The following is a 71,546-nucleotide window of genomic DNA, read 5'->3' as shown; positions in this document are numbered from 1 at the left end:
AACCAAGGGGTACTGGCAAGTACCACTAGATGAACCCGCCAAGGAAAGTCAGCATTCGTCACCCAGGCAGGGGTGTATGAATTCAATGTACTCCCTTTCGGGCTGCGAAATGCACCCGCCACCTTCCAAAGACTTCTAGATGGTCTCCTAGTGGGATTGAGAGAATCTGCAGTTGCCTACCTCGATGATGTGGCCATTTTTTCTGATTCATGGGCAGAACACCTGGAGCACCTGGAAAAAAATCTTCGAGCGCATCAGGCAGGCAGGACTAACCGTTAAGGCTAAAAAGTGTCAAATAGGCCAAAACAGAGTAACTTACCTGGGGCACCAGGTGGGTCAAGGAACTATAAATCCCCTACAGGCCAAAGTGGATGCTATCCAAAAGTGGCCGGTTCCAAAGTCAAAGAAACAGGTCCAATCCTTCTTAGGCTTGGCCGGATATTATAGGCGATTTGTACCACACTACAGCCAAATCGCCACCCCGCTGACAGACCTAACCAGAAAGAAACAGCCAAATGCAGTTCAGTGGACTGATGAGTGTCAAAAGGCCTTTAACCAGCTTAAGGTGACACTCATGTCTGACCCTGTGCTAAGGGCCCCAGACTTTGACAAACCGTTCCTAGTAACCACAGACTGCGTGGGAGCAGTTTTAATGCAGGAAGGACCAGATCAAGAATTCCATCCTGTCGTGATTCTCAGCAAGAAACTGTCTGAGAGGGAAAGCCACTGGTCAATCAGCGAAAAGGAATGCTACGCCATTGTGTACACGCTGGAAACGCTGCGCCCCTATGTTTGGGGACAGCGTTTCCAACTACAAACGGAACATGCTGCGCTACAGTGGCTTCATACTGCCAAGGGGAATAACAAAAAACTTCTTCGGTGGAGTTTAGCTCTCCAAGATTTTGATTTTGAAATACAACACATTTCAGGAGCTTCTAACAAAGTGGCTGATGCCCTCTCTCGGGAAAGTTTCCCAGAATCAACTGGTCAAAAATTGTTCTTGGAATGTGGGACATATTGTTAGTTTTTAAATAATCAGTAGTATGTCTAAAGGTGCATGTGTCTTATTAACTCTGTTTTCTCCTAGAGCTCAAGGAAAAAATCACAGACAGTGTGGAACCAGCTGTCCAACACTATCTGTGATTTGGGGGGCGTGTCATAACTATAAAGGGAAGGGTAACAGCTCTCCTGTGTACAGTACTAAAAATCCCTCCTGGCCAGAGATTCCAAAATCCTTTTACCTGTAAAGGGTTAAGAAGCTCGGGTAACCTGGCTGACACCTGACCCAAAGGACCAATAAGGGGACAAGATACTTTCAAATCTTGGGCGGGGGGGAAGCCTTTTGTTTGTGCTCTTTGTTTTGGTAAGGGTTCGCTCTTGGGACTAAGAGGGACCAGACATCAATCCAGGCTCTCCAAAGCTTTCTGAACAAGTCTCTCATATTTCAAACTTGTAAGTAAACAGCCAGGCAAGGGCTGTTAGTTTCTCTTTGTTTTCTCAACTTGTAAATGTACCTTTTTGCTTGAGTGTTTATCTCTGTTTGCTGTAACTTTGAACGTAAGGCTAGAGGGGATTCCTCTGGGCTCTTTAAGTTTCATTACCCTGTAAAGTTATTTTCCATCTAGATTTTACAGAGATGATTTTTACCTTTTTCTTTAATTAAAAGCCTTCTTTTTAAGAATCTGATTGATTTTTCCTGTTTTTTAGATCCAAGGGGGTTGGATCTTGATCCACCAGGACTTGGTGGAAGAGAGGAGGGGGGATGGTTAACTTCTCCTTGTTTTAAGATCCAAGGGGTTTGGATCTGTATTCACCAGGGAATTGGTGAAGAGTCTCTCAAGGCTACCCAGGGAAGGGACTAGCATCGGGAGTGGTGGCAGTGGACCAGATCTAAGCTGGTAGTTAAGCGTAGAAGTTTTCATGCAGGCCCCCACATCCGTACCCTAAAGTTCAGAGTGGGGAAGCAGCCTTGACAGATGTATTCATAGATTCTAAGGCCAGAAGGGACCACTGTGATCACATAGTCTGACCTCCTGTATAACACAGGCCAGAGAACTGCCCCCAAATAATTCCTGTTTGAACATCCCTTTCAGAAAAAAACATCCATGCTCAATTTAAAAACTGCCAGTGATGAAGAATCCACCACAGCCCTTGGTAAGTTTTTCCCATGGTTAATTATCCTCACTGTTGAAAATTTATGACTTCCAAAACAAGACAAGATAAACCAGAAAAAGGCTCTTATACCAGACCCAGATGTGCACAGGGACTTACACAGGTAAAACTGGAGTGGTATAAATTCACCCCTTAGCAGATACCAGACAACTTCCCGGGAAGTACTATAGCAGCAGGGGCCATGTGGTTTATCGAGATAGGTGCCTCAGCAGGAAATGATCAATGTTCACCCTGCAGGGAAGGTTGGGGCAGCTGAGAACTGGACTGGCCCTCAGCGTCCGCACAGCGTGGTTGTGCCAGAGGAGCTTTATCACAAAATCCCCATCGCAGCTGGCACTGATCACCGTTGATTGCAGTCTCATCCAAGGGCCAAGGATAGAATGGGACGTGGGGACACAGCCCCTTGCACCCTACAGCTGGTCTCAAACACAGATTCAGCACATGCACAATTGGCACAAGCACTTCTGGCCAAACCTTCCAAAATGGCCAGTGATTTTGGAAGCCCAACTTGGGGCACCTTAAGGAGTGACAGACAGACTGCACTGAGCCCCCCCCCCCTTGCTGGAAATCAGCCCCTTTAAGGTGGCTTAAATGATGCACCCAAAATCTTTAATTGTTTTTGAAAGTCTTGGTCTCTATGCTTATCTGTCTAACAAGCTCCATATATATCCTCTATCGATCTGTCTATCCACATACATAACTGATAGATCCTTGGGGGCAACAGTTTTAGGAAAAAATCACTGGAGACACAGAGAGCTGTAAACCTTGAAAGCAGCCATTTATTGCCACACACTGAACTAACCAAAAACCAGCCAAAACTGGCTGGGCTATCCCCTAATAATCTAACTCAGTTGCCATAGCTATCTATCTATCTATGGATCTATCTATATCTCTCTCTCTATTGCGGGCTCTGTGCAGCTGACTCCTTTCAAGTCTTTTTTAAAGCACTAGCATAGAGAGGAGCCCTGGTCATTTCTTCCCTGTGTGGAGCCGTCTCTCTGCTCCTTTCAGGGTCTGTGCAGTGAGGCAGCTGCGGAGTCTGTGCAGCAGGAGGAACTTACTCTGTGGATGCTCTTGCTTTACATATCTCTTTTTGGAGCTCTGGCTCAGGTGGGGCGAGGTGAGTTCCTCTTCTTCACATCCTGCTATGCACAGTTCATGATCCCGTCATCAACCTCCCCTTCACCCTCCCGTGGTGGGGATTTTCCCTGTTCTTCTTCATTGTCTGAGCTGCAAGCAGTGCATGGCTGAAATCCAAGGGTGCCAGCAGGTCAGACTACAGCACCCGGGATCACTCGGGATTACAGCCATCAATATTTTGTGATCTAAAAATGACCATTTTTAGAAAGTGAGAGGTTTTATGAAACATTTTCATTTTTTCCAAAGTTTCCATTTATTCAAAGAAAAGTTTAAAATGTTTTTGTTTTGTTTTTTAAAAACAACAATTGGATTTTTTTTAATTGAACATTTTCATGTTTTCACATGATTTTTTTTTTAAAGATTTCACATTTTGGATTTCCTCTCCATCCCTTTTTTCCATTTTCCCATCAAGAAAAGGGGGGAAAATGGGAAAAAATTATTTTAAAACAATTTCAAAAAATATTTACCCTTTTCCACCTTGCTGTTTTCTGGGCACTGGTTATAACAGGTAGTCTCAGACTGATCCTCACCTGAGCATCTGAGCTCCTCCAAATATCCCCGTCTAGCTGGTCTGCAGAGCTGACTCCATCCCAGTGGTGAAATGTGCCCAGCCACCATCTCAGGACAATCCACTCCTGCATCAATTATACTCTGCAAAGTTGATCTCCAAAACTGTTCTGCCTTGTACTCCTGTCAGATTTCCCTTGCAGACCTCGGCTGCTTACAGACATATTCAATTTCCTGGTGCAAGTGTTGGAGGAACCGACTAGGGGCAGAGCTCTTCTAGACCTGCTGCTCACAAATGGGGAAGAATTAGTAGGGGAAGCAAAAGTGGATGGGAACCTGGGAGGCAGTGACCATGAGATGGTTGAGTTCAGGATCCTGACACAAGGAAGAAAGACGACCAGCAGAATATCTGCTTCAGATAAGCAGACTTTGACTCCCTCAGGGAACTGATGGGCAGGATCCCCTGGGAGAATAACATGAGGGGGAAAGGAGTCCAGGAGAGCTGGCTGTATTTTAAAGAATCCTTCTTGAGGTTGCAGGAAAAAACCATCCCGATATGTAGAAAGAATAGTAAATATGACAGGCAACCAGCTTGGCTTAACAGTGAAATCCTTGTTGATCTTAACCACAAAAAAGAGGCTTACAAGAAGTGGAAGATGGGACAAATGACCAGGGAGGAGTATACAAATATTGCTCCGGCATGCAGGAGTGAAATCAGGAAGGCCAAATCACACTTGGAGTTGCAGCTAGCAAGAGATGTTAAGAATAACAAGAAGGGTTTCTTCAGGTATGTTAGCAACAAGAAGAAAGTCAAGGAAAGTGTGGGCCCCTTACTGAATGAGGGAGGCAACCTAGTAACAGAGGATGTGTAAAAAGCTAATGTACTCAATGATTTTTTTGCCTCTGTCTTCACGAACAAGGTCAGCTCCCAGACTGCTGCACTGGGCAGCACAGTATGGGAAGAAGGTGACCAGCCCTCTGTGGAGAAAGAAGTGGTTCAGGACTATTTAGAAAAACTGGATGAGCACAAGTCCATGGGGCTGGATGCGCTGCATCCGAGGGTGCTAAAGGAGTTGGCGGATGTGATTGCAGAGCCATTGGCCATTATCTTTGAAAACTCATGGCGATCGGGGGAGGTCCCGGATGACTGGAAAAAGGCTAATGTAGTGCCCATCTTTAAAAAAGGGAAGAAGGAGGATCCAGGGAACTACAGGCCAGTCAGCCTCACCTTAGTCCGTGGAAAAATCATGGAGCAGGTCCTCAAGGAATCAATTCTGAAGCACTTAGAGGAGAGGAATGTGATCAAGAACAGTCAGCATGGATTCACTAAGGGCAAGTCATGCCTGACTAACCTAAATGCCTTCTATGAGGAGATAACTGGGTCTGTGGTTGAGGGGACAGCAGTGGATGTGTTATTCCTTGATTTCAGCAAAGCTTTTGATACGGTCTCCCACAGTATTCTTGCCAGCAAGTTAAAGAAGTATGGATTGGATGAATGGACTATAAGGTGGATAGAAAGCTGGCTAGATCGTCGGGCTCAACGGGTAGTGATCAACGGCTCCATGTCTAATTGGCAGCCGGTTTCAAGTGGAGTGCCCCAGGGGTAGGTCCTGGGGCCGGTTTTGTTCAATATCTTCATTAATGATCTGGAGGATGGCGTGGACTGAACTCTCACCAAGTTTGCAGATGACACTAAACTGGGAGGAGTGGTAGATATGCTGGAGGTAGGGATAGGATACAGAGGGACCTAGACAAATTAGAGGATTGGGCCAAAAGAAACCTGATGAGGTTCAACAAGTACAAGTGCAGAGTCCTGCACTTAGGACGGAAGAATCCCATGCACTGTTACAGACTAGGGACCGAATGGCTAGGAAGCAGTTCTGCAGAAAAGGACCTAGGGATTACAGTGGATGAGAAGCTGGATATGAGTCAACAGTATGCCCTTGTTGCCAAGAAGGCTAACGGCATTTTGGGCTGTATAAGTAGGGGCATTGCCAGCAGATCGAGGGATGTGATCGTTCCCCTCTATTCGACATTGGTGAGGCCTCATCTGGAGTACTGTGTCCAGTTCTGGGCCCCACACTACAAGAAGGATGTGGAAAAATTGGAAAGAGTCCAGCGGAGGGCAACAAAACTGATTAGGGGTCTGGAGCACATGACTTATGAGGAGAGGCTGAGGGAACTGGGATTGTTTAGTCTGCAGAAGAGAAGAATGAGGGGGGATTTGATAGCTGCTTTCAACTACCTGAAAGGGGGTTCCAAAGAGGATGGATCTAGACTGTTCTCAGTGGTACCTGATGACAGAATAAGGAGTAATGGTCTCAAGTTGCAGTTGGGGAGGTTTAGGTTGGATACTATGGTTCGGGCAGGGAAGGGGGACAGCGCCAGGCAGGAAATGGGGAGTGGTGATGAACATCAGACCTGAGGAGGGGACAGAGCAGGTCATAGAATCATAGAATCATAGAATATCAGGGTTGGAAGGGACCTCAGGAGGTCATCTAGTCCAACCCACTGCTCAAAGCAGGACCAATTCCCAACTAAATCATCCCAGCCAGGGCTTTGTCAAGCCTGACCTTAAAAACCTCTAAGGAATGAGATTCCACCACCTCCCTATGTAACCCATTGCAGTGCTTCACCACCCTCCTAGTGAAAAAGTTTTTCCTAATATCCAACCGAACCCCCCGAGCCCGGACCTGTTGCGGGGACCCAGCAGCGCTCATGCTGCGCCCAGCCTCTGGCCAGTCGCATCTGGGCTGGCTGCCCAGCTGGTGCAATCCCGCGGCGGCCCCAGAGTGGGGGCAGCAGGCCCCAGCCCCCCCGTCTTGCTCGGGTCCCGCAGAGGAACGAACGGGCCTGGGCTGCTGATGCCTCCGCCCCGGGGCTGCCGCAGGATTGCACCAGCTGGGCAGCAGCCCAGACGTGACTGGCCAGAGGCTGGGCGCAGAGTACGCGCTGCTGGGTCCCTGCAGCAGGCCCAGGCTCGGGGGTTTCGGTCCTGGGCCCTAGAGCCGCAGGCGCCGAGCTTGGCCATCGGCCGCTTCCCCCCCACCGCAGCAGTGGGAGCTGCAGCAGCGGCTGCTCCCGAGTCCCGCTGCCCAGGGGGGAAGAACAGCCACCGCCTGGCCCCGCGGGCCGCCCCCCTACTTTACCTACCACCCGACTGAGTCCTGCCTGCTCGGGGCCAGGCCAGACTCTCACTCACCCCAGCCCCGGGCTCCCCCTGTGTCTCCGGGGCCTCCCTCCAGCGCTTGTGGAGGGAGGAGGAATGGCGAGCCTGGGGAAGAGGCAGGGATTTGGGGAGGGAGCCAATGGGGGAATGAGGGGGTGGAGTCGGGGCGGGGTGGGGGCATGAGCACTTCCGGGCTCAGGAGCATTTGCTTGTTTGTCCAGTGTCCCGACCTAACATCGGTCGGGACGCGGGACAAACAAGCAAATATTGGGACAGTCCCGATAAAATCGGGACGTCTGGTCACCCTATCTGCACCGGAGCTACAATGCCGCGGTGCCAGTGTAGGCACCCTGGTCAATTACAGTGCTGTGATTGGCCTCCGGGAGGTGTCCCACAATGCCTGTTCTTGCTTCTCTGGTCATCGGTTTGAACTGTACTGCTCTGCCCTCAGGTGACCAGCCGTCATCCCCACCCTGTAAATTCCTTTGGAATTTTTAAAGTCCCCTTCCTGTTTGCTCAATGATGCGTGCAGTGGTTTCAGCGCATCTTTCCAGGTGACCATGCCTGCTCCACGCACCAGGCGATCCCCTGCTTGGAGCAATGCCAAGCTGCTGGATCTCATCAGCATTTGGGGAGAGGAGGCTGTCCAGTCCCAGCTCCGCTCCAGCCATAGGAATTATGATACCTACGGACAGATTTCACGATGCATGACAGTAAGGGGCCATGCCCGGGACCCACTGCAATGCAGGGTCAAAGTGAAGGAGGGAAGAGGCAAATATAATATAATATATCTTTGGGTGAGTACTCCAAGGGAGGTGGACATCTGAGTGCTGGAGCAAGTCCCTTAAGCTGAGTCTGCAGTTGGGTGTGGCCCTGCCTGTGTGTGTGTTAGAGGAGGTTTTAAGAGCCTGTCTCAGCAAGACAGGTTAAAGGGGGCCCATGTTGGCAAAACAGGTAGACACAGTGGTATCTCAGCACATCAGGTGACTTCCAAGGGGTCCAACCTGTCACACAGACATTCCCGCTTGGGTTGGAGCCTGGGCTCTGAAACCCAGGAAGGGGAGGGGAGCTTCAGAGCCCGGGGTCACTGCACACCGTCCCTGAGAGCATGGTGCCCCAAAGGAACAATGCTTCCTGCAGGGGTCTCACTGGGCTGGATTTGCTGCAGGGAGCCACGGAGAGAGGCAGGGATCACAGTTGCCCAAAGTCCAGTTTCAGAGCCATGGAGGCCCCAGGGATGGGGAGTGGATCGAGGGCAGGGGTGTAACAGCACTCAATGCAGACCTGTAATGGGCCTCCCATGGGATGGGTGGAAGAACAGGAACCCATCGGTGTATAAACTCCTCACTGCTCCCTCTGTCTCCGCAGGTAACCGAACACCTGTCCTGGGTTCTGGCCAGATCATACCTCTGCCAGGTTAATGTGTTGGTTGCAGTGTTTGAATGCTCAGAAACTCGTCTCTTTCATCAACAGACTTTGGTCCAATAAAAGATATTGCCTCACCCTGGTTAATGTTTGACAGGTGCCTTGGTGCTTTCACTTTCCCCCGCTCAGAGTTCACACACAGCTCCAGGATCCATTTCCCTATCTGCCCCAACACGTCAGTTCAGTTCCTTGGGCGTTTCGTGTGGGGCTGGGACCCCTGGCTCACTGCATGGCATCTCCTGGGACACACTGAATCCTTAAGGTAGGTCCCTCCCCGTTATTACCACCTTTCCTTCCCTCTTAGGGCTGCTTACACTCCTGTCCCAGGGATCACGTCCCCCCTGCCATGGCCTGTTCCCACCTCCCAGTGCTAGACAAACCCCGATGGTGGGTGTGAGTTACCGCTCAGCCCATTATCCCCTCACTGCTTCGTGTGATCATCTGGGGTTCCTTGTGTCCTTTCCCTGGAGGGTGTGATGGGGCACATGGGTGATTTGGTGCCTCTTCAAAAGGGCCTCACAGCCCTGCCCTGCTGATGCCCTTCAGAGGAGAGGCTGCCAGGCCAGATGTGGGGGGGAGGGGGGCGGTCATTTGGCTCAGAGATCTAAATGGAAGGTGCCTCCCTGGTTATTGTTATGTATATTTCAGTAGCACCTACAGGCCCCAGATGAGATCTCTGCCCCCATTGCAGCGGGTGCTGTGCAGATTACAAAATGAGGTCAGAGCCCCACTGCACCAGGTGATACACAGACCCTGACTGAGATGAGGGCCCCATTGTGCTGGGTGCTGCACATACAGACCGTGAGAGACCATCCCTGCTCCAAAGAGCTCTCAGTCTGGCAATCAGGTGTAGCTGAGCCTAGCTGGGCTCAGACCCTTTCAATCCTCATCTCCATGGGACATTGCGTTGTGTTGGAATATGAGTTAATCCAGCACAGGACGCTGAACACACAGGCCTGGTCTGTGCTGGAGGGATGTGTGGTGTTAGATAACGTATTAACTGTCAGACCTAGCAGTTCATCGAGCCATCAGCTCACGCTCTGCCAACAATAGCAGCCTTGAATGTTGGCCTGTCCTCTTGAGCACCTCCGCGCTTTCTCCCACGCTGCCGCCATGCACGGGAACAGCTCCCTGCCAAAGTTCACAAAGTCACTATCATCCCTTCCTCAAAATCCCCCCTAGGAGCCTACCTCTGCCATGGGGCCTATTGAGCGCTGCCCTCTGGCGCTGGCTAGGCTAGGGGCCAGCTGGGACTCTGCTTCCCTGCTACGCTCCCTCTTCTGTCTCTGGGGTGCAAGGCTGGGGAGCTGGAGGGAATTGGTTGGTACCTTTCTCTCTGTGGTTTGTGAGTGGCTCTGGGAGCATTCATGCAACCTAGCTGGGTGTGTGGGGCTCCCCATGCTGTTGGGCTGAGTGATAACAGCACCTGGAGCGCTGGTGCACTGTCTATACTGGCACATTACAGCGCTGAAACTTGCAGCGCTCTGGGGGTGTTTTTTCACACCCTTGAGTGAGAAAGTTGCAGCGCTGTAAAGTGCCAGTGTAGACAAGCCCTTAGAGAGGCTCCCTCATAAGCGACAGTATTATGAATACAGGAATTTTGAGCCATGCCCTGGAAGCAGGCGTGGAGAACACAGTGTAGCTGTGCACAGCAGTTCACCACTCATGCTCTCTAGTTCATTTTATTAAAAGTTTTACTCCTTTCTCGTTCACTCACTGAGTTGTTGTTCAATGAACCCCAAGATCATTCCATGGTGCCAGAAGTGCTGAGTGATAGAGAGTCTGCAGCAGACATTTTGAGGTTAACTCCTGTGTTTGAAACTGAAAGCAGAGGAAAAGGGAGCAGGTGGAGCAGCAGCCAGAGAGCAAACAAAAGCTTTTGTATGATGAGCATAGTATAGCTTAACTACCTGAAGAAGGGAAGAAAGCCAAATATGGATGTGTTGCAAGCTCCATCCAGTCTGTGATTGTCAGGCAATGTTGCACAGAACTGGAAGAAATTCTGACAGAGATTTGAATTGTATTTAGCAGCTATAAGGACAAAGGAGAAAAAATGATAAAGTGAAATCATCAATGTTTTTGCATGTTTTTGGGGAGGAAGAATAGGATCTTTATAATAACTTTAAGTTTGAAGAAGGTGAAATGTGAAGCTAAGTATTCTGACTAAATTTGAGGAACATTGCATGCCAAAAACAAAATAAGACCTTCGAGAAACACAATTTTTTTACATGCATGTAAACAACTTACGACACCATAGAACAATCGATTAAGAAGACTCAGTTAAACCTGTGACTTTGGTGCGCTGACAGTCTCTGGTCAGAAATAGAAATAATTTGCGGCATTAAAGACAATATGCTAAGAGAGAGAGACTGCTCTGTGAAGATTTTACTTCAGAAAAAGCTCTCCAGATCTGCAGGGCAGCATCAACTATGAAAGCACAAAAGAATTTAGCCAGAAAGGGTCAAATCAAAAAGTGGAACCACTCACTATGAAAACTTCTGCTAGTGGGGACACAGAATACAGACATTTATGTGGAAGGTGTGGCTCACGGCATGGTTCAAAAAGTGTTTTGACTTGGAAAACTGACAAAAATGTGGGAAAATAATCATTTTGCAAAATGCTGCAGATCCTAAATTGAGAAAAGTCAAGTGTACTCAGTTGAAGACAACCTGGTTGAGGAGTTTTACATAGACATTCTGGAATCAAGCAAACCTGATGAGAGTGATTGGAGACTGCCTCTGAAAGTGAATGAAATAATTATTCCAGTCAAACTGGACACAGGAGCTGAGGTTAATGTTCTGTCTGAACAAGATTATGAGACACAGAAAATAAGATCCAAATTGGAACCAACAAAAATCATAGAATCATAGAATCATAGAATATCAGGGTTGGAAGGGACCTCAGGAGGTCATCTAGTCCAACCCCCTGCTCAAAGCAGGACCAATTCCCAACTAAATCATCCCAGCCAGGGCTTTGTCAAGCCTCACCTTAAAAACCTCTAAGGAAGGAGATTCCACCACCTCCCTAGGTAACCCATTCTAGTGCTTCACCACCCTCCTAGTGAAAAAGTTTTTCCTAATATCCAACCTAAACCTCCCCAACTGCAACTTGAGACCATTACTCCTTGTACTATCATCTGGTACCACTGAGAACAGTCTAGATCCATCCTCTTTGGAACCCCCTTTCAGGTAGTTGAAAGCAGCTATCAAATCCCCCCTCATTCTTCTCTTCTGTAGACTAAACAATCCCAGTTCCCTCAGCCTCTCCTCATAACTCATGTGCTCCAGTCCCCTAATCATTTTTGTTGCTCTCCGCTGGACTCTTTCCAATTTCTCCACATCCTTCTTGTAGTGTGGGGCCCAAAACTAGACACAGTACTCCAGATGAGGCCTCACCAATGTCGAATAGAGGGGAACGATCACGTCCCTCGATCTGCTGGCAATGCCCCTACTTATACAGCCCAGAATGTAGTTAGCCTTCTTGGCAACAAGGGCACACTGTTGACTCATATCCAACTTCTCGTCCACTATAACCCCTAGGTCCTTTTCTGCAGAACTGCTTCCTAGCCATTCGGTCCCTAGTCTGTAACAGTGCAGGGGATCCTTCCGTCCTAAGTGCAGGACTCTGCACTTGTACTTGTTGAACCTCATCAGGTTTCTTTTGGCCCAATCCTCTAATTTGTCTAGGTCCCTCTGTATCCTGTCCCTACCCTCCAGCGTATCTACCACTCCTCCCAGTTTAGTGTCATCTGCAAACTTGCTGAGAGTGCAGTCCACGCCATCCTCCAGATCATTAATGAAGATATTGAACAAAACCGGCCCCAGGACCGACCCCTGGGGCACTCCACTTGAAACCGGCTGCCAACTAGACATGGAGCCGTTGATCACTACCGGTTGAGCCCGACGATCTAGCCAGCTTTCTATCCACCTTATAGTCCAATCATCCAATCCATACTTCTTTAACTTGCTGGCAAGAATACTGTGGGAGACTGTATCAAAAGCTTTGCTAAAGTCAAGGAATAACACATCCACTGCTTTCCCCCCATCCACAGACCCAGTTATCTCCTCATAGAAGACAATTAGGTTAGTCAGGCATGACTTGCCTTTGGTGAATCCATGCTGACTGTTCCTGATCACTTTCCTCTCCTCTAAGTGCTTCAGAATTGATTCCTTGAGGACCTGCTCCATGATTTTTCCAGGGACTGAGGTGAGGCTGACTGGCCTGTAGTTCCCAGGATCCTCCTTCTTCCCTTTTTTAAAGATGGGCACTACATTAGCCTTTTTCCAGTCATCTGGGACCTCCCCCAAGCGCCATGAGTTTTCAAAGATAATGGCCAATGGCTCTGCAATCACATCCGCAAACTCCTTTAGCACCCTCGGATGCAGCGCATCCAGCCCCATGGACTTGTGCTCATCCAGTTTTTCTAAATAGTCCCAAACCACTTCTTTCTCCTCAGAGGGCTGGTCACCTTCTCCCCATACTGTGCTGCCCTGTGCAGCAGTCTGGGAGCTGACCTTGTTCGTGAAGACAGAGGCAAAAAAAGCATTGAGTACATTAGCTTTTTTCACATCCTCTGTTACTAGTTTGCCTTCCTCATTCAGTAAGGGGCCCACACTTTCCTTGACTTTCTTCTTGTTGCTAACATACCTGAAGAAGCCCTTCTTGTTACTCTTAACATCTCTTGCTAGCTGCAACTCCAAGTGTGATTTGGCCTTCCTGATTTCACTCCTGCATGCCTGAGCAATATTTTTATACTCCTCCCTGGTCATTTGTCCCATCTTCCACTTCTTGTAAGCCTCTTTTTTGCGTTTAAGGTCAGCAAGGATTTCACTGTTAAGCCAAGCTGGTCGCCTGCCATATTTACTGTTCTTTCTACACATTGGGATGGTTTTTTCCTGCAACCTCAAGAAGGATTCTTTAAAATACAGCCAGCTCTCCTGGACTCCTTTCCCCCTCATGTTATTCTCCCAGGGGATCCTGCCCATCAGTTCCCTGAGGAAGTCAAAGTCTGCTTTTCTGAAGTCCAGAAATGAAAGTAACTGTTTTTTTTCTGGAAGAAATATACCAGTGAAGGAGAAGTGCATTGCTAGCATTAACTATAAAAACTCCTGTGCAGGCTCCCATTCATTGTGGTGCCAAAGGAGGTGACACCAATTTTAGGCCTGGCCGCTGTGAAAAACTCAATCTGATAAAACAGGTATTTTCACTCCAAGACCATACTGAACCTGGCTATGAGGCAATCGTTTGGGAATATCATGATCTGTTTCAAGGGTTGGGTTGCTTGCAAGGTGAACATACAATCCAGATAAACAAGCAGTTCCCTCCAGTTATCCATCCATATAGAAAGGTGCCATTTGCACTCCAAGATAAACTGAAGGCTGAACTCATAAGAATGGAAGCAATGCATGTAACACAAAAAATTGAAGAGCCAGTGGAATTGGTAAGCTCCCTAGTCGTTGTAGAGAAAAATAATGGCCAGTTACGCATATGCTTAGATCCAGTGTCCTCAACAAGGCTGTAAAAGGAAAACATTTCAAACTGCCAACCAGAGAAGACATTATGACTCAATTTGTGAATGCACAATATTTGAGTATATAGGATGCATCCTCAGGATTTTGGCAGCTAAAAATCATAGAATCATAGAATATCAGGGTTGGAAGGGACCTCAGGAGGTCATCTAGTCCAACCCCCTGCTCAAAGCAGGACCTAATCCCCAACTATTTATTTATTTATTTATAAATATTGAAGAAACCTCAAAATTGTCACATTTAATTCCCCATTTGGAAGATATAGATTTTTACGCTCGCCCTTAGGCATAGCTTCAGCACCAGAAGTGTACCACAAAACCATAATATGATCTATGAACATATTAACGGTTTTGACGCCTCAATGGATGACATCACCATCTGGGGCCCAACTAAAGAGGAGCATGATTGTAGACTTTGGGAAGACTTGGATGCAATTAGAGCTGCAAACGTGGAACTAAATAGGGGGAGACATGTTTTAGGGGTTACAGAACTGACTTTTGTTGGAGATACTATTTTGAAGGAAGGTGTAAAACTTGATGAGAGGAAGGTTTCAGCCATTGAAATGATGCAATGCCACCAGTAAAAGAAAGATGTCCAGAGGTTCCTGGGAACAGTTAATTATCTTGGAAATTCATACCAAATCTATCTACAAAAGCAGAGGCTTTGAGGCAACTGCTAGAGAATAAAAATGAATGGTACTTGGGTGCAGAACAGGAGGAATCATGGGACAGTTTGAAACAACAACTGATACAAGAGCCAGTGTTGAAATTCTATGCACCAGGCAGGCCTATTAAAATGTCAGCAGGTGTTTCACCGTCTGGGTTAGGTGCAGTGATTTTACAGAAACATGAGGATTGTTGGCAACCAGTGGAGTACGCATCCTAATCACTGCAGAAACCAGTTACGCACAGATTGAGAAGGCACTTTTAGGAATATTGTTTCCCTGTGAGAGATTCAATCAATATATTTATGGCCAGACAGTTATGTAATGAAAGGCTGATACTGAGTAGCTCAGAGAGGAAGATTAAACAACCCGAAAAACTCAGAGACTTGCTAACCTGCCTGGAGAAGGGGTAATTGAGGAACATGAGTGGTAAAGACTCACTCCAGAGTGATGTGCTGGTAACCTCTCCTCTCTAGGTAATTGACACGTTGGGTTTATGGAAATGTACTAGATGGGTGGAGAATTTAAAGTATGTGTCATTAGATAGCTGTTAGGTGTTTATATATGGGTATATAAGAGCTAATGTTTTTTTTAGGATGGAAGATGTAGAGAAATGTTTGTGGAAGATTATAATTTAGAGACAGTCCCTCATAAGTGTCAGTATTATGAATATAGGAATTTTGAGCTGTGTCTGGAAGCAGGGTGCACAACAGTGCACAGCAGGTCACCACAGAAGCTCTTTAGTTTGTTTTTAATAACGTTTTATTTCTTTCTCATTCACTGGTTTGTTGTTTAATGAACTCCAAGATCATTATAGCAGTGCTTAGTGGGGGGCTGGGTCCTCAGAGTTCTTCCTCCCTGTCAAACACACAGTCCCTGGTGGGTGGGGTTGGCAGGGCCTCCAGAGCAGTGGGGTTGGCAATAAACCTCCCTCTGCGGTGCATGGGGCAGTTCCCCTCTCGGAGCTCTGGCCCCCAGCTTTCTGCAGACTCAGGCAGGAGTTGCTGGGACCATTAAATCCAGGGCATGATTCTGAGCTTTTCTCCTCACACATAAAACCAGGAAACTTACATTTTCTTTTAAACACAAGACATGAGTCTGCTTGGCCCCTGGGCACAGGCCTATAGTGCCTAGGCCTTAACCATTCCCTCCAACAGTTCATGATATTCCCAAGTGACTTGGATGGGCTGAGAAGGGAGACACACACAGAGGAGTTAGATATAAACATAGATTCTCTGGCTGGAAGGCTGCAGACAACATGGCTTTAATGCTTAGAATCCAGAACAATAACACACAAGGACCCAAAACAAAGAGAGACAAAGCAGAGAGGCCCAGGTCACCCCGCTTTTCTCTAGGCTGTTGTTTACATCTGTCTGCTGCTAGACCTGGATCACACACTTCCCTACATAGCCCCCTGCCTGCCAACAGGACCAGGAAAACCCCCATTTACAGAGACAGCTTACAATTCCAATAGTTTTTCAAAGCTGATGCTAGCACACTGGGGGCCCTAAGAAGGAATAACCCCCCCCCCCATATTAAAACAGGCAGGTTCTTATAATAAAAAGCAAATAGGTTGCCCCCTTGAGCTACTCGGGTCCCTAAGCAATTGTTTAGTCTGCTTATGCCTAGCACTGGCTCTGAAGATTTCAATGCATGATGGATGGGCTTGGAGGGAGCTGGAAGTGAAACAGAAATAGATCGACAAACATTAAGGGCAGAAGAGCCCATTGTGTACATCCAGTCTGACCCTGTGTACAAAGGCTGGAGAATTGGAGGGAGAATGTCTGAGGCTCTGAGCAGAACTGAGACGGCCCGTGCTGATCCTCAGTGTATCTTCTTGTAATGTCTAGTGATGTGATGGTCTTCTGTTGATGTCAGAGGAGGGGGAGCAGGTATCTGACAGCGCCCCCTGGTGTCTGTCACAGCCACTGCCAGCCCTGTCCCTGTCACTTAGCAGCGTCACTTACAGAGGTTGGTGGCTTCTGGGCAAGCTGATCTATAGAAAGGTGCCCAGGTGTCACCCACTGACCAGGGTGTGAGACGGGCCTCTCTGGGCCTGATCCACACAGCACGTGAGTCTGTCACAGCCCCAGCTGCACAGCCTGGCCCTTTAGCTCACACTGTAGAGCCCCATGCAGTGAGCTGTGGAGAGCCCCGGGTCACGCATTGGCTGTGTTGTCCCAGCTGGAGGTAGGCACAGCCAGGCCCCTTCTGCAGTGGGACAACAGTCTGGCTACCATGGGGGTTAGCTCAGAAGTGGCCCTGCTCTGCTGCAGGCTTCCCCTGCACTGGAATCGGGGGCACTTGCACCAGTGGATAGTCAGAGAACCGACGAGGGGAGGAAATGGGGGTGGATACCTGGCACTGCCTGGGGGTGGAAATTCCTAGTGCCAGGCCTGGGCAGGCAGCAGAGCAGCCTGGGTGGGGTGAAATCCCCTCCTGTCCCTGGGGAGCTGCTCTGCCTGGGAGCAGAGTGGGTCAGGTCAGATGCAGTCTGAGTAGTGTTAACCATCCCCTGCTCTCTCCTTACAGGTCCCTGCCCGGGGTGTCCCCATGGCAATGTGGTGGAGGCTCTTTGTGTGCAGCCTGGGGATCCTCCTCCTGGCGCCGTGTTCTCTCTCTGGTAAAAGCGTTTGAATCCCAATTATTTCCCTCCCTGTCCCCCATGTACGCTGCCCCTTGCAGGGCTGGGTAGGGGCATCAGAGGCCCAGTGACTCCTCCCTTGGTTCTTATTTCCCTTGCTTTTTTGAGCCTTTGGTCACACTGGGTCACATTTCCAAGCTTTTCTCTGCAACCACTAGAGCTAGAAACTGACTTTGGTTTTATATGAAAGCTGAGATCCTCATAGAATCCCATGCCTCCAGGAGCTAGGGTTTATGAAACACACATGGTAGCCCAAGAGCTGGCAACACTTAGTATGAAAATCTCCTTGGGGGCTTTCAAAATCTCACCCTTATCTTTCCCCCTGTAGCCACACAGTGTCAGGTGATGCAGCTTGGTACCAATTGCTCTACAATTGACCCATGGTGGGACAGATGAGTGTGGAGACCCTTCAGACCGGTCATTCCCAAACTGTGGGGCATGGTCCCATAGGGGGGCAGGGAGGAACGTTCGGGGAGGGGCAGCGGGGCTCAGGTCGGCCCCCATGGGGGATGGGGAGGGAGTGCCACCCAGTCCTGCTCTGCCCCCCGAAAAGCTCCGACCTCAGCCACAGCTCCACTCGCCCTCTGCCCCAGCCCCAGCTACAGTTCCACTATGCTCCCTGCTCTGCTCCCAGCCCAGTTCCGATACCAGCTTTAGCTCCACTCCACCCCCAGCCTGGCTCCACCCCCAGCCCAGCTCTGCCCCCAGCTGCAGCTCTGGGCCCCAGCCCTAGGCCAGCTCCAGGCCCAGCTGCAGCTCCACTCCGCCCCCTGCTCTGCCTCCAGCCCGACTCTCCCATCATTCCCTCTCTACCCTGAGACCAGCTTCACCTCTAGCCCCAGCTCCATCCCCACCCCCAGTTCTGCCCCCAGCTCACCCTTCAGCCCAAGCTGAGAAAGTCTTGGCTGTGCAGTAATGGAGGGCAGTGTGAAGAGATTCCATTACTGGTAGGGGGGCACAACAGGAGAAGTTTGGGCACCACTGCTTCAGACAGAGCTATTGTGCAGACATCACATAAATCACCTTCACATGCTTAATTCCCCCCAGACACCGATCTCCAGAAGGGTGACTCCCCATCTAAGCCAGTTTCTGTTTGGGGTATTGAATCCATGGAAGGGACGTTCATCGGTCCAAAGGGCCATCAAAGACCCCATACCCTCAGGCCAGGTAGAAGCCCTCTGAGGTGGCCTCTCAGCAGCCATTGTGGGGCTACGTGGATCTGAAACCGGTCCATCAAAGAATTTGCTCACACTGGAAAGAGCTCGTAACTGGGTGCGGCACTATGAAGTGGCAGGTGGCTTCCAGCTGGGGCTATTCCTTGCCAACAGAGTATAGGTAGGTTGCAAGACAGGCACCTTGGAGGAGTTTCCAGGGGATTGTAGGACAGCATTGGAGGACTAGTTTGTGCCAGCTGTGGTATGGCTGCACTGCCCTGCGTCCACACTGAGAGTAACTCAGTTAAGCTACACATGGGAACCTTCTGCTACGAGCAATGCATGACTGATGGAATTCTGTTTATCTCAGTGACGCCATCTCCTCTCACTCACTGCGTGTCTGTAACTGGTGGGCTTTGGCTCAGTGATGCCCTCTCCTCATTCCTCTCACTCACTCTTATCCTGGGGTTTTCTGTTCCAGAGAAGTTCTCTCTGGCTGGCTCCCCACACCCCGTGGTGGGGGTAGTTGGCCGGGATGTGGTGTTATCCTGCCAGCTCTCACCCCCGGCCCGGCTGCCCAACATGGAAGTGCTGTGGAGGAAAACTGGATCAGGATTTATCCCAGTTCACAAGTACTCGGATGAGGGTACCCAGGACCTGCCAGGGGAGGGTTACCAGACCCGGACGGAGCTGTTCCCACAGGAGTTCAGCAGTGGGAACGTCTCCCTGAAGCTGAAACGGCTCCAAGTGTCAGATGACGGGAAATACCAGTGTCTTGTGAGGAACCCAGAATGGACCCAGGAAGCCACCATTGAGCTATGGGTTGCAGGTGAGATGCAGCACTAGGGGATGCTCAGCCTGGGCAGCCAGAGCCTCCTGTACCCCTGGGGGCACCCCAACACTGAGCCCAGCATGGCATTAGGGTCCTGTGCTGCAGGGAGTGGTGTGCAGGACTCATTAGGGGGCACTGTCCCCTCACACTCAGCACTGACCCCACTGTGGTACTAGCAGGGTCAGTGCTGCATTAAATGACCTCATTTGAAGAACGGCTAGCCAAAAACTCCAAAGATAATAACAAAATGTTTTTAAGTACATCAGAAGCAGGAAGCCTGCTAAACAACCAGTGGGGCCCCTTGATGATCAAAATACAAAAGGAGTGCTTAAAGACGATAAAGTCATTGCGGAGAAACTAAATGGATTCTTTGCTTCAGTCTTCACGGCTGAGGATGTTAGGGAGATTCCCAAACCTGAGCTGGCTTTTGTAGGTGACAAATCTGAGGAACTGTCACAGATTGAAGTGTCATTAGAGGAGGTATTGGAATTAATTGATAAACTCAACATTAACAAGTCACAGGGACCAGATGGCATTCACCCAAGGGTTCTGAAAGAACTCAAATGTGAAGTTGCGGAACTATTAACTAAGGTTTGTAACCTGTCCTTTAAATCGGCTTCGGTACCCAATGACTGGAAGTTAGCTAATGTAACGCCAATATTTAAAAAGGGCACTAGGGGTGATCCCGGCAATTACAGACCGGTAAGTCTAACGTCGGTACCGGGCAAATTAGTTGAAACAATAGTAAAGAATAAAATTGTCAGACACATAGAAAAACATAAACTCTTGAGCAATAGTCAACATGGTTTCTGTAATGGGAAATCGTGTCTTACTAATCTATTAGAGTTCTTTGAAGGGGTCAAGAAACATGTGGACAAAGGGGATCCAGTGGACATAGTATACTTAGATTTCCAGAAAGCCTTTGAAAAGGTCCCTCACCAAAGGCTCTTACGTAAATTAAGCTGTCATGGGATAAAAGGGAAGGTCCTTTCATGGATTGAGAACTGGTTAAAGGGCAGGGAACAAAGGGTAGGAATTAATGGTAGATTCTCAGAATGGAGAGGGGTGACTAGTGGGGTTCCCCAAGGGTCAGTCCTCGGACCAATCCTATTCAATTTATTCATAAATGATCTGGAGAAAGGGGTAAACAGTGAGGTGGCAAAGTTTGCAGATGATACTAAACTACTCAAGATAGTTAAGACCAAAGCAGATTGTGAAGAACTTCAAAAAGATCTCACAAAACTAAGTGATTGGGCAACAAAATGGCAAATGAAATTTAATGTGGATAAATGTAAAGTAATGCACATTGGAAAAAATAACCCCAACTATACATACAACATGATGGGGGCTAATTTAGTTACAACGAGTCAGGAAAAAGATCTTGGCGTCATCGTGGATAGTTCTCTGAAGATGTCCACGCAGTGTGCAGAGGCGGTCAAAAAAGCAAACAGGATGTTAGGAATCATTAAAAAGGGGATAGAGAATAAGACTGAGAATATATTATTGCCCTTATATAAATCCATGGTACGCCCACATCTCGAATACTGTGTACAGATGTGGTCTCCTCACCTCAAAAAAGATATTCTAGCACTGGAAAAGGTTCAGAAAAGGGCAACTACAATGATTAGGGGTTTAGAGAGGGTCCCATACCAGGAAAGATTAAAGAGGCTAGGACTCTTCAGCTTGGAAAAGAGAAGACTAAGGGGGGACATGATAGAGGTATATAAAATCATGACCGATGTCGAGAAAGTGGATAAGGAAAAGTTATTTACTTATTCCTATAATACAAGAACTAGGGGTCACCAAATGAAATTAATAGGCAGCAGGTTTAAAACAAATAAAAGGAAGTTCTTCTTCACTCAGCGCACAATCAACTTGTGGAACTCCTTACCTGAGGAGGTTGTGAAGGCTAGGACTATAACAATGTTTAAAAGGGGACTGGATAAATTCATGGTGGCTCAGTCCATAAATGGCTATTAGACAGGATGGGTTTAAGAATAGTGTCCCTAGCCTCTGTTCGTCAGAAGATGGAGATGGATGGCAGGAGAGCGATCACTTGATCATTGCCTGTTAGGTTCACTCCCTCTGGGGCACCTGGCATTGGCCACTGTCGGTAGACAGATACTGGGCTAGATGGACCTTTGGTCTGACCCGGTACGGCCATTCTTATGTTCTTATGTTCTTAAGTTCATTTCAATGAGATGTAAAGCTACAGTCCTCAGTCATCGGGACCTTTACCCCCATGTTCTGCCCATATCCCAGCTCAGGTGATAATTATGTTCGGTCTCCCTGAAACTCCTCCTGCTGTGTCCAAGGGCTGGGATATTGTTTGTTATTCCCTGGGCACTGACCCCGCATTCAGTGCTGCACAAGGACAGTGGAAGGGACGGTCTCTACCCATTGAGCTCACTGAGTAATGTAGCCCCAGACAATACAGTTCAGAAACATCAAGCCCCAGGTGAGGGGCCCTCCTGTGATAATGCAGAGCATTGAGGTTGTTTTAAATCATCTCCCACCTTTGGTGGCTCCTAGTGCAAAGGCTCCGCAGGAGACGTGTGCTTTTAGGGAGAGATTGAAAGGAGGGGAGGGTGGTTGTGTGCAGCACTGGGAGAGAGAAATCCAAGCAGGAGGGGTGGCTTGGCCTGGGGCACTGTTACCAGTGCAGGAAAAGGACACCAGAGGGGACAGTATTAGGAGGGTGGCACAGGAGGAGTCGTAGCAGTGATGTAGGCAGTGTCACCATCCCCCACTTCCTGCTCTGTACTGAAGTGCAGTGATTCTGACAGCTGTTGGGCTCCATCCCAGATGTAGCTGCATTTCAGCAGCTGGTGCAGTGATCTCTGTAGCAGTTTCACCCTGCACATTCCTCAGTGAGATTTCAGGGCTCAGTGCTCTATGGAAATGCAAGATGGCATTATTTAATTTCCCCAGTCATCAAGATGAGGGGTCCCAGGGAGGCTTTGCACATAAAGGAATGGAGCTTGCAGTCACAGGCCCCTATATCCTGTGGTTGCTGGGGAAATCACACTGTGCTACCAAAGACATGATTTCCTGATACACACGCTCTCCATCTCTCCCTGCAGCAGTGGCTCCAGTGTTCATTGACGTACTGGGCCCCCGGGATCAGGGGATCGGGCTGGCCTGTAGAACCACAGGCTGGTTCCCCAAACCCGAACTCCAGTGGGTTGGAAAGAACTGGCAGAACCTGGCAATGGAGAGTGTGACCGACATGACTCAGGACAGGGAGAACCTGTATAGTGTTGTGAGTCTCATCACTGTCACAGAAGGGGAAGAGAATGGAGACATCAGCTGCATAGTGCGGAATGGCCTGCTGGAGACTGAGCAGAGATCTGCCATTCACCTCTCAGGTGAGTTCCTTCCTGGTCCCCCATGCAGAATGGGTTGTTGTTAGTACTGCCTAGTGCTGTTAAGGCTGCTAAGTTGTTATTGCTGCCAGTGTTCCTGTTGTTGAAGTTCCACAGATGCTCTTAAGTTGGAGCAGCATGTCAATTCCACAGATGTAAATGTTATTCATCCAATAGATCACAGGCTCCGTTCGGTGTTGAAGGTGCTCAGCCAGGTTTATGGTCAACAAAACATGGTACTAGTGGCTCATAGGAGCTACAGTTACACTAACACATGTGTGCTTGTGACATGGTACCTGCTCAGTCAGTGCTCCGGGATGCTGTCCCCGAGATTAGTACAAAGGTGCTCCTTCTATGACTTCTCCTACAAACAAGTTACATATTTCACTCCAAACATGGCTGGTGACCAACCCTTATTCATTTGAGGTTCAACAAGGACAAATGCAGAGTCCTGCACTTAGGACGGAAGAATCCCATGCACTGTTACAGACTAGGGACAGAATGGTTAGGAAGCAGTTCTGCAGAAAAGGACCTAGGGGTTATAGTGGACGAGAAGCTGGATATGAGTCAACAGTGTGCCCTTGTTGCCAAGAAGGCTAACTACATTCTGGGCTGTATAAGTAGGGGCATTGCCAGCAGATCGAGGGACGTGATCGTTTCCCTCTATTCGACATTGGTGAGGCCTCATCTGGAGTACTGTGTCCAGTTTTGGGCCCCACACTACAAGAAGGATGTGGAGAAATTGGAAAGAGTCCAGCGGAGAGCAACAAAAATGATTAGGGGGCTGGAGCACATGAGTTATGAGGAGAGGCTGAGGGAACTGGGATTGTTTAGTCTACAGAAGAGAAGAATGAGGGGGGATTTGATAGCTGCTTTCAACTACCTGAAAGGGGGTTCCAAAGAGGATGGATCTAGACTGTTCTCAGTGGTACCAGATGATAGAACAAGGAGTAATGGTCTCAAGTTGCAGTTGGGGAGGTTTAGGTTGGATATTAGGAAAAACCTTTTCACTAGGAGGGTGGTGAAGCACTGGAATGGGTTACCTAGGGAGGTGGTGGAATCTCCTTCCTTAGATGTTTTTAAGGCCAGGCTTGACAAAGCCCTGGCTGGGATGATTTAGTTGGGAATTGGTCCTGCTTTGAGCAGGGGGTTGGACTAGATGACCTCCTGAGGTCCCTTCCAACCCTGATATTCTATGATTCTATGATTCCATACCCTGTCATCCCATCGTTATCCTACAAGGGGTCAGTGTTTTCCTGTACCATCTCCTATGAAAGTGTTTACATAGTTACTTGAGAGATCTGTTGTATCATTGCACCATCCTCTCCACTCAGGAATGTGCTTACCTGGTGTGCTGTTATTTTTCCAAGGCCAAATCTACTCTGGTTCACAGCCTTTGGTTCACACTTTTAGTTATATCTAGGGCTCCATCAAGGCTTACAGGGGTCACCACGGGAATGTGGGGCCTGAGTCACTTGAGAATTGCACTCAGCTAGGGCCTATTTCTGGTATTGAGAGAGGAAATGTCCTTCTAACCTGATTTGTGGGGCTATTAGTGATGGAGATTTCTGTTATCTGGACAAACTGCCTGTCAAGATCTGGGCTGAGTCTTGTGAAATGAACTCAATATCGTTCTTGGAGGAGTTGGCGCATTTGATTGATAAAGGTAACTGTGCTGACATAGATTCAGAGTGTGTCTATACTAGAAACGCTACAGCAGCACTGCAGAAGGGTAAACACTTAATACAGTGGTAGAAGGGGTCCTTCTGTGGCTGTAATAAATCCACCTCTCTGAGAGGCGGTAGCTTGGTTGATAGAAGAACTCTTCCATCAACCTAGTTGTGTCTACACAGGAGCTTAGTTTGGCTTAAATACATTGCACAGGGAGATACATTTTTCACAGCCCTTAACAATGTAATTAACCCAATCTAACTTTGTAGTGTAGACCAGGACTCAGACTCTGAAGAGCATTGGCTTAGTTCTGCATGAAACTCTGATAACAAAAATTAGCACTGTACAAAATCAAGATAGCCCACATTCAATGGATTAAAAATGGATGGTTAACTGATAGATCTCAAAGTAATTGTAATGGCGAATCATCCTCCAATGGGGATGTTTCTAGTGAGGTTCCACAGGGATCTGTTCTGGGCCAACGCTATTCAATAGCTTTATCAAGGAGTTGGAAGGAAATATAAAATCATTGCTGGTAAAATTTGCAGATGACCCAAACATTGGTGGAGTGGTACATAACGATGGGGACAGGTCAGTACTACAGACTGACCTGTGTTGCTTGGTAAGGTGGGTTCACACTAACAGCATGCTGTCATGGATCCACAGGACTAGTGCAATGGCCTGAGTGAAAATTCCCATTTTGTCAAACATGTATTTCAACATGGCCAAATGCCAGGTCACACATCTATGAACAAAGAATACAGGTGACACTTACAGGATGGGAGACTGTATCCTGAAAAGCAGTGACTCTGAAAAGGACTTGAACATGAGTTCCCAGGCCGATGCTAGAGCTAAGACGGTGAACGCAATCCTTGTATGTATAAATGAGAATATCTAGCAGGAGAAAGTAGGTGACATCACCCCTCTGTGTGGTGTTAGCCAGACCAGTACTGGATACTGTGTCCAGTTCTGGTGTCCACACTTTCATATGGGAAGCTGACAAATTGGAAATTGCTCACAAAATAACTACAAGAACAATCAGAAGTCTGGAAACCTGCCTCATAGTTAGAATCATAGGAACTCAAGTTATAGAGCTTATTCAAGCGGAGGTTAAAAGGTGACTTGATCACAGTCGGTAAGTACCTACACAGGGGGAAGATTTCTGACAGTTGATAGGTCTGATGGCTGGAAGTTGAAGTTAGACAAATTCAGACTAGAAATAAGGTGCAAATTTTTAACAATGAGGGGAATTAACCATTGGACTAAGTGACCTAGAGATGTAATGGATTATCCCTTACTTGGAATCTTTAAACCCAAACTAGGCGTCTATTTCTATAAGATCCTCTGTGGTTGGAACCAGAAGTTCTGGACTGGATGCAGGGATCACTGCAGGAGGGTCTCTGGCCTGGGTTATACAGGAGGTCTGACTAGATGGTCATAATGCCCCCTTCTGGCCTTAACATCTATGCATTCATCAACTCATAACACACTGGGGCCAACTAGGAAAAAAATGTTCTCTGCTGAACTTATCTGGACTGGACGTGGTGACTGAGAACTGGGAGCTGTGTGACAGTGACCATCCGAGCAGCCAGCTGGTGCAGGCAGGGCTGGGCAGGCTGGGCACGGAGCCGCTGGCTGTTGGCTTGTAGCAGTGGGAAGGATTTGGGTAGAGCAGAGTCCTGGTTCTTGCAACTGATGCTGCGCTGTCTTCTCTGGTTTCAATGGCTCCATACGTGACTGTGATTTAAGTGTGGAGGGGACGTTTCCTTCATTCCCATGGATTTCCGGGCTCCCTGAGCCAGGACTCAGCTGTCAACCCAAGTGGCAAACCCCATTCTCCAGCTCTAGGATGGGACAATGCTCCTCTCACACTGCGCTCTCTGTTTGCCAGGTGATATCTTCCCCCGTGTTTCCTCTTGGCTTGCTGCATTCTGGGTATTGTTCACTCTGGTTCTCATTGCTGCTGGAGCGTGTGCATATCTTGGATACACAGGTAATGGGGATGTGTTATTTGCATGTTCAGAGCCCAGCCCTAGAGGACACTGGGCTGGGGCATGGGAGTGTCTTATTGTTCAGATATTGACCTTTGGTTGGTTTTAGGAAATAAACCAAACTAACAAACACACTGGGTCCCCACTCCCACCAGTATTAGTGTATTGCTCAGTGTTTCCCCTTCCTTCCCTATCTCACTGCAATGTTTGATTGTCTGTCTTACAGCGAAGCGAAAGGCCTCTCAGAAGAAACGCTCTAAAGAGGAGGCTCTGTTACTTCTTGGTAGGTCTCCTGCTCTAGCCCTTGCTCTGTCCGTTGAGATGTGTGAGCTCTATGACTGCTTGGTGTTTTCTGTGGGCTCAATGCAATGAAAGGGATGGAGCCAGAAGGTTTCTGCCCAGTGATCCCTCACCTCCCCCATGTTCTCACACACCCTGATGATAACAGGTTGGCAAATGTGTATTTCACAGCGGATACCCAAGGCTCTGTGCTTGTAAGATTCCCTGCATGTGGGTGGGGCAGGGACACAGGCCTGCAGTAACAAATCTGGGTCAGATTCTGTCCCACTAACCCTGGACAATTGCTCGGTCGTTCTATTCTCCTTAAAGGAAATGACACGGGACGCTCTGTGAGATGATTCAATCCCTGTGACTGTCGAATGCACAGGACAGAGGGCGGGTGATTAAGCCCTGGCACAAGTTCCCAGGGCAGTGGTGAATTCTCCATCTCTTGATGGCGTAAGATCCAGACTGGGCACCTTTCTGGAAGCTGCTGTAGCCAAACCCAAGTTATTGGGCTCAGTGCAAGGGGAATTGGGTGAGATTCTCTGGCCTGTGCTTTGCAGATGGTTAGCGCAGATGACCTAATGGTCCCTTCTGGCCTGAAACTCTATGAATCTGTGACATTCACTCACTTGTGCTGTGGTAATAGACACAGAAGCACCTTTTTTTAAAAAGTCCCCATGTCTAATTTATTCCACTGTGAACTTTTCTATATTTAATAATGATATTGGTTTGCACTGTGATGGTGCAGAGTGGTGCTGACCTGTTCTGCTGGGCAGTGCTCAGACACGCAGGGAAATATAGATGAAAGGTGCAGAGAACATACCAGCACGGTGACCGGGGTTCTTAGGGCAATCACAGCATGGAAGAGCCCTGAGGATCCCCCCCAGCAATTCATTTCCTTTGCCCTCTGCCATGCCCCCTTGTGGCCACCACTCCTCCAGCTGGGAAAGGCTGCATGGGACTCCCCTAGCAATCAGTGCTGTTCTGTAACCAGCCACAGGGGTCGCTGTGGAGTAAGTGACCCCATCCCAATGGTTCTACTAGCCCTGCTGCACCAGTCCAAGGCCTGCGCTACACGCAGCCCTGCCCCAGTTTAATTCAAGGCATGTTTTTAAACCTAATTAGTTACATTGGTGCAAGTGTGTGTGTAGACAAGGGCTAAGGAGTGAGAGACTCCCCAGGTCTCCTGTGTGTTGGTGCATATCACTAACCCCCAGCCCTGCTCCTGTCAAACCTGCTGGCTCTGGCTCTGGGGCTGGGAGTGTGGCGCTGGGATGTCTATGACTCTGTGGGTCTAACACTTTTCTCTTCTCCATTTCAGAGTCTGAGAAGAAGACCTGGGAAGCAGGTACTTGGCTAAACCCTAGTAAACGTGTGTTTGTGCTTTCATACTATAATGAGATAGAAATATCACCACAAACATAGGTGCCGACTTCCCCTCTAGCCGGGGGGTGCTTGACCCCCCCCCTCCACCCCAGACCCACCCTCACTCCACCCCTTCCTCAAAGTGCCCGCCCCCACCCTGCCTCTTCCCACCCCTGCTCCGCCCCCACCATGCCCCATTCCAACCTTTCCCCCATGTCCCTGCTCCTGCTCTGCCCCGCCATGCTCCTTCCTCCAAGCCCCCATCCCAACCCCGTCTCTTCCCCACCTCCTCCCCCAGTGCACTCTGTCCCCACTCCTCCCCATCCCTCCTGGAGCTTCCTGAATGCCACAAATCAGCTGTTCGCAGTGCTCTGGAAGCGCGGGAAAGGAGTTGGTAAGTGGGGCCACCAGTGGGTGAGAGGTGCGGGGTGGGGGAGGGAGGCAGAAGCGGGAGCTTGGCTGCCAGAGGGTGCTCAGCACCAACTAATTTTACCCCATGGGTGCTTCAGCCCTGGAGCACCCACAGAGTCGGCACCTATGACCACAGACAATGTACACACTTCAGTCACCTTCATGATCATCTCCCCCTACTTGGAAATAAACAAACACTGCAGATTTTGGAGCTCACATTCTTAACAACAGAGAGTGAATTTAATGCGTCTGGAATGGAAGGACTCAGGCTGTGGCTATGCTGCCCAAAGGTTCAGATTACAGCGGTGTGAATAGCTATGCTCACCAAAGGGCTGCACTGTAGCAACCCCATGTGGATGCTCTGGGTGTGAACTAAAAGGTTCCTAGTTCACATTAACAGAGTCATATTTGAAGAAGACTATGTTAGTGTGAACTAAGTACCGTTTAGTGTGCACCACCAGCATCCACATGGGGCTATTATAGCGCAGCACTTTGGTGTGTGCTGCAAATTACAGTCATGTAGGCCAAACTACGGGCTGTGTAGACAAACCCTTAGTGAGGGGCTGGGCAAACTTCCTCCATGAAGGTCTGTGGCTACATCTCAAATCTGATTTGCAAAATCCCTGCTATCCCAATGGTGGGCTCCCTGCACGCACACAGCTCTGCCAGTGCCCTTCAGGGCCCAGCTGCAGCCCCCTGCTATTCCAGCCCTGAGCTCCCGACCGAACCGCCGGTGTCTCTGAATCCCCACCCACAACCGCTATGCTATCCCAGCCCTGCGTACCTCAGTCCTGTCCTCTGCCCCTTTCCCTGCTAGTCTAGGCCTGGGCCGCGAATAAACAGAGACTCCAAACCCTACTACACCCTGTATGAGCTGTGTGAGGTGCACTCTGATGGGCCCCACCAACCACATTATTCCATTAGGAACCAAGACAGGACCTGACTCCACATCTCTAGGGGCGGACAGTAAATCCAGTGCCACACAGCCCCACAGAGCCCTTCTCCAGCTAAGCTCCTGCCAACCACTAACCCTAGAGTTACACACTTGTGCAGATAAGTACCACAAAGGGATTGCCGGGCACAGAAACAGGAGGTCTGAGGCTGGGTGACAGACTGCAGCATGCAGGCCTCTCTCTATGTGATACATGTTCTGGTGTGAAACTCCCTCCCCTTATTCCCTGGAGTGCCATCACTGAGGGTGCTGCCCCCCATGGCAATTTGTGGGCTCTGTTTAGGGGCTGATCTGGGACCTTGTCTGTTGTTCATTAACATCAGTTTTGTCTGACGTGTCCTGTCAGTTCTGAGACCCTTGGCTTATTGGGTACATCTACACTGCAGCTGGGAGCAAGCTTCCCAGCTTGGGTAGCCATACACATGCTAGCTCTGCTTGAGCTAGTGCGCTAACAATAGCAGTGTGGCTGGGGTACCAGGGGAAGCGGCTCAGGGTAGCCACTTGAGTAGATACCCAGGGGGTCTGAGTGGGTTTGCATTTCAGCTGCTAGCCCAAGTGGCTGCACGTGCTCCTCCTGCCTATCCTGCTGCTTTTAGCGCACTGGCTCGAGCAGAACTAGCACTCATCTGCCTGCCCAGACTGGGAACTCAGTCCCAGCTGCAGTGTAGATGTACCCAAAGACAACCTCAAGTCACTGTTCTTGGAACAACCCTTGCTGAACTCATGATGGTCTCCTTTTCTTCTCTCCCCAGAGCGAGATGAGCTGCATGAGACAATTGGTAAGTTCATCCACCTTCCCATTAGAGCCCCTGGCAGAGGCTCCCAGCTACAGATGGTGCTGAGCAGATCCAGAAGCACTGACACAGCAGGGCAGGGCTGAGTGAACAGTTCGGGCCAAAATCTGAGTCACATTAGAGTCACCCCAGTCCTACCGCAGCACTGTGAGCTCTCCGCAGCAGACACAGGGTCACCTGCTCTCATGTCTGGAGAGACAGACAGGTGTCACTCTGTCATTGACAAGCTAATGCCAAGCACGTGTTCTGATACAGTAGGAGGGGCCCAGCCGCTTTCTATAGATGACTGCAGTAGTGCAGGTTGTTCTGGGCCATTTCTGAGAATGTGGAGATGAGCAAGAGACCAGACTCAGGCTCACGTTTTTATGCTTTGTCTCCAAGGCCAGATCCCAGCTCTGAGCTCCAATCATCACCAGGTCCAGCTGTTCCCTAGTTCAGGGGTTCTCAAACTTCATTGTGCCACGACCCCCTTCTGACAATAAAAATTAGTACATGACCCCGTGGATTGAAGCCGGAGTCCTCCCGAGCCCCGCCACCCTGGCTGGGGGGATCAAAGCCAAAGCCCATGTCCCACTGTCCAGGGCTGGGGTGGGAGGGTCAAAGCTGAAGCCCAAGGCAAGGGACCTGTAACCATCAGCCACCATCAAGGACTGAAGTCCTTGCGCTTCAGCTTCAGCCCTGGGCAGTGTGGCTCAGGCTTTGGCTTCAGCCCCAGCCCCCAGCAAGTCTAACGCCAGCTCTGGTGACCCCTTGAAAACAGGGTCGAAACCCACTTTGGGTTCCTGACCCACAGTTTGAGAACCTCTGCCCTACTTACATCTAGAGTGTGTAGCTTTGGTGCTCCCAAGGGCTGTTAGTAACACAGAAAAGGAATTCCCCTTAGATGGAATGGTTGAGAATGTCAGAGCTGTATCGGGATCCAGATCCACATCTTCCATCAAGGTTAGATGCTTTGCAAATCCCAGGGGTCATGCGTGTTGGTGCGTATCACTAACCGCCAGCCCTGCTCCTATCAAAGCTGTTGGCTCCTGCACTGGGCCTGGGAGTGTGGCTGTCGGGAGTCTGTAACTAACCCCAGTCATTATGGGGCACACAGCATCACACAGTGTATCTCTGTGTCTAACCCTTTTCTCTTCCCCATTTCAGATAACGTGAGGATTGCCTTGGAATCAGGTACTTGGATAATCCCTAGTAAAAGTGTGTTTGTGATTTCACACCATGACAAGATAGAAAAAATCACTACCTCTATCATGGGCAGTGGGTATAATAGGCCAGTGGAGGCTTTCCACATTGTGGGGTTTGGAGTGAAGTTTTTCCTTTATTATGCCCCATGCAGGTTCCAGGGTGGCTGAGGAAGCAATATGTGCTATTCAGCTTCCTGGGTTCCTCAGTAATCCCCCTGGATTTGGCTTCGGCTTGCCCGGGGCTCCTCCAGCTGAGTGGGGGGGAGCAAGGTGTCTGGGGGCTCCGGCCACCGGGGATTCTGGGGGTCTGGAGTCTGGGGGCTCCGGCCACCGGAGGGGCACAGGCAGAAGGGGCGGAGCCAGGGGTAGCCTCCACCCGCCGCCCATGTACAATTGCAGGGAACCCTAAGGCTGCGAGGGGCCCTCTGAAAGCCAGATCTGGCCTGCCAGGCGTCAGCTGCTCCATCTTGATCAGTGCTGCCCAGGGCTCTGAATGGTGTCCTCCGCACAGCGTGACCTCGCACACACCACACATGCCAGGACACTGGAAGGGGCACTGGAACTAAGCTGTGCAGGGGGTCTCCATGACACAAACACCGCCACTGCCTGCATCTCCCTGCTATCCCTGCCCTGGGCTTCCTCCCCCAGCCCCAGCTCTGCTGGCATCCCCAGTCCCCACCCACAACTTCCCTGCTATCCAGCCCTCTGCTCCTCAGTCCTGTCCTGTTTTCCCCCTTCCTAGTCTAGGCCTGGGCCTCAGATGAATAGCACCTTCAAACCCTACTATGTTCTATATGGGCTTGGTGAGATGCACTCTGATGGGCCCCACCACCCACATTGTTCCACTAGGAGCCGAGACAGCACCTGACCCCATGTCTCCAGGGGTGGACTCTAAATCCAGTGCCACACAGCCCCACGGACCCTTCTCCAGCTAAGCTCCTTCTGCCAACCATTAACCCTAGAGTTACACACTTTTCCAAATCTGCACCACAAAGGGATTGCATGGCCCAGAAATAGGAGGTGTGAGTCTGGGTGACAGGCTGCAGCAGTGCAGGCCTCTCTCTATGTGATACATGTTCGGGTGTGATGCTCCCTCCCCTCTTTCCTGACCGTGCCAGCAGCTTTGGGTGCTGCCCAGGGGCAATTTGTGGGCTGTATTTAGGGCTGATATGGGACCTCATCTGTTGTTCATTAACAACAGATTTGTCTGCCATGCCCTGTCAGTTCTGAGATCCTTGGCATCTACACTGCAGCCAGGGCCAATCTGAGACCAAATGGTGTCCCAGGGAAGGAGTCTTTTCGGTGCCCCCCCCTCCATTTGTTAAACTTTTGAATACCTTATTTTGTATTGCATTTGTAGCCCATTTCACAACTTTGATGCATGATTTGCATGCATAATTTATCCCTGTCATATAAGATGATACATTTGCATGCTAGGAATTATAAATCATGCAATATATAAACAAACAAAAAATTGTTTCCTCTAAGCCAATAGAAACTTTTAAATTTTAACAATAACTGAAATGTACTAATATTAAGAAATTGAACTGTGCACCAACATCAGGTGGACCAGTATTAAATTGTGTTACTGTTGGAGACAGCCTTAGAATGTAAATCCTAGTCCTTTAGTTCATTTCTCGCCTTTACCCTCGCAAACTGAAGCACAGTGTCAGAGAGATCCAAAGACTTGCCAATGGCATTTTCAAGCAATAAAATAGTCTGTCGATTGAATATATTTTTTAATGAGTCTGAGCTTTGAAAAGCTGCGTTCACCACTCACAACTGTTACCGGCAGTGTGAGCAGAATCCTAAAAGCTATCCACAAATTAGGAAAAGTGTCCTTCAGCTCTGGATCATGAATGAACTGGAGAACTTGGAGTGGTGAGTGCTTTCCATGTGACAAAATGTAATGGATGTTGTCCAGTTGAACATAAAGGTCTTTATCGTTGATGTCCGAACATTCCCCATGTGTCAGCGTCTGGTGAAAGTCTGTACAATTGTTCAAGAGTATTTTCCTGTCTGCTGGCAGCTTACTAAGGTCACATACAAAACCTCCCAGGTCTTTTTGCGGTGCTTCATTTGTCTGAATCTTTCTTCAATGGACACTCAAGCAGTGTCAACGAGTGATCAAAAAATCTCCCTCTTGAATTTTTTTCCCAATCTTTCTATAATCTCATCTCTGCCCTCATAACCAAACTGTCTTTTTTCTTCTGATGAATACAAGTTTCCTTGAAGACAGTCTCAACTCCTAAGTTTTCCACCATTTCTTTGGCAGCAGTGATGGCATCTTCAAATCCGTTGTCTCTCTAGGTCACAATGAAATCAAGGCAGCTTCTCATCAAAGTAGTAGCGGGCGCGGTGTCCATCAACTGAGTTTGTAATGCCTTGCTTACAATGTTTACTTGGAACAGGATATCGTGTCAAACCACAATTGAGACCAGAATTTTGAAGTCAGTGATGTGGTTCGCCAGATTTTGCATCTCGTGTAGAATCCTGGCCTCAGTTTTACTCAGCTACGCCAGTTCCATGAGGGCGTCGTAAACCTCAGTCCCTTGGTACCGCACTGGCCTTACTCTGTCACTGCAGCTCTCCCAGTGAGTGTCACTTAGCAGCTTCACAGTCAGATTTGTAACATTGTCCATGAGGATCTTCCACCTGATACTTGATGTTGAAAAGAGGACGTATATCCTTTGCAGTACTCCAAAGAGAGAGAGTGAATCTAAAGAAGATGACATTGCATCTTACACAACCAGGTTGAGGGAATAGTAGCCAGAAGGCATGAAGAAGGCTTTTGGATTTAGCGCAAGAGTCCTTGCCTGGACACTGCTGTTTCTTCCCTTTTTGTTTGCACCATTGTCATAGCCTTGGCTATGGCAGTCCCAAAGCTTTATTTTATTCTCATTCAAAACATTCATAAACAGTTCTGTTAGGCCTTTTCCAGTAGAGTTATCCACAGAGAAACAGTGTTCCTTTACTTATATACAGCCATCCTTGTTGTCAACAAATCTTACTGTAAATGACATCTTTTCACTGTGACTAAAGTCAGAAGTGCATTCCATTATTACGGTGTAGTACTTTGCTTTGCCAAGCCACATCAACATGTTATCAAGCACCTTCCTTGCCATAAGATCAATGAATTTGTTTTGGATGGTTTTGCTTCAGTAATGGTCCATAGCTTCTTTATGAACTACTCGACGAAGGTGCTTACGCATGACATCACCGTATTTCCCAAGAAGCTCTACCAAAACAAGGACATTTCTGTTAAGTTCAGTTTATTTATTCAACTTGAGCCTGGACTCGACCTGCATCCATTTGGAGTAGGCTGTAAAATGGTCGGGTGACTTTTCATGTTGCTTCAGAGCATCAGATATGTTATGCCAGTAATTGTACCCAGAAAGTGCAAGCAACAATTTGGCATTCTTGTAAAATATTTTGCAACAAAACCAGAACACTTTGTGAGTTGATTTTGAGTAAACTAGCCAACGCCGATTCAGTTTCTCACCATTCTTGAGCACTCTTTTGCAGTGTGACTTTGAGATATGTCATTTTTGCTCATTTATCGGATATGTCATATCCTTGATTTTGCTTGGCCCATTCAAATTGTATGATGAATATCGGCAGAGTTTAAGATCTCTGGCCATAAATTAGGATCAGATATATCAATTTGTGGTGTGCAGTTTTTCTGACAGCTGTTTCTGTCACCATGCAAGGCTGATTCTTCTTCATGTAAGCAGGGTCTGAATGAGCTTTCCCCTGACAGCTAGCTGGGAGGTGGAGAGACTTCAGGAGCAAACTGTATTTACAGTATATCCAGACTAACATGGCTACCCCCTGATACTTGTATTTACATGAACACAGCTATTCTGCCTAGATATCCACCAGATAGAGCTGTGTTACTCAAAGTGATCAACGCTGGTTGGTGACAGGTTACAAATCACTTTAGTACTGAATGCTGGGATAGTGAAATGCTGTTACCAATGTTTTTGTCATTATTGTATGAATAAAGGGGAGCAGAACTGTGCTTAACCTGTCCCAAATGAGGGGCTTACCTCAGCTGAAAGGACCTCATTAAGCCAGGGGCTTCAATGCCAGAGCCCTGTGAAAGTAAGAGGGGTGGGGAGAGGTGTCCCAACAAGAAGGTGTTAAATGGGAGGGATAGCTCAATGGTTTGACCATTAACCTGCTAAACCCAGGGCTGTGAGTTCAATTCTTGAGGGGGCCACTTAGGGATCTGGAGCAAAATCAGTACTTGGTCCTGCTAGTGAAGGCAGGGGGCTGGACTCAATGACCTTTTAGGGTCCCTTCCAGTTCTATGAGATAGGTATATCTCCATATATTATTATCCTTGGCTGAGGAGGTTGTGAAGGCTAGGACTATACTCACATTTAAAAGAGAACTGGATAAATTCATGGAGGTTAAGTCCCTTAATGGCTATTAGCCAGGATGGGTAAGGAATGGTGTCCCTAGACTCTGTTTTTCAGAGTGTGAAGATGGATGGCAGGAGAGAGATCTCTTGATCATTACTCCCTCTAGGGCACCTGGCATTGGCCACTGTTGGTATACAGGATACTGGGCTAGATGGACCTTTGGTCTGACCCAGTATGGCCGTTCTTATGTTCTTATGACTCTCTCTATGGGTCCCCAGTCTGGTTAGTCTGTTCCTCCCCACTGTTCAAAGAAAGAGCTAAATAGGCTTTATTAGGAGCCTCTTTGTTATTTTAAATGCTCAATCAGAGATGAAATCAGTTGTGGTGGTTTCTGCCCTGCTTGCTAAGAGCTAACAATCACTAAGAGACTGACCTGCAGAGGTTACGGCATAGAGGTAGGTGGCAGTGGAAGGTGGCTGGTGGGCGGCCACTGGGAGTGGTGAGCAGGTGGCTGGAAAGGCAGCCAGCCAGAGCAAGTGCTCAGAGGGTGGAGCAAGCAACCTTCCCCGGGTGGGAGGTTAAGTCACACAGATGCACCTCTGAACCCTGGGTCCTCACTGACCAAGGACAACCACTGTGAGTGGCGTATGGTGAGGGAGCAGAGAGGGGCACAGAAAAGAAACTTTTGGTTGTAGAACTCAAGAACATGAGGCAGAAGGCACTGCCCCACACACTGTGGGGTGGGTGTCCTGTTCATAGTTTTATGGTTATGAATCCTGCTTGTGGCATTTTCCCTAATTAATTTCAGGTGACTTCCCTCCTTTCATTAAAAGTTTCTTTTCTAGACTCAGACTCTGCTTCCAAGTCGGGAGGTATTGCCTCTCAGACGTGCTCAGGGGTGGTGTGTAATTTTCCCAGGTTACTGGGTGGGGACTTGATCTGGTTCTGTGTTGTATTGTTGAAAAGGAACCCCTAGATACTGAACCTGGCCCTGGTTGCTGCTGGCTCCACCTGGCAGAAGGGTTACATTTATCATTTCTCTCCTTTTCGTGTGAGCCACATTCTTCTTTATCATCACTCTCCTTTATGCTTCCAGGAAAACAGGCCAATTCTGCATCACTTTCCTCACATTTCCATTCCTCAGGTAAATCTGATAATTCCTTAGAAATAGGATTTCCATCATTTATACTTCGCACCTCAATTTCTTCTGCAGTGGGACAATCATTACTGCCTAAAGCCCAGTCTATGTTGTTCTGTTTCAGATATTTTCCAATCAATTTTTTCCCTTGCTGCAAACTAGATTGCAACTGAGCTTTTTGCTTCCTTTACTAAGCTCCTGAAGGCTTCTTCAGGGGCATATTTTATTTTCTATAGGGGAAGACAGACAGTATTAGGGAGAGCAAAAATCTGTGTTCCACATTCTTAGAAAGTCGTCAAACATTACGTGTTAAAAATGGTAAAAGAAGTAAGAGTATTTTGTTTATATTGTTAAGTACATAGGGGTTCAATAGATATCTCTGGTGTCTCCTTAAATATGTCCTTCATTAGTCACTACTTACACTCTTGAAGTCTTAAAACACAAGTACACTTCCACAATTACACAATAAAACAAGGTTCGCAATATCGCATCTGGGCTCTCACTTCACTTCAGTTCATTCTTATATCTCACTGACTGACTGGTGACACTCCCTCCTTATATGCCTGTGGGGGCATGGCTGACAAGATTCTAGAAGGTTCAAGATAAATGTAGTTCTCAGAAAGTCTGGAAGGTTCCACAAGATTCTACAAAGGTCTAGAACATTCTAGTAGGTTAGTGAAAAATGAATCCTCATACGGAATACCTGAAACATGTTACTTCAAACATTCTATTTTCCCTTTTGTTGCTAACAACAAAAACAACACCCCAAACTTGGTGCCCCCCCCAATCCCAGCACCTCAGGTGGTCACCTGGGTCGCTGCCCCCTAAATCCACCCTGAATGCAGCTGGGAGCAATCTTCCCAGCTTGGGTAGCCAGACAACAGGCTAGTTCTGCTTGAGGTAATGCTAACAATAGCAGTGTGGTTACGGATAGCAGGTGCAGCGGCTCAGTGTAACCATCCAAGTATATACACAGAGGATCCGGGCAGATTTGTACTAGCCCAAGTCACCACCTGAGGTACCCGGCTGCTTTTAGCTCACTAGCTTCAGCTGAACTAGCATGTGTCTGCCTGCCCAAACGGGGAAGCTCACTCCCAGCTGCAGTGTAGATGTACCCACTGTTTGGAACAGCCCCATGTCACTCTGTTTGGAACGACCCATACTGAATCTGAGTCACATTAGTCACTCCAGTCCCACGGCATCACTGTGAGCTCTGCAGCAGACACAGGGTTACCAGCCCTTGTGCCTGGTTAGACTAGGGTGACCATATGTCCTGTTTTGGCTGGGACAATCCCTTTTTTAAGCCCTGTCCCAGCCATCCTGACTTTTTTGGCAAAAGAGGACATTTGTCCCGTTTGCTCTTGCCAACTTGATCAGTTGGGAAGAGCAAACGGGACAAATGCCCACTTTTGTCAGAAAAGTGTGGTGTGGTGCAGAGGAACATGTGGTGGGGGGGTGAACAGAGATGCCAGCCCCGATCAGGGGGGGGGGAGGAAGGGTTCCAGTGCGTGGGGGGGCAAGTAGGGTTCCAGTGACCAGTGGCAGCCTTGAGTAGGGGGCAGACAGGGTTCAAGCAACCAGTGACAGTCTTGGGTGGGGGGGAGGAATGCCTCAGGCAAGCAGCTGAGGCCTGCCCTGTGGGGAGGAGACCTTGGGCCAGCCCCACACGGTGTCCTGTTTTCCCTTTGGGAAATATGGTCACCCTAGGTTAAACAGACAGGTGTCACCTTGCCTTTACCATCCAATGCCAATCACATTGTTATGATGCAGCAGGAGGGAGCCAGCCGCTTTCTATAGATGACTGCTGGAGTGTAGGCTCTTCTAGGCCATTTCCCACAACGTGGCTCACGTTTCCATGCTTTGTTGCCAAGACGAAATCCTAGCTCTAAGCTCCAATCATCTGCATGTCTATCCCCTAGTTACAGCTGGAGTGTGTAGTAGTGATGCTCCAAAGGGCTGTTAGTAACACAGGAAAAAAATTCTCCTGAGATGGAAGAGTGGACAATGTCAAAGCCATAGAGGTCTCCAGACACGCACCTTCCATCAAGGTTGGATGCTTTGCAAGTCCCACCCAGGAATTTTATCCAGTCAGTCTGCCTTTAAAATCCCCAGTCTGCTGGAAGCCACCACAGCTTCTTACAGGCCTGAGTTCTGCTCTGAGTGACACCTGTGTAAATCCAGATTCGTTCCAGTAAAGCACATGCAGTTATTTTGGATTTACAGCAGCATCACTGAGAACAACATTTGTTCCAGTCCCTGATACTAAGATACAATATAAAGACATCTCTGAGAGATGGGCATTGCAATTACCAGAAATCTCTGGTCCCTGGGATGAACTGGGACATTTCTCCTTTGGCAGTGAGGGACCATGAACAATGTATAAAGTGATCACATCGTCACAGAGCAGCACCCAGAACTGAGTCCTCTGCCTAAATGACAGGGAATAACTCCATCTCTTTCCATTTCAGACAAAGCGGTCAGAGAGCTAGGTAAGAGGACGTGTTGTCATGTCACATTTCACATCACTCATTTCCTTGATATCTGCCAATGACCCCTCTCCCAGAATGGCATCTCCTGTGGGAGCGAGTTCCCTGCATTTGCCATGCCCCTGACCATGTTTGTTCCTCTTCCCTTTCAGATTTCAGGAGGGCTCGGAGCTACATGGGTGAGTGGGGCTGCGAGGGGCTGAGCAGATTCTGTGCTGGGGTATGTCACTGAGCTGTCAGAGGTGTGCAGTCCCCATGGGGCAGGTGCATCAGGTGGGGCAGGGCGTGCGCTGGCTGCAGAGCCATGGGGCTGGATGCCGTGAATGATCCTGAACATGCTGCCCTGAACTGTAAGTCTCACACCCGGGCAGCTCCCTCACAATCTACCCCTTAGTCCTGATGACCTCACCCCATCTCCCATTGGCCTGTCAGTGATGATCCATCCCTACCCTGTCAGCTCCCTCGACAGCCCCACTCAGCCCTCCTTCTGCAACCTGCAGAGTCTTCAGCCCCCCTGGACACAATCCATAGGCCCCCAGGAGCAATGTTCCCTCTAATGTTTTACATCCATGTACAGAATGAATTTTGTTATGTGCACCAATATGGAGGTGATGTGCGGCGGGGGTGAGGCCGAGGGGTTCAGAGTGTGGGACGGGGCTCAGGGCTGGGGCAGAGGGTTGGGTTGCGGGGTGTGTGTGTGAAGGCTCTGGCTAGGGGTGCAGGTGCTGGGTGGGGCCAGGGATGAGGGGCTTAGAGTGTGGGAAGGGGTTCAGGGCTGGGGCAGGGGGTTGCGGTGCGGGGGGTGAGGGCTCTGGCTGGGGGTGAGGGTTCTGGGTGGGGCTGGGGATGAGGATGAGGGGTTTGGGGTGCAGGCTGCCCCGGGGCTGCAGCAGGGAGAGAGGACTCCCCCCACCCCTCTCTTGCCACAGCAGCTCCTGGCAGGGGGAGAAGCACCTCTCCCAGGCCATGGCAGCTCCGGGGCTGGGCTGGGATGGGCTGGGGGAGAGGTGCCTTTCCCCCACCTGCCCAGCCCTTGATCACCTGTTGCGCGGTCACGCAGCTTAGAGGGAACTTTGCCCAGAATCCCTAACCCCTCTCATGCACAGATCCTGTGCAGGGGGGAGTGAGAGTATACAAGAAGTCCAATCCCTCACTCCAGCTCTCCACACCTCTCCACCAGCTCAGGGGTCAGGCCCAATCACAACCCTGGAACTCTCTGGAGCCCAAGGCTGGATCCAGGCTAGCGGTCCCAGTCCCACTAGCCACCCCAACCCTTAGGCTGTCCTTCTTTCCAGCTGTGCTGGCTGGAATCTCTCTTCTGTCAGATCGTGGGGTCCCCCACTGACCCATGGCTAATGGGGATATTCTGCTTTCTCTCCCCAGTTCCCATCACCCTGGATCCAGATTTCAAACACCCCGAGCTCACCATCTCTAAGGATGGCCGAATAATCCAACATGACCCTGCCTCCCTAGGGCTGGCTACCCCCCCTGGGGCCCTGGTTGCTGTGGGGAGGGAGGGGTTTGTGGCCAGGAAGGTTCATGATGGGGAGGGAGGGGCTTGCCAGGGGTACTGGGAGGTGGAGGTGGGGAACAGCCCGGAGTGGGAGCTGGGGGTGCTGAGTAAGACTGTGAGGGGCAGAGTGAGACCTGGAGACCAGGAGAGGCTGGAGAAACCCCCTGAGGGGGGGTTCTGGGCTCTGGGGAGATCTGGGGTGCAGTATCACCCCAGTGAGGCCAATAATGTGATCCAGAACTTGGGTGTGACACCGACAGTGGTTGGGGTCTATCTGGATCTAGAAGGGGAGAGTCTCTCATTTTATAGTGTCAATTCAATGGCCCTTATTCTGAAGATTCCTGTAGAAGGTTCTGAGAGATTGTTCCCGTTCCTCAGCCCTGGTCTCGCTGTGGGGAAGGACCAGGGGAAACCCCTCAGCATCTGCCCCTGCAGCGACTGGGATTTCCCCCAGAAATTAAGAGTTAGTGGGTCTGTTAGTCAGGGAGATTCCAGAGCCCCCGCACAGACCTCTGCCCCGAATGACAGGAAAGAGGCAGAAAACAACACAGAACTACTTGCCACAGGAAAAACAGCCCCATCGCCTGGACAGCACCCAGCCCCTGGAGACAAGGAAGTGAAAAAAAACAGGGCAAGGCCATCTGTGGGAGAATATTTCCAAAAGCTCCTGCCCACGAGGACGGGGGATGAAACAGAGCAGGTGCATCAACAACTGGAAACACCTCCCAGACAGAAGGGGAAAAAGAACAGCCAAACACCCCAGGTCTGAAACCCACCTGCCGAACTCCTCCCATGGGGCAAAGGGAATCATGAAAGAAAAACACCAAGAACTTGACTCCAGAAGGGTCTCTGGAGCTGACTCGTCTCCCAGGCATACAAGGGCCAGGAAATACATTGGGGGAATCAGACACAAATGCTGACACCTGGGAAAGAACCTCGCTCTAATGGGAAAGTGGGGAAATGGCAACACGTCAGATGTTTCCTCCCCACCCCAAACTCAAAAGAGAACCATAGCAATTCATGATAATGCTTTAAACCAATCCCTTGTTAAATCAGAATGTGCTAATTGGTGGGAACTGCGTTAACAGGACTGTTAAATGTAGGTTTCAGAGTAGTAGCCGTGTTAGTCTGTATCCGCAAAAAGAACAGGAGTACTTGTGGCACCTTAGAGACTAACAAATTTATTAGAGCATAAGCTTTCGTGGGCTACAACCCACTTCTTCGGATGCAATTCGGACCGAAGAAGTGGGTTGTAGCCCACGAAAGCTTATGCTCTAATAAATGTGTTAGTTTCTAAGGTGCCACAAGTACTCCTGTTCTTTTTGTTAAATGTAGGAAATTCAAAACACACTGGTCGGTCGGGGGATGCAGAGGGGAAGGGTCTCACAGTGGCACTGACTCACTCCCATTGCAGACACACACACACTGCTCCTGCCAGCCTCAGGTAGTGCAAGTGAATGACAGAATCTGTGTATCAGACTGGATTGTGATAGCTTCACACTGAGCAGCACCCCGAGGGCTGAACCCCGCCCCCTGCCCAAACCCGGAGTCCTCCCCTGGGCTCTAGCAGGGCTGGCTGGTCTCACTGGGAGCAGGGACGATGGACAATGCTGCAGAAGCTTCTCATGGAACAAGGATGGGGGGAAGTTCAGACACGGTTGGAAATTGTAGTGAGGGGGGTGTGGTGCAGGAGGGGAACAGGCTGCCAGTGGCAGCATTGCCAAGGCCCACGATAAAGCCCCAGCTCCTGGAGTCCTGGGATTGTGGGAGAATCTCAGCTTTGGTTTAAAACAAATAAAAGTAAGTTTCTAGCCTGTGGCTGTGGTGTGGAGCTGTAAAGTGTGACCTCAATGCCTCTGTGCACCGTGTCTAGCTTTGCTGCTTGGTGTGCTGCATTTAAACCCTATGGCCTGACTGTCAGTTTACTGCAGGTTGTGATGGGACCTAGCAGTGAATGGGGGGCAGGGAGCCCTGGGCAGCACTGCCCAAAGAAGCTGAATCTACAATAGGTGAAAGGTGTGAGTGCAATGAGCTGGCTGGACCAGACAGCACTCTCATCGTCAGATCCTAGCGGAGACTGGGCCACCTCGGTGCCATGGGCATTTTACCTGCCTGTAGCTGGTGGAGGTGAACCCCAGGGAGGTGTTATGTGTGAAAACACCTTTCTTCTGGTGCAGGCAGCAGCCAAACCAGCCATTTCCACCCTGGTAGCAGCCGGCAATCAGCTTCCCAGCGCAGGCAGGACACTGGCTGCCATGGGTGGGCGTGGGGAGGGGCAGATGGATGTTTGGGGAAGAAATGACAATCACTGGGTGTTATGAGTTTGGAGCTGCCCTGTAATAACCTCTGAACTTTGTCTGCTCTATTTGACTGACTCTTCTGCAGGGGTCGCTGCATGACCACAGGGCATGGCTGGCGAGTGAAGCTTCCCCTGGGGGATGCTAGCTGTCTGTCCCACCTATTCTGCCCACGGCAGCACCCACACTCCACCCCTGCTCCACCCCAGGCCCCGCCTCTCCCCCACTTGGCCCTGTCCCCATTCAGCCCCCTTGCGGCCGCTCACTGCATCCCTCCTCCTCCACCCCCTCCTCTGTGAGGCCCCCACTGCTCACTCTCTCCATGTCCCACCTTTCCTCTACCTCCTCCCCTGCAAGGGCGGAGGGATGAGGAGGGACACAGTCAGTGGTGCAGTCTCGGGAGGTGGAGAAGAGGAGGGCTGCGGCGGGGCCCTCTGGAGAAGGGGGGGTGGAGTGGAGGAGGGGACTCAGCCAGGCAGTGGCGGGTGGTGGGGGCCTCAGGGAAGGGGCAGAGCAGGGATGGGAAGAGGCGGAGTGCAGGAGGGGCCACCACGGCCCAGGTGACCAGCGGCAGGTTGGCATTGGCTGCACCAGGGAGGCTTAGCCTCCCATGGCCTATTACACCACTGCCCATGCCACAAGGGGTTAATTCAAGTGGGGGATTGGCTGTGCCCCCCCCAACACTGAAAGGGTTAAGAGACACTGCAGAGCCATCTGCTGTGATGCCACTTGCTGAGCCACCCCGCCATTAACAAGGCTCAGGGATACAGGAGGGAACAGAGACCTTGGACTGCACTGACAGACGCCCTGAAGGATGGGGGAGGGGGCAGGCAGAGACTGTTGGGACCAGATGGCCCCAGCCCCAGAGGTGAGGGCCTGGGGTAGGACAGGCTGCCTAGGTCTAGGGATGAGATAGATGTGCAGGGAACCCTTTTACTGTGGGCAACCCTGTTCTCTGGCTGTGCCTGGCTCATGCTATGGAGATCAAACAAGACTTTGTCTAAGAAGGTGTTTGGGTTACTGCAGTCATGGCTGGTCACAGCTCCTGGTGGTAGAACTGCAGGTATTGAGTCCAGTCAGACCTGCTGGGGCTCAGCATGGCCAGTCCACTGGGGGCTGTAGCCCAGGGCTGGTCTGAGAGAGGGGAAGGCCTGAGGGTTCACTCAGAGAGGGCACAGAGGAGCAGCCAGCTGTTATAATCATAACACAATGTTTGTGCAATAACTCGGCGAGGGCTGCCAGGAAAGGGGAATTTTCCTGGGAATTTTTTTTCAGGAACAATTCTCATGTGAGATGTTCCCACTGGACTCTCCATATTACTCCGGGAGGTGGGGGCATAATGACTTTCTCACACTTTGGTTACTGGTTTCTAGCTGTCTCAGGAAGAAGGGGTGGCAGCGTTTTGTGTTCCCCACTTTCTCACACTCGGGAATTCTCCCACAGGATCAATCCCAGCTGCCATCGGCAAATCCTGATTTCAGAGAAACCTGATTTTCCACTGGAACAATTGTCCACCAGATTCTAACCCCAGCCACTAACTCTGGAGTCTGAGCGTCTTTCCACAGCTAAAGAGAGAGAACGTCTATGGCCCCTTCCTCAATGGCACTGACCATCTCCCCTTCCATCCTTCACCCTACGGCACCCCTGGGGCAGCTTCTCTTGCCCCCAACTGCTGCTCAGCCCAGCCCTGATTTCTGATAAGCTGGAATTGGTGCCCTGCTGCCTCTGTCACTAGACCTGCGCAGGAGCTGAAATGGGAGAGCAGTGATGGGGAAATGCCCCCAGCTGCTGTCTGTTTGCGGGGAGCTGGCAGGGCAGGAAATATGCCCTGTCTATCTATCCAGTCTGACATGCTCTGCTCAGGCTACTCCCAGCCCAGCAGGTGTTCCACCAAGCACTGGAGAGAGATCACCCAAGTTGGGCTGTTCTGTGTTCCCAGGAACAGCAGCCAACACCCCAGCCTCTCCCAGTGCAACTAGCGGATACAATGAAACCAGTAGGAGCTGGACACATTTAGGGGGCGGTAGGAGGAGTTGCAGGGCCATTCCCACTTTGCCCCCATCTCCCTTCAGCTCCTTCCAGGCTGGATCCGCCCTCCAAGGAAGGCTCCTTCCAGGCCCCATCAGCAAAGGCATCAGTTTGACTTCTATATTTGGGGAGGCAGCTCCAGCCAGGCCAACAGGGCCACACGTGGGGGGCAAATTCTGCACCTGCCCAAGGCTTCCAGGGCTGGGCCTGACATGGGGTAACTGCTGGCCAATGTTCCCTCTATTTTTTTCACCCAAGTGCGGAATGAATTTTGTTATGTGTACCAATACCAAGGTAATGAGATGTGCACCAAAGGTAGAAACAAAAAACCTAGATAGAATATATATTTTTTTAAAGTTACAGTAGGGATAATTAATCCAGCCAGGATAAGTTAGGTATTTTAGAACTCACTACTCAAAGAATTAAATTTAAGTGCAAGAGAGAAATAAAAATTGTGAAATGCATAGACTGGTCAAAAAAATAAAATAGCACTTTAAAAGAATAAAATTACAGAGAATATATGTGCATTGCAGGAAGTATCAAGAAATAACAACAATAATACACTATGTGTTAGGCGGTGAGTGTGGAAGACTGTGTATGTATGTGTGTGAGAGAGCCACAAAGGGTATGTGTGTGAGACACAGAGACAGTGAGTTTGTGAGAGACAAAAAGACAGTTTGTATGTGTGTGAGACACAGAGACAATTTATATGTGTGTGTGTGAGACAGTGTGTGTGAGAGAGAGAGACACACACACACACGTCTCCCCTCTGCAGCCCCGAGGCTGGGGGAGAGGCATCTCTCCCCGGCCACTGCAGCCAATGGGGCTTGAGGATAGAGGTGTTTCTCCCGTCTCCATCAAAGACCCGGTCATAGCTGGGGCTGGGGGAAAGAGGCACGTCTCTCCCATCCCTGCTGTAGCCATAGCTGGAGCTGGGGCCAGGGGAGAGAGGCACCTCTCCTCCCCCAGCCCTGGATGCCCTAAGCTCCCCCAAACCCACATCACCTCATCCACTGCCCCACCCTCCACTTTCTCCACACTCAATTGTGTGCATGCCTGCATGGCTTGTGTGTAGCCCTTGATGGCCTCGTGTGCAGCCATGCAGGTGCACACCTTAGAGGGAACACAACTGCTGGTCCATGGGGCTGGGCGCTTGCCCTGGTGTTTGTTCAGGTCTCGCACAGGGACCAGGGCCACAGGGTTTCTCATGCGCAGGAGCCCCCAGACAGGAAGGCCTTGGAAGCCACAGCTGGAAACCACCCAGTGTCCAGGGGCTTAGGGCGGGGCCGGGACTGCCCCACTCCTGCAGATGGGTTTCCTGTTGACTCAAACCCAGCCCCACACTTGGTCACAATATGGTGCCGCTAGGCCCCCTCCCTACAGAGCCAAGCCAGTCAAATGACCTCTGAGACTGTGCAAGCTGTGAGCTGCACCCCGCGGGGAAGGCAGGAACAACAGATGGGCACTGCAGGAGGGGAGACAGAGTGTAAGCTTGGGGGGGGCCTGCCCAGTGGGGGCCAACACTGGAGCTGTTTGGGGGCATCCAAACCTTTAAATTGTGCCCTCTATCAATGTACACAGTTTGATAGGGCCCCCGGCACCTCTCCCACCAGGCAGGTGAGCCATCGTCACCTCAGGCTGATCAAATGGGAAACCAGGCAAGGGGCTGCCAAGCACACAGCCAGGCCTCCCCAGGCCACCACATGTCCATCAGGGAGAGGAGCATCATGGGGCATGTGCGACCCCTCGCCTCAGCAGGGACCAGAGCCAGTGAGAGGGTGAAAGATCCAGGCAGGTGCTACAGCCAGCCCCCGCTGACACCCTCTACCTCAGCAGCCCGCTGAGTGCCTTGAGCTCATCACCTGGCAGCCCTGCCCCAGTCACACACCCAGAATCCTGGCACGCCTCACAGGCACCCGCTGCCCAGGAACAAGGGAAGGGCTCGGGGGCTGCCAGTGATAGGCAGAGGCAGGAGCTCAGGCCAAGCCTGGCCATCACCTTCACAGTCCTGATCATGGCGCTGTCCAGAATGCATCCGAAGAAGTGGGTTGTAGCCCAGGAAAGCTTATGCTCTAATAAATTTGTTAGTCTCTAAGGTGCCACAAGTACTCCTGTTCTTAGAGCGGCACTGCTCAGCCCAGGTCCCTGGGGGACCACATTATGGTATGTTTTGTACAAAGTATGCCTGGTGAGGTATCATTTTAAAAGGGTTGGTCTGTTGAACATTAATATCCTGTTGGATTGTGTGTGCTATGACTGTATGTGAGGTTATGATCCTCCAGGGGGCCCAACAGCCATGGATCACAGGAGGCAGCAGCTCAGAGGGAGAATGGCTGCAAACCCTCTAGCTGCCCTGGGAGCTGCTGCTTCTGGGGGCCAGCCTCTTCTCCTCACCCTCTGCCCACTGCCCGGTGGCCCTGCTGTGCCCTCTGCCACCTGCCGGGGTGCTGGGATCCTCTGGCCCTAGACAGGGGCCATTGCTAGCTGCAACTCCACCAACGTATAAAGTTTGGGGGAGCAACACCCCCTCTTTCCCCTCTGTGGCACTCTGTACCTCAAAGCAGCACCCTGTAACCCCCATATTCACCACTGTTATATAATTATGGTATGTTTTGTACAAAGTCTGCTTTGTGAGGTATCATTTTAAAAGGCTTGGTCTGTTGAACATTAATATCTTGTTGGATTATGTGTGCTATGACTGTATGTGAGGTTATGAAGTTTTGCTATGTGTGTGTTACTGAAACATGTTGTGAGGTTGGGAACACCCACAACCAGCCTTTCAGGTGCAACAATGGAGGAGCCAGATGTGCTGATGGCCCATTAAGAGGAATCCACACTCCCAATGAACATCCCAGAAGACTTCTCAGAGAGGGCACATAGACAATGGAGACTGCTTGACCAATGGGGGCGGACACCCCTTGGGATGATGTCACAAGCATCCCCTATTAAGGAGGGGAAGTGACATCATCACTGTGACCTGTTTGTACCATCTACTGCTTGATTCAAATCCTGTTTAGTTTGTAGAACTCAGATTGCGATTTTACTGTTATTTCTTGGGTAACCAACTTTGATCTCTATGCTCACTACTTATAGTCACTTAACTTCTATCTTTCTGTAGTTATTAAATCTGTTTTATATTTTACCTAAAGCAGTGTGTTTTGCTCAAAGTGCTTGGGAAATCTCAGCTCAGTTAACAAAGGCTGGTGTGTGTCCTCTCCACATCAAGGGAGGGGCAGACTGGGTAATAAGTTTACACTGTTCAGGCTTCTGATGAGGACAAAATGGTATATTCTGGGGGTGCAAGGCTGGGGAGCTGGGCAGAGATGCTGACTTCTCCAGTTCCAGGGGGGTGTTTGACCCCCAGCGCTGCCCCAGGCCCCACTCCCACTCCATCCCTTCCCCCAAGCCCTTGCCCCCACCCCGACTCTTCCTGCCCCTGCTCTATCCCTTCCGACACCTTCCTGCCCCATTCTGCCCCCTCCCCTGTCTTGTCTTGCTCCCGCTCTACCCCCCCTTCCTCCCAGCCCCTCCTGCATGCTGCTGAACAGCTGATCACGGTGGGTGGAAGGAGCTGTGGGGGGGGGGCTGATCCGTGGGGCTGCTGGTGGGTGCTGAGCACCCACTATTTTTTTCCATGTGTGCTCCAGCCCCAGAGCACCCACGGAGTCTGCGCCTATGGAGCTGGGGGGAATTGGCTTGAGCCTCTCTATTGTTGGTTCATGAATGGCTGGGAGAAGCATTCATGTAACACAGCTGGGTGTGCCCTTACCTGTGGAAGGCTGTGTAAGTGCAGTATCTGCCAGAAAGTTGTAGCTTGTCACAGCATCACAGTGTGAGAGGGATAACCCAGGTTGGTGGGACAGAAGGCTCAGTGGCACACAGTCCAGGTTGCACCCTGGGAAAACCCATCACATCCTCCAAAACTCCTCTCATGACCATCAGCACCATATGGCCTGTATCCAAGGTCACCTGTGTCCGGCCCAGGCACTCACCCCAGAGGCTCATGGGAAGAGTTTCTCCAAAGGCTTTGCCCCAGGAATAATATCCCTGCTGAAAAGTGGAGGCTTATCAGAAATGGGGGGGGGGGGGGACTTTGGGTTTTTTTCTTTTCTTTGAAGAAACACTTTCAACATTTCAACAGGAAATTCCAGCCCAGAACAATGGTTGGTGTTGATTTGGGCTTTGAAAACAAAAAAATCTGGAAATTTGTTTCTCCCCTTGTTCTCATGTTCGGCCCTGAAGGCAGCAGCAGGAGTGATGCCAAGGGAGCTGGGTTCCCTGTGTGTGTCAGGCCCCCTCCGGCTCCCTGAACCTGCTGGTCATGTGCCTCTGGGGTGGTTCCATGTCTCTGGGTGACTGTTGCTATTCTCTTAGTCCAGCAGAAGAATCTGTCCTATCTCACGGCCTTTCCTTTTGTCCTTCCAGACCCACGAACATGATACAGTTCTGCAGTGACCTAGAATCCTACTTTTGCCGTCTCCAACTCAAAGAATACTTCCAACACACCTCTGAACAACATACTAACCCACAGAATCCTTCCTACCAACACTACAAAAAGAAGGATTCTGCATAGACTCATCCTGAAGGTCGAAACAATAGACTGGACTTCTACATAGATTGCTTCCGTCAATGTGCACGGGCTGAAATAGTGGAAAAGCAGCATCACTTGCCCCATAACCTAAGCCATGCTGAACACAATGCCATCAACAGCCTCAGAAACAACTTTGACATCATAATCAAAAAGACTGACAAAGGAGGTGCTGTCGTCATCATGAATAAGTTGGAATATGAACAAGAGGCTGCTAGCTCTCTAACTCCACATTCTACAGGCCATTATCCTCTGATCCCACTGATGACTGCCAAAAGAAACTACACTATCTGCTCAAGAAACTCCCTGAGAAAGCACAGGAACAGATCTGTACAGACACATGCCTAGAACTCTGACCAGGTGTATTCTATTTGCTAACCAAGATCCATAAACCTGGAAATCCTGGACGCCCCATCATCTCAAGCATTGGCACCTTAACAGCAGGATTGTCTGGCTATGTGGACTCTCTCCTCAGGCCCTACGCTACCAGCACTACCAGCTATCTTCGAGACACCACTGACTTCCTCAGGAAACTACAATCCATCGGTGATCTTCCAGAAAACACCATCCTGACCACTATGGATGTAGAATCCCTCTACACCAACATTCCACACAAAGATGGACTACAAGCCATCAGGAATAGTATCCCCAATAATATCATGGCTAACCTGGTGGATGAACTTTGTGACTTTGTCCTCACCCACAACTATTTCACATTTGGGGACAATATATACCTTCAAGTCAGCGGCACTGCTATGGGTACCCGCATGGCCCCACAGTATGCCAACATCTTTATGGCTGACTTAGAACAACGCTTCCTTAGCTCTCGTCCCCTAACGCCCCTATTCTACTTGCGCTACACTGATGACATCTTCATCATCTGGACCCATGGAAAAGAAGCTCTCAAGGAATTCCACCATGATTTTAACAATTTCCATCCCACCATCAACCTCAGCCTAGACCAATCCACACAAGCGTTCCATTTCCTAGACACTACTGTGCTAATAAGCGATGGTCACATAAACACCACCCTATACCGGAAACCCACTGACCGCTATACTTACCTGCATGCCTCCAGCTTCCATCCAGGACACACCACACGATCCATTGTCTACAGCCAAGCTCTAAGATACAACCGCATTTGCTCCAATCCCTCAGACAGAGACAAACACCTACAGGATCTCTATCAAGCATTCTTAAAACTACAATACCCACCTGCTGAAGTCAAAAAACAGATTGACAGAGCCAGAAGAGTACCCAGAAGCCACCTACTACAGGACAGACCCAACTAAGAAAATAACAGAACGCCACTAGCCATCACCTTTAGCCCCCAACTAAAACCTCTCCAGCGCATCATCAAAGATCTACAACCTATCCTGAAAGAAGATCCCTCACTCTCACAGATCTTGGGAGACAGACCAGTCCTCACTTACAGACAGCCTCCCAACCTGAAGCAAATACTCACCAGCAACCGCACACCATACAATATAAACACTAACCCAGGAACCTATCCTTGCAACAAAGCCCGATGCCAGCTCTGTCCCCATATCTATTCAAGTGACACCATCATAGGACCTAACCACATCAGCCACATGATCAGGGGCTCGTTCACCTGCACATCTACCAACGTGATATATGCCATCATGTGCCAGCAATGCCCCTCTTCCATGTACATTGGCCAAACCGGACAGTCTCTATGCAAAAGAATAAATGGACACAAATCTGACATCAGGAATCATAACATTCAAAAACCACCAGTGGGAGAACACTTCAATCTCTCTAACCACTCAGTGACAGACTTGAAGGTAACAATCTTGCAACAAAAAAACTTCAAAACCAGACTCCAGAGAGAGACTGCTGAACTCTAATTAATATGCAAATTAGATACAATTAACTTAGGTTTAAACAGAGACTGGGAATGGTTGGGTCATTACACTAATTGAATTTTTTCCCCATGTTAAGTTCTCCTCACACCTTCTATGGGTCATCTCGATTATCACTTCAAAGGTGCTTTTTCCTCTGCTGCTGATAGCTCATCTCAATTGATTGGCCTCTTACAGTTGGTATGGCTACTTCCACCTTTTCATGTTCTCTGTATGTATAAATATCTTCTGTCTGTGTGTTCCATTCTATGCATCCGAAGAAGTGGGTTGTAGCCCACGAAAGCTTATGCTCTAATAAATTTGTTAGTCTCTAAGGTGCCACAAGTACTCCTGTTCTTTTTGTTGGGGAAATGGAGGGGGGGGGAAATGAAGCATCTGAACCATCCAAGGAGGCTCTGCAGGACCTCGCCTGGCTCTGGGGGTCAGCCAGTGGGAGCGCTGGACAATGTTCCCTCTAATTTTTTCCACCCATGTGCGGAATAAATTTTGTTATGTGCACCGAGGTAATGTGCGGATGTGCACCACCAGTAGAAACAAAAAAAACCTAGATATAATATACCCCAACCAGAGCAAGTGAGCCATTTTAGAACTCACTACTCAAAGAATTAACTTTAAGTGTAAAATAAATACACTTTAAAAAAAAAAAGAGAGAAATAAAAATTATGAAATGCACAGACCAGTCAAAAAAATAAATAACAGCACTTTGAAAGAATAAAATTACAGAGAATATATGTGCATTGAAGGAAATACCAAGAAGTAACAACAACAACAGTGTTGGGAAGTGTGTGACACTGTGTGTGTGTGTGTGTGTGTGAGAGAGAGAGAGAGAGAAAGAGAGAGACACAGACAGACAGACAGAGACAGAGTGTGCTGGCTGCTGGGGAAGTCTCTGAGAGACCGTGGGCTGTCTCTTTAAGGCATTCACTCATCTGAAGGCTTGTTCAGACCTCAGAGCCGCTGCAAGTCCTTAATCCTGTCCCTTCTCTCCTGCTTTGTGGAGATGGGGTACAGGGGCTGGGGGAGGGGCAGGGGGACACCCTGACATCAGCACTCCCCAACCCCCTACTCTGCACAGCCAGCAGGAGGGTTCCAGGAGCAGCTGCAGGAGCAGGGTGGCTGCAAAGCACTAGGGGGAGGGGCACCTGAACACACGCTGCCGGCTGGATGTGCTGCTAATCAACTGCACGGCACTTGACTCTCTCCTGGGCGGCCACCCAAGCACGCAGCTTACAGGGAACAGAGGCGCTGGGATCTCTTTACAAATTGATCTGTGGCCAGCACACAGCCCAGAGAGTGAGCATCCCATGGGGCCCCATGTACACCTGCCTCCATCCGTATCTGCCCCCAGAACAGCAGTTCAAGGTTCCTCCCAAGTGTCACTGGGGATCCAGCATCCTCCTGGTCAGAAGGGAAAAGTTCTCACAACCTGTCTGGCCAACACCCGTTAACCCCGGAGGTCGCAGGGGCCTCATGTAGGACAAAAGGCAATTCCCCCAGGGTGCTGGTGCAGGGATAATCACAGTGAGCTGGTTGTTATTAGGGATTAGTGCCTCACAGCCCAAGGGGACCTGGTGATTTACAGACCCCGGCCCTGTACAGCTGGCAGATTCCACTATAAAAGGTGATTTTTCTTGGGCATCAGCATGCCAGGGAATTTGCCAATACCCACGAGTCAAGTCCAGAGGGCTTAGGAATTTTGCACCCCCCAACAATCCAGTAGGTCCCCTAGGTGCTGGCTTCCTCTGGGCTTGGAGGGTGCTCAACCCCCACGCTCTGCCCCAGGCCCTGCCCCCACCCGATACCTTCCCTCAAGTCCCCATCCCTGTTCCCCCTCTTACCGTCCCTGCTCCTCCCCAAGCCCCACCCCCACCCCACCCCTTCACCCAAGTCCCCACCCCCACTCCATCTCTTCCCTGCCTCTTCCCACCCCCTCCCCCAAGTGCACCCCGGTCCCTGCTCCTCCCCCTCCCTTCCAGAGCCTTCTGCATGCCACAAAACAACCAATTGTGGCGGACTGGAGGCACTGGGAGGGAGAGGGAGGAGTTAATCGATGGGGCCACCGGCGGGCAGGAGGTACTGGGGGAAAGGGAGAAGTTGGCTGCCAATGGGTGCTAAGCAGTAAGCACCCACTAATTTTTTTCGGTGGGTGCTCCAGCCCCGGAGCACCCACAGAGTCAGTGCCTATAGCAGGTCCCTTATCCGGGGGGTGAGGTATGGGTGAGGCTAGGGATAGGGTTTACTTTCCTAAAGTCCACAAACACCTCATGGTTTTATCCTTTTCAGGTGTCATAACAACAGGAGACGCCCAGGGGTTTTGGTCTGAGCCCGGTGGGACTTGCTCACTTTCCCTGCTAAGACCCCGGGCTCCTGGACTTCAGAGCCAGGCTCCCCTGGAGAATGTAAGAGACGGAGAGAAGGAGCCACAGAGATACCGGCTGGGCCAGAAATATCACAGCGTGAGAGGTTCTTCAATCCCACATCACAGCCTGTGACACCCCCCCACCCCCGCCCCGCTGCACTGCTAGCTTGGCGTCAGGCTGGGGAGAGCTCACTGCTGGGCCAGGAAAGAGGCATCTGCACAGGGGACTCTGCAGATGTTCAGGGCCCTGTTGGCTCATCCTGCAGGTGCAGCTGGACTGTGTGTGCAGAGAGTCACTGCTCATGGCACTGACTTTCCTCTCCCTTCCCTCTTCTGAGCAGCAGCCAGTCGTTCTCCAGTCCCATAGCATCTGGCTACAACAATATCCCCTGCAGGGTGGGAGAGACACAAACAGCCCCTGTGCATTGGCTTCCAGGGCCAGAAGGGACATTACTCAGCGCAGAGACTCCCCCCACCCCCTGCATTGAGCCAATAGCTCATGTGGGACCAAAGCCTCTCCCAGGAAGGCTCCAGCCTGGCTCTAACACCGTCAGGGGATGGAGAATCCCCCCTGCCCTGGGTGGTTTGTCCCAGGGTTAATCACTCGCCTGGATAGAAATTGGCCCCTCAGTTCTCACTGGGACTTGTCTGGCGTCAGCTGGGACCAGGCTCCCCAAGGCTCAGCCTGTTCCCAGCGTTAGAAGGGGGAGGGACGTGATGAGGGAGTGTTTGTGGGAGGTGGGAACTTTAGGTGAATAGCCCCAAGTCACTGGAGCCCTGGGCTGTGGGCTCAGCTCTGATGTAGCATTGTCAGCCCTAGAGCTCAGAGCCTGTCGCCAAGGGGGGCTGTACAGGGGGGCACTGGCTGCCCTAAGCATCCCCGTGAGGGAGCAGCAGAGAGGAATGGAGCCCAGCTCCCCTAACACCTGGGGACTGGACAGTGCCACCTCCCCGGAGTCAGCAGCGTGTGGCCCCGAGGTGTGGTTGTATGGCCTCAGGCATCACACAGCCACAGCCACCATCTCGGCAGTGACCTCCCAGTGCCCGTGCAGGTCACAGCTTACACACAAGGGCAGGGGACTGGGGGCTGCCTGGTCCTGATCTGCACGGAAAAGGAGCTGCTCTTTCTCAACTGCTCTGGGTCTTTCAGCACCTGGGGCCTGTTTCAGGAGCCCAGCGGTGAAGACGGGCCCCTTGTGTGACTGACAGAGTGCCCAAGGGAGTGACGTGCCTAACTCTCATTGGCTGCCAACAGGAATCAGGCACCTGGCCTACCTAGGAGCTCTAGTGAATCCCACTAAGCACCTGGCTGCATCACTAGGTGTCTAAATACCTTTGCCATGCTGGCCCCTGGGGTAAAGAGAGGCAGTGTGGCCTAGTGGGCAGAGCACTGGCCTGGAGATCAGGAGTCCTGGCTTCTGTTCCTGGCTCTACCCCTGTACTCCTATGGGACCTTGGACCAGAGACGTTCCCACCTTCCTGTGCCTCAATTTCCCCATCTGTTTTCCTTCTGCATAACGCATGTTGAGCTCTATGGATGAGCTCAGTGTGCTTATTAAACCTTTCAGCCAGGGCAGGCCTGTGTTTAACAGGGTGAGTTTGGCAGAGTCCTCTGTTACTAAATCAGGATAGGGTTTTCATCGACATATTTCACGTCTGTTTGATTCTTAGGCTTCCGGCACTAAATAAAGATGTTGTGGCTGGCGGGGGTGGTGCATAGGACAGGAAACGGGGACCGGTGACGATCAGACATGAGGCCAGGACGGGGCAGCGCAGAGAGGGGCTGCAGCATCCCTGCTGCCTCAGCCATACGGCCTTGACACGGACTCAGAACAGCGACAGCGTCTGGGTTCACAGCCCAGCCCTGAGGGGCTGGAAGAGACTCCGAGCGGGGAGAGGGTCCTTCCACCTTGAGCCCTGAGGTTGGAGCACATGGAGGCTGGGTCTTGTTCTCTCACTGGAGTTTGGAGTGGGCAGGACAGAGCAGGAAGTGACTGTGGATTGTCCCCTCCCAACTCCATCAAGAGCGAAAATCGCTGGTCCGTTCCCACCTAGATTGGTTCCCTCCACCGCCCCAATGATCCTGTCTCTGTTCCTCTTGCTTCATGGTGAGTATCCAGGATCCCTGTGCGAATTTGTAGCAGGTTGGGAGGAAACAGAACCGAGATCAAACCCTGGCCCAGACTGTCGGCAAATCCTCTTTAGTGGCAGAGAGGGTTGCGCTGTTGCGATATTCGAGGGAGTGGGACTGTCCCAAACCAGCACAGGGCCAGAGCTCGGTGCTGGGGATGGGCCGGGCCTAGCAGTCGGCCCAGGCTGGGGTTACAGTCACAGCTTCACAGAGTTTAAGGCCAGGAAGCACCATTAGGCCATCCAGTCTGACCCCCTGATAGCCCAGAGCAGAGAACTTCCCCCAGCTCCCCTGCACTGAGCCCAGTCACTTGTGTGTGACTAAAGCATCCTTCAGAAAGGCCTCCGGCCTGGCTGTGACTCTCCCACTTCCCTGGGGAGCTGGCGCCAGGGGTTAATCCCCTACATGGGGAGAAACTGCTGCCTCCTTTCTCACTGGAGTTTGCCCAGACTCTGCGTCCAGCCCTTGGGTCAGGTTCTGCCTGTCTCTGCTGCACTGAGGAGCCCGTCAGCACCTGGGGTTTCTCCCCTGGAAGGAGTTTAGACACCGTGACCAGCCCAGCTGTCTGACCAGCTCCACACACGGCCTCTTCTCCAGCCCTGCACCCGCTGCACTTTTCCAACAGCCTTTTAAACTGGGGCCACCAGAACTCGACACAGGATCCAGTATCGGCCTCACCAAGGCCAGATGCTGAGGGAAATCCCCTCCCTGCTCCTGCTTCCTGCTCCCCTTGTTACAAAGCCCAGGACCGCATCAGCCTGCTGCTCCCGCAGCGCCCTGGGGGTTCATGTCAAGTTACTTATCCTCTAGGCCCCTAAATCCTTTCCTGGGTCCCTGCTGTCCCGGCCCAGGCCCCAGGCTGCAGCACAGACAGGGCATCTCACAGCAGGGGAGATTCTAGCCCGGCACTGAACATACATCACCTTTCTGTTCCCAGCGCTGAGCCCCAGCAGCCAGATCTGCTCAGCTCTCGGTGAGTCCGTCTGTCTGTCTGTCTCCAATCTACCCTCCCTTTACCCCCTCCTTCTCCAGGGGTCCAGCCACCACCCATTGGGCCACACCCTGCTCAGTGTGGGGCCAGTGGCAACGGCACAGGAAGGCGGATGGGGCTGTGTGAGCCCCAAGCGGGGTATGCAAGTTTCCCACCTGACTGCTACTTGGCCTGCTACCTCTCAGCTGTGCACTGACCTGGTGCCAGTGTGACACGTCCTTGGCCCATCTCACCCCCAGGGCACTGTCCCTGCGAAGCAGAGAATGCCATGGCTCTGACCTCAAGGGAGTTACTTTCCCATGGTCCCAGCTCCCAACCCCTCGCCTCTCTGGGTCAGCGGGGTGCCCACGCCAGGCCTCTTGTTCTAGGAGAGTGGACAGCACCGCCGACAATGGGAGCCCAGCCCAGCCCAGCCCAGCCCAGCCCAGCCTGACTGAGCCCTTAGGCTCTTACACAACCCAAATCATCCCACTTAATAAAGCTTCCGGTCACCAGAGAAAGCTTTGTCCCCCCATCAGCCCAGCTGGACTGGAATCAGAGCCTCCATTTGAGACGTGGCACAGACCCACTCACTGTTTACCTCCTGCCCCACTGACAGCTCTGACCCATTTCCCTTCCCAGGTGCTCTCCATGGCCCTTCCCTCTACCTGAGCCAGACGTCTGCCCGAGAGAGGGAGTCCGTGTTGCTCCAGTGCTCCGTGTTCTCCCAGCTCTGGGCCACCCGCGTCATCTTCTCTCAGGACTGGGAGGAGGTTTCGTCCCAGAAGGGCTTGGAGAACAAAGTCATCTACAACTATCACCATGCAGTGTCCAGGGGCAGCTCCAGGAATTACTCCTGTGGGTACGAGATTAAGGACAGCGACAACCAGGTGACCAAATCCCAGTTCAGCCCTGCCCAGCACCCCAGCCTCACTGGTAAGGGATGTGTGTGTGTGTGTGTGTCTGTGTCCCAGCTCAGCCCTGCCCAGCAACTAAGCATCATACGACAGGCAGTGTGTGTGTGTGTGAATGGCACAGTGAGAACAACAAATAAATGAAACCCCTCTGAAAATCCAAATGCTGAAAGTCATTGATTTTCAAAATCCGAAAGCAAAAATTTCTAATAAAATCTCTTTGTTCAAAGTTTGTCACAGGGAACTGCCCCTGCCTCCCCCACCCCACGTTTCACCCATCTCAGCTCAGACTGCTCAGCCCTGGCAGCTGGGAGATGGGAACATCATAGAATTGTCTCGCTGGAAGGGACATCAAGATGTCATCAAGTCCAGCCCCCAGTGTTACCTGGAGTTCTTTCAACCCAAAGTTCTCGGTAACTTTTACTCTGTGCGAGGTGCTATTAGGAAATAAATCAGGGGAGACACAGACGTCCGACCGATAGATGGCTGGCACAAACAGGACAACACAAGACTGCTTTTACTTAAATCTAAACTTTACTTAGGGTATGCCTACACTAGGAAATTAGGTTGAATTTATAGAAGCTGGTTTTATAGAAATCGGTTGTATACAGCCGATTGTGTGTGTCCCCACATAAAATGCTCTAAGTGCTCTAGTTGGCGGACCGCATCCACAGTACCGAGGCAAGCGTCGACTTCCGGAGCGTTGCACTATGGGTAGCTATCCCACAGTTCCCGCAGTCTCCGCCGCCCATTGGAATTCTGGGTTGAGATCACAATGCCTGAATGATGCAAAACAGTGTCGCGGGGGGTTCTGGGTACATGTCATCAGGCCCCTCCCCCTCCGTCAGAGCAACGGCAGACAATAGATTCGTGCCTTTTTAGCTGGGTTACCTGTGCAGACAACATACCACGGCAAGCATGGAGCCCGCTCAGCTCAGCTCACTGTCACCATATGTCATCTGGGTGCCGGCAGATGTAGTACTGCATTGCTACACAGCAGCAGCTATCTGCCTTTTGGCGGTAGACGGTGCAGCATGACTGGTAGCCTTCATCGGCGATCTGGGTGCTGGCAGCCGTGGGACTGCATTACACCAGCCCCTTGCCTTCTGCCTTTTGGCAGTATATGGCTTATTATGACTGGTATCCATCGTCGTCATACAGCAGTGGCTGGAACTCCGTATGTCCCCCAATCCCCCATCCCCCCAGTCATATTCTGCTGTCTTCACAATGACGATGATGGCTATCAGTCGTAGTATGCCATTTTCTGCCAAGCGCCCAGTATTGTCTGCTAAGCACCCAGAAGATGCCGAGGGCGATCTGGGTGCTGGCGGACGTGGGGCTGGCAGACGTGGGGCTGCATTGCTACACAGCAGCAGCCCCTTGCCTTTTGGCAGTAGATGGTGTATTAAGATTAATATCCATCATCGTCATACTGCGGTTCAATCAGAGGCACCTGGGCAGCCATGCTCAGTCCTACAGAACCGTCTTGATGATGATGGCTATCAATCTTAGTACACTATTTTCTGCCAAGCGCTCAGTATTTGCTGCCAAGCACCCAGAAGATGCCGAGGGCTATCAGTCATGCTGCACTGTCGTCCGCCAGCTAAAGATGTAAAAAATAGATTTGTATTCATTTGCTTCCCCCTCCCTCCGTGAAATCAACGGCATGCTAAACCCAGGGTTTTGAGTTAAATCTTTGGGGGGCCATTATGTGTGACAGTTGTTTGTGTTTCCCCCTGATGCACAGCCACCTTTGTTGATTTTAATTCCCTGTACCTGTACGCCATGTCGTCAGTCGACCCTCCCTCCCTCCCTCCCTCAGATACAATTTTCGCGCCTTTTTTCAGACCAGACGCCATAGCACTGTGATCATGGAGCCTGCTCAGATCACCGCGGCAATTCTGAGCACTATGAACACCACGCGCATTGTCCTGCAGTATATGCAGAGCCAGGACATGCCAAAGCAAAACCAGCGCCAGCCGAGGAGGCAATTGCAGCACGGCGATGAGATTGATGAGGAAATTGACATGGACATAGACCTCTCACAAGGCACAGGCCCCAGCAATGTGCAAATCATGGTGTTACTGGGGCAGGTTCATGCCGTGGAATGCCGATACTGGGCCCGGGAAACAAGCACAGACTGGTGGGACCGCATCGTGTTGCAAGTGTGGGACGATTCCCAGTGGCTGCGAAACTTTTGCATGCATAAGGGCACTTTAATGGAACTTTGTGACTTGCTTTCCCCTGCCCTGAAGCGCCAGAATACCAGGATGAGAGCAGCCCTCACAGTAGAGAAGCGAGTGGCGATAGCCCTGTGGAAGCTTGCAACGCCAGACAGCTACCGGTCAGTCGGGAATCAATTTGGAGTGGGCAAATCTACTGTGGGGGCTGCTGTGATCCAAGTTGCCAGGGCAATCAAAGACCTGGTGATATCAAGGGTAGTGACTCTGGGAAACGTGCAGGCCATAGTGGATGGCTTTGCTGCAATGGGATTCCCAAACTGTGGTGGGGCGATAGATGGAACCCATATCCCTATCTTGTCACCGGAGCACCAAGCCATCGAGTTCATAAACCGCAAGGGGTACTTTTTAATTGTGATGCAAGCCCTGGTGGATCACAAGGGACGTTTCACCAACATCAACGTGGGATGGCCGGGAAAGGTACATGATGCTCGCGTCTTCAGGCACTCTGATCTGTTTCGAAAGCTGGAGGAAGGGACTTTCTTCCCGGACCAGAAAATAACCGTTGGGGATGTTGAAATGCCTATCGTGATCCTTGGGGACCCAGCCTACCCCTTAATGCCATGGCTTATGAAGCCATACACGGGCAGCCTGGACAGTAGTCAGGAGCTGTTCAACTACAGGCTGAGCAAGTGCCGAATGGTGGTGGAATGTGCATTTGGCCGTTTAAAAGCGCGCTGGCACAGCTTACTGACTTGCTCAGACCTCAGCGAAAAGAATATCCCCATTGTTATTGCTACTTGCTGTGCGCTCCACAATATCTGTGAGAGTAAGGGGGAGACATTTATGGCGGGGTGGGAGGTTGAGGCAAATCGCCTGTCCGTTGATTACGCGCAGCCAGGCACCAGGGCAGTTAGAAGAGCACAGCAGGGCGCGGTGCGCATCAGAGAAGCTTTGAAAATGAGTTTTGTGACTGGCCAGGCTACGGTGTGAAACTTCTGTTTATTTCTCCTTGATGAAACCTCCGCCCCCCCCCCCCACCCGGTTCACTCTACTTCCCTGTAAACCAACCACCCCACCCTCCCTCCTCCCTTCGAGCACCGCTTGCAGAGGCAATAAAGTCATTGTTACTTCTCATTCATGTAATCTTTATTAATTTATCACACAACTAGGGGGATAATTGCCAAGGTAGCCCAGGATGGGTGGGGGAGGAGGGAAGGAAAAGGACACACTACAGTTTAAAACTTTAGCACTTATTGAAGGCCAGCCTTCCCATGCTCGGGCAATCATCTGGGGTGGAGTGTCTGGGTGGCCGGAGGCCCCCCCACCGTGTTCTTGGGCATCTGGGTGAGGAGGCAATGGGACTTGGGGAGGAGGGCTGTTGGTTAGACAGGGGCTGTAGCGGCGGTCTCTGCTCCTGCTGCCTTTCCTGCAGCTCAACCATACGCTGGAGCATATCAGTTTGATGCTCCAGCAACCAGAGCATCGACTCTTGAGTTCTGTATGCAAGCTGATGCCACCTATCATCTTCAGCCCGCCACTTGCTCTGTTCATCCCGCGATTCAGCCTGCCACCTCTCCTCTCGTTCATATTGTGCTTTTCTGTAGTCAGTCATTGACTGCCTCCATGCATTCTGCTGTGCTCTGTCAGCGTGGGAGGACATCTGGAGCTCCGAGAACATATCATCCCGAGTCCTCCGTTTTCTCCTTCTAATCTTCGCTAGCCTCTGCGAAGGAGAAACATTTGCAGCTGGTGGAGGAGAAGGGAGAGGTTAAAAAAAGACACATTTTAGAGAACAATGGGTACACTCTTTCACGTTACATTTTGATGTTCACATTACACAGCGAGGAACATTTCTGTTCAGCAGAGCAGGAACGGGCGCCTCTGAAGGTCCCCTTAATAAAATCACCCCATTTCAACCAGGTGACCGCGAATGATATCACTCTCCTGAGGATAACAAAGAGCGATAAGGAATGGATGTTGTCTGCATGCCAGCAAACACCGGGACCATACGCTGCCATGCTTTGTTATGCAATTATTCCAGACTACGTGCTACTGGCTTGGCGTGGTAAAGTGTCCTACCATGGCGGACGGGATAAGACAACCCTCCCCAGAAACCTTTTGCAAAGGCTTTGGGAGTAGATGAAGGAGAGCTTTCTGGAGATGTCCCTGGAGGATTTCCGCTCCATCCCCATACACGTTAACAGACTTTTCCAGCAGCTGTACTGGCCGCGACTGCCAGGGCAAATTAATCATTAATCATTAAACACGCTTGATTTTAAACAATGTGTAATATTTACAAAGGTACACTCACCAGAGGTCCCCTCTGTGCCCTCAGGGTCTGGGAGCACGCCTTGGGTGAGTTCGGGGGTTACTGGTTCCAGGTCCAGGGTGATAAACAGATCCTGGCTGTTGGGGAAACAGGTTTCTCTGCTTCCTTGCTGCTGTGAGCTCTCTCCATTATCTTCATCCTCATCTTCCTCATTCCCTGAACCATCTTCCCTGTGTTTTTCTCCACTGAAGGAGTCATAGCACACGGTTGGTGTAGTGGTGGCTGCACCCCCTAGGATCGCATGCAGCTCCGCGTAGAAGCGGCACGTTTTCGGCTCTGCCCCGGACCTTCCATTTGCCTCTCTGGCTTTGTGGTAGGCTTGCCTTAGCTCCTTAATTTTCACGCGGCACTGCTGTGCGTCCCTGTTATGGCCTCTGTCCTTCATGGCCTTTGAGACCTTTTCTAATATTTTGCAATTTCGCTTACTGCTACGGAGTTCAGCTAGCACTGATTCATCTCCCCATATGGCGAGCAGATCCCGTACCTCCCGTTCTGTCCATGCTGGAGCTCTTTTGCGATCCTGGGACTCCATCACGTGTGCTGTGCTGATGAGCTCTGCGTGGTCACCTGTGCTCTCCATGCTGGGCAAACAGGAAATGAAATTCAAAAGTTCGCGGGGCTTTTCCTGTCTACCTGGTCAGTGCATCTGAGTTGAGAGTGCTGTCCAGAGCGGTCACAATGAAGCACTGTGGGATAGCTCCCGGAGGCCAATAACGTCGAATTCCGTCCACACTACCCCAATTCCGACCCACTAAGGCCGATTTTAGTGCTAATCCCCTCGTCGGAAGTAAAGTAAAGAAACCGGTTTAAAGGGCCCTTTAAGTCGAAAAAAAAGGATTTAGCTGTGTGAACGTGTCCAGGCTTAATTCAATTTAACGCTCCTAAAGTCGACCTAAACTCGTAGTGTAGACCAGGCCTTAGTCTCAAGCATTTACACATGTTCGCAACAGGTTAGTAAAACATCCCCCAACCCTCGATAATTACCGAAGCTGAGTGTGGCTCTTGAGTGGCACAGCAGCAGCCTTCCAGTGGCCAAATCTTCCATCTGCCAGTGGGAAACACAAGATGCATCCAGAGGAAGAGACCCACTACCTCAAACTTTTCCCCTTTATTTATACATTAGTAATACAATGACATGTCACTTAAAGAAAACTTGTTAAGCAAGCAGTTTCAACAGTCAAGCAAGAGGTTTCCTTTTGATTATTGATTAACTAGGTGGGTTTTTTTTTAGAGTTTGCACGCCTTGAGGCCCCTAAAATGCATGTATCAGCAACTTCAACACAATTCTTAACAGGAAGCACGTGAGATCAAGCTGCCCTTGCTGTGGCACCCAGACCCCCCACCCCTCCTGCCTTGGTTAAACTGAGGCTGCTGCATGGCCAATTTATGGCCTGCTGACTTAGCTGCTTTTAGCAATAAGCAGTAGTGGTTTCAGGCACTTTATTGGTTTGCCAAAATCTCCCCATACACCAGTACTCAGGCAGGATCAAGTAAACCTAGACCATCCCTGACAGAGAGTTTGTCCGACCTGTTCTTAATAACGTCCGACAGTGGGGATTCCACAACCTGCCTTGGAAACTATTCCAGAGCTTAGCTACCCTTATCGTTAGAAAGTTTTTCCTACTATTAAAAAAACAGGAGTACTTGTGGCACCTTAGAGACTAACAAATTTATTAGAGCATAAGCTTTCGTGGGCTACAACCCACTTCTTCGGATGCATATAGAGTGGAACATAAATTGAGGAGATTATATATACACACATACAGAGAGCATGAACAGGTGGGAGATCTCTTACCAACTCTGAGAGGCCAATTAATAAGAGAAAAAAACTTTTGAAGTGATAATCAAGATAGGTCAGTACAGACAGTTGATAAGAAGTGTGAGAATACTTACAAGGGGGGAGAGATTCAATGTTTGTAATGGCTCAGCCATTCCCAGTCCTTGTTCAATCCTGAGTTGATTGTATTTAGTTTGTGGATACATCAGGAATCATAATACTCAAAAACAAGTGGGAGAACACTTTAACCTGGCTGGCCGTTCAATGACAGACCTGCGTGTGGCTATCTTACAACAGAAAAACTTCAAAAACAGACTCCAACGAGAGACTGCTGAGCTGGAATTGATATGCAAACTAGATACAATCAACTCAGGATTGAACAAGGACTGGGAATGGCTGAGCCATTACAAACATTGAATCTCTCCCCCCTTGTAAGTATTCTCACACTTCTTATCAACTGTCTGTACTGACCTATCTTGATTATCACTTCAAAAGTTTTTTTCTCTTACTTAATTGGCCTCTCAGAGTTGGTAAGAGACCTCCCACCTGTTCATGCTCTCTGTATGTGTGTATATATAATCTCCTCAATTTATGTTCCACTCTATATGCATCCGAAGAAGTGGGTTGTAGCCCACGAAAGCTTATGCTCTAATAAATTTGTTAGTCTCTAAGGTGCCACAAGTACTCCTGTTCTTTTTGCGGATACAGACTAACACGGCTACTACTCTGAAACCTTTCCTACTATTGAACCTAAACCTCCCTTGCTGCAGATTAAGTCCATTACTTCTTCTCCTACCTTCAGTGGCCACTGAGGACAATTGATCACTGTCCTCTTTATAGAAGTATTGGAGCATAAGCTTTCGTGGGTGAATGCCCACTTCATCAGACAAATGATGAAGTGGGCATTCACCCACGAAAGCTTACGCTCCAATACTTCTGTTAGTCTTAAAGGTGCCACAGGACCCTCTGTCGCTTTTTACAGATTCAGACTAACACGGCTACCCCTCTGATACTTGTCCTCAAGTTGCAGTTGGGGAGGTTTAGGTTGGATATTAGGAAAAACTTTTTCACTAGGAGGGTGGTGAAGCACTGGAATGGGTTACCTAGGGAGGTGGTGGAATCTCCTTCCTTAGAGGTTTTTAAGGTGAGGCTTGACAAAGCCCTGGCTGGGATGATTTAGTTGGGAATTGGTCCTGCTTTGAGCAGGGGGTTGGACTAGATGACCTCCTGAGGTCCCTTCCAACCCTGATATTCTATGATTCTCTGATTCTCTTTATAACAGCCCTGGCCCCTGAACATATCTGGAGACTGTTATCAGGTTCCCCCTCAGACTTCTTTTCTCAAGACTAAACATGCCCAGTGCTTTTAACCTTTCCTCCTAGGTCAGATTCTCTAAAGCTTTGATGATTTTTGTTGCTCTTCTCTGGACTCTCCAATTTGTTCACAACTTTCCTAAAGTGTCACACCCGGAACTGGACCCTGTACTCCAGCCGAGGCCTCACCAGTGGGGAGCAGAGTGGGACAATGACCTCCCGTGTCTTACATACAATGTTAGCCCTTTTCACAACTACGTTGCATTGCTGACTCAGATTCAGTTTGTGACCCACTCTAACCCCAGGCCCCTTTCAGCAGCATGGCCACCAACCAGTTATTGACCATGGTGTAGTTGTGCTAGGGCAGCGTATGGGCCTGGAGTGGGGCCATGCTCTGCTCTGATCTTTTGTGTATTTATTGCCTAGGTGATGACTCCAGCAGCGGCAGTGTCGGGGGTTCCTCCCCACAAGGTAAATGCTTCTGAATCGTTTCTTTATTTCGAGGACTCTGGAGAAAGGTGGGTCCTTGGCTGGGCAACCCCCAGTCTGAGTGTGATCGCCGTGATGATGGATGTAGAGGAAACACACAATGCACAACAGGGTGACAGGCTCATCCAATGCGGTGCATTCTCCCTGCAGCTCTCCCAGGCTTTAATCAGCATTGCTAAGCTGGGCAACGTCTTTGCAGGGCAGGAAAATGGCTCTTTCAAAGGGGGAATCCCAACCCTTTCAGATGAGAAAGAGTTTCATCTGGAGTTTACTGACCCCCTTTGCTAAACCGGCAGACAGTGAATTATTTCCTCCCTCTGCACTCACTGTATTTGTTGTCGTTCTGGCAGAAGGCACCAGACGCATCATCACACCTGGGATCACAAATTCTGTCTCTCCATGTAATTAGATTTACGCTCTGTCCTCCAGTCCTGGAACAGAGGTGTCACAAACAGTATGTGCGCAAAACCCCTCATTCAGCCCAGCACCAGTGCCCAGTTCCCAGGGAGCAACCAAGCCCCAGGGACTGACTTTAGCAGAGCCCGAACCTGGCTGTTTGCCCCAGCTGCCCGCAAAGCATCTGCATCAGCAAACCAACCCCTACACAGTATGTCTGCAAAGGCTGTGTACACCCATCTCACGGCAAGGAAAAGATGGAGTCAGACTTTGTTTAACAGCCTCACCTAGTGACTCCTGCCAGAGCGATCTAATGATATATGTGCCTCCAGAACTTGAGGGAATGTGGCATTTCTGTCCCATGCGAAATACTGACATTTCTCATTTTACTTTCATCCTGAATCAGGAGAAAGAGTCAAAATTTCAGATTTTTCATGGAACAGAAATTCAAGCAACATTGAAGCATCTGTTTGAAATGGTTTTATTTTGAAGAAACAGCATTTTCTGTAGAAAACTGCTCCACTGAGTATTTATAGACCAGTTCTGCACATGTCTCTACACGCTGCACAGATCTCTGGCCCTGATTTAGGAAACCTCTCAAGCATGAGCTCAAGTCCAGGACAACACCTTCTATGTATGTGCTTATCTTTAAGCACCTGCTAAATTCCCATTGATGGAACAAAAATAGCTGTTTAATGTTAAGTTTATACTTAACATTAAGTGCTGTCCCGAATCGTGATGCTTCCCTGAAGCAGGGCAGTTCCCAAAGGGATGTTTCCTGCCTTGAGGAGCTCAGCCTTAGAAGTGGGGGGAAATCCAGATTTATTGCCACAAAACAACTGTGAACAAAACTATTTCATTCAAAACTTGTTATGGGAAATTTCAATGTTTTGATGAAAAAATATTCATGAAACGCAACAAACATTTTCCTTTGGTCTTATTTTGACTTGAGTTTCCTTTTTCAGAACAAAAATGAGACAAAATGTCAGTTAGAAACACAGAGAGTTTTGCTTTGTTTCCTTTCAAAGGGACATTTTCCTTCCATTTCTGGATTTTGAAAACAATCCTTCCTTGGGCCTGTCACTTCATCTCTTTGTGCCTCAGCTCCCCATCTGTGAAAAGGGGATAATAATTCTCCCTTGTCTAAAGGGAAAATTTTCAAAGCCTCTAAGGGATTTAGGAGCACAAATGTGTGACTGTGCTCACTGCCTGATGCTCTTAAGTCCCTCAGGTGCTTCTGAAAATCCCCCCCTTAGATTGTGAGCTCCTCTGGACAGGGGCTGGCTCTCACTAAGGGTTCATCTGCACAGGGAAATGGACCAGCAGAACTACACTGGTGTAATTAAACTGCAGTCATTCTGGGATAACTGGTCAATTTTCCCCTTCAGACCAGTCCTTAGTGTCGGCGCAGCACCCAGCGTAAAGGGGCCCTGACCTTGGTTGGGGTCTCTGGAGTTTCCTGTTATATAACTAATAACGGCAAAATGCAGTCGGGGCTCAGCGGCCAGGTGCTGGATGAGGAGCCAAGGAATGAGGTCTCTCTTCCTGCTTCGATATCCTGTACCCTAACTGGGTATTCTTCTGTCTCCAGTGGAGCCTTGGGATTCAGATGTTAGACTGTGAGTGTAACCCATGTGCCTAACAGGGAGACATCACTGTAAAAGATCTAGAGCGAAGGGGGAGGAATAAGATGTGTCTGGAGCATTATTGCTAGGCAGATGCACAATTAGCATTGCACACCCACAGGTTTTAAAATTGGGGGTAGTGGGTTTGGGCATGCTCAGTAGGCTCCTTGTAGCTGGCCTCATAAAAGCCATTGAAAGCAAGTAGTCAGGGAAGTTGCTTTAAAAAAAATGCATGTGACCTGCCTGGGCTGGGAGAAGCTCAGCCGCAGGAGCAAAAAGCAAGTTGTTTTCCTGTAGCTCTGAATGATTTTGCAGCATGTTAGTGCTATTGTTAACTTCCCAACAGAGAAGCACGAGCTGTGTTAGTTATTAAAAAAATGTGTGGGAAAACTAACTTCTTTCATTATAATTGAATACCTTAAACAATATTTAATTTTAGTCAAATTGTCTTAACCAGTCTGATTCACCAACTCTCGTCCATTCTTAGTTTTTGTATTTGTTTGTAGGAGGGCAGTAGCGTAGCTGAGGGGGAGCAGGGGGCGTGGCTGCTCCCTCTGAGGACATTTTCCAAAAGCGGCGCCTTTCTGCGCAGCCAGCACTGGGCTCCGGATTCGGAGTCCGGAGCCGGGTTTTGCATGCGGTCGCCGGCTGGCTCTCGGCTCCACACCGCCCCCCTATCCCCAGCCCCACTCGCTCCCGGGCTGCAGGCGGCGGTGGCTGGTTGCCTGGCTCCCCGTCAAGGAGGAGGAGGAGGCTCCCGCCCGCCTACAGCTGCCCGGCTCGCTAAGCAAAGCCCTGGCGGGGTGGGCTCTGCCGGGAGAGAAAGGGGCTGCAGCGCACCCCCCCAGCGCGGTGGCAGGGGGGCTGAGGAGCAGCAGGCTTGTGGAGGCAGCTCAGCGCCGCTGCAGGGTCACCCCCTGCCTGCCCTGCTCCTCCTCGCCCTGAAGCCTCTGCGCCGCCTGCTCCCCCCGCTCCCCCTGCAGCCTCTGCCTGGCGGGGGCTTCGGACGCTCAGCCGGGACCGGGGCGGCTCGGGTCCCTGCAGCCCCCGCATACACCGCATTAGCTCTTGCTTTTCCCCACAACTTGTATCTTGACTTCCTCAGCCATCGCAGTCTTATATTTACATAGCTGACCCCGACGATGTAAGTCAGCTCTAGATTTTATCACATAAACAAACATAACATGCAGATCACACAGAACATCAGTTACCCGATTTCCCCCCTCATTATTAAGCAGGTCATGTTTTGGCATTTGTCTGCTGCAGGATAATTAAAATAAAACACTTCCAATGTGATTCACATATTAAACCATTTCTGCTTTGCCAAAGCAGAGTCTTTTTTATTAATGTATTATTATTATTATTAATTATTATTATTATTGTGAATCACTTCAGAACAGGGGAAAAGACAAATAGGGGAAGCTTTCAACATGGCACAGAAAAAATAGATTTAACACTCTCCAAACAGTAATAGGGGACTTGCAGGTTTAAAGCACAGGGATGCCAGTTTTGGTTGCATATATTCCTGCAGGTTTTATCACATGACATAATCTTTAATTAAAGATTAATATTTAATTCCTGGAGATTCCAGGACAATCCTTGAGGGTTGGCAACCCTAAAGCTACTGGGCATAAATCTGCCTCGTTTTTCAAAGGCTTTTAGGTGATTGATTACCTTTCAGTGTCAGAGACATGATTGATTAACTTCTGGTCCCAGGTTTTTTAATTCTCCTTGTTAATTATGCCTGGTGGGAGAAGGGAATTGATGCCAATTTTTTGCCCCTAACTCACATCCTCACATGACCAATCATGGACATGGAAAACAACTCCAGTATACAGACTGTCTGAATTAATGCTGATCAATAAGGTCACCAACATCTGAGTGTGGGACAGAGAAAGAGAGAGAGAGAAAGCAAGAGTGAGAGAAATCTGTGTTGCTAGCCCAACTTCTCTGAAGCAATGGACTCATGTATAAATCATCATCTCATATCGTTAGACCCTTCACAGCAGGTCCTATCTTGTAACTCCTTGACTGTACTGCTGAGACAAAATCAGTGACATGCAGGGCCATAACTGCTAAGTGCAGCAGCACAAAAGATGTGCTGCCACGTATACCTAGGGCACTCATTTATCAGCAGTCAAGTGGTAAAATTATACTACGGTTTCCTAAAAAGAGACTTCCTTTAAATTGCACTCCCAAGCAGGCGGTGAGAGACCCTTTGCAGGCACTGAAAGGGCAGGGATTCTGTACTAGGCAAAGTGAGACTCACAAAGAACCAAAGAGCACCTCACTGTTATCTCTGCACAAGGCAAATTGTTTAGTGGAATTTCTAGGGTGGGCAAACAGTGTGGGGAAAAAATTGGAAGACAATCTTTTCAAATGGGAAGTAGCCTGCCTACAACAATACTACCGTTGGCTGGCATCCTGTCAGCAATCACAACCTTAGCATGGTTTGGCCAGGTTCAGGACTTACAGGGGAGACCTCCCACAAATGCCTAGCTTACAGTAGGTGCTGCTGAATATGGTGTTGGTCAGAGCTGTAACTAGCTATTTTTGCGCCCGAGGCAAGAATATAAAATTGCGCCCCGCCCAGCGCCACCCAGCCCCCCCAAAAAACTCACACACCCATCGCCACCCGGCCCCGTGGAAACAATCCCCCCCCCCCAGCGCCGCCCGCCCCGTGGAAACAAACCCATCTTTCACTCTCCTTGCCTTCCCAAACTGCTGACTAGATAAAGCCATCAGCTCACAAGGCTGCCTAGGCTCATCCAGACTTTCTTTATCAGGCACATTGCCACTCCCAACAGATAAATTGCTGCTCTTCTCACTACACTGAGCCACTTCCAGCAAATCACAATTACCCTTTTCAGGTTCACTTTTACAAGCTGTACTAGCCAACAATCCATCACCCATCCAAAATCTACCCTTTCCTTCCTCAGTTAGGGCTTTCACCTGACCAGCCACTTTAATCTGCTCCTGAGAAACATTTTCCTGACCAATGAGATCTTTCTGCTCTTGATCTAACTCCAGATTCACTTCTGAGACATTAGACAGACATTCAGAAACTTCATTTACAGACAAACAGCTCTTCTCCTCAGACAAACCTTTGGAGAAACCCTCCCCAGGCAAATCATTGCCCATAACGGACACAGGTTTAAGATCATTCCTGTCCTGTGACTGGCTCTGGCTACCTGGACTGAACAAAGCTTTAACATTTTCCCCAATCAAAAGATCCTTAGGCAATAACTTCCTTACACCAGCTATAACTTTATGCTGAGTACCATTCCATTCAAGGTGGATTCTGGCTAAAGGCACACTTACAGTAAACTCATAGAGGACTTCAACATTCACACTCTGATTTGGTAAGTAATCTTCCTTTTTGTATATCTGATGGTCCTTAATAGGCCATCAAGCAGGCTAGGCAGAGCTGACACCAGCTTGTCTGGGATGTCACCCAGAAGCATAGCATAAGTTTGAAATACAGACAGTATAGAGCCAACCATCATA

At 49.9% G+C, this 71,546-nt stretch overlaps 1 protein-coding gene across 1 annotated transcript; it reads left to right on the top strand.

Moving 5' to 3' along the window:
* The first annotated feature begins 17,158 nt into the window (after positions 1–17,158).
* LOC135893244 (butyrophilin subfamily 3 member A1-like) lies at positions 17,159–41,526 on the top strand. The gene is made up of 11 exons (XM_065421045.1): positions 17,159–17,228; positions 18,885–19,232; positions 22,319–22,603; positions 26,163–26,264; positions 26,489–26,545; positions 27,869–27,895; positions 30,028–30,054; positions 31,216–31,242; positions 39,227–39,247; positions 39,397–39,423; positions 40,628–41,526. Exons 1-11 carry the CDS (start codon positions 17,159–17,161, stop codon positions 41,524–41,526), a joined length of 1,890 nt encoding a protein of 629 aa, XP_065277117.1.
* Positions 41,527–71,546: the final 30,020 nt, after the last annotated feature.

Source organism: Emys orbicularis, chromosome 21, assembly GCF_028017835.1.
Source record: "Emys orbicularis isolate rEmyOrb1 chromosome 21, rEmyOrb1.hap1, whole genome shotgun sequence".
NCBI lineage: Eukaryota > Metazoa > Chordata > Testudines > Emydidae > Emys > Emys orbicularis.
The sequence above is the reverse complement of the archived record's forward strand: the minus strand, read 5'-3'. Positions and strand labels throughout refer to the sequence as shown.

Bases quoted from the DNA above. Each gene is read 5' to 3' on its own strand.
- LOC135893244 (XM_065421045.1), top strand. From the start codon at position 17,159: ATGGCAATGTGGTGGAGGCTCTTTGTGTGCAGCCTGGGGATCCTCCTC. The intron at 19,233-22,318 runs GTGAGATGCAGC...CTCTCCCTGCAG, and splicing joins CATTGAGCTATGGGTTGCAG to CAGTGGCTCCAGTGTTCATT. The intron at 39,248-39,396 runs GTAAGAGGACGT...CTTCCCTTTCAG, and splicing joins CAAAGCGGTCAGAGAGCTAG to ATTTCAGGAGGGCTCGGAGC.